We start from the raw sequence: 72,089 nt of genomic DNA on the forward strand, positions 1-72,089 counted from the left end.
ATTATCAGACTTTCAGTCCTAAAAATAGGGCTAGTTATCTGAATCACTTTTCTCACTAAAAACTACCTTACATTCTAGAACAGATACCAAATGAATGGCTTTTAAATAGTGACGGGAAAAAAGTGATATCTGTATTTTTAAAAATCAAAATTATTAAAGTAAAAAGTATATAGAACTAAAGTTCAATGCAGAGACAGACCATACTGAGTTTTTAAGAATCTGAAACTAAACCTCACCAAACAGAAGAATTAATTCTATGAAAGACTGGTGAAAGTCTAATCTGAGCAGGTTGGTTTGCCAGGTTTTAATCGAATAAATCAACTCCTTGAGTAAGTTCACTACTGTTCTTAAGGCCGTATTTTACCGTCTTCATGATTAACTTTGAGAAGACAAAAGAACATCATTCCGTTAATGTAACATGTAAACTGTAAATCTGAAATAAATTACTGATCAAGGCCACAATTACAGATCTCATTTATCTGCTCCCAAAGTAACTTTAATGTTCTTTATGAGGAACACATTAGGAAGAACCTCTTAGTTATCCTCTAACCTATGCAATTTTAAGCTTTAAATGCTCAGTCACTTTTGGAGACTAAAAGAGCTCTGGCCAAGGAGAAGAGAGAAAAAAGCAAATTCTAAAAATTCTAGCAAAACACAGAACTGCCAAGATTCAGTATAACTCACACGTGTGCAAAATACCACTAACTGTAAGACTATTCATCACAGCATTGTTTGTATAGCGAATTCTGGAGACAATCTCAAAGTCAGCAATAAGCAATCAGTTAAATTAAGGTCTAACCACATGATTCCACAAAGAACCCCTTTAAAAAATGAGTCACCTCAAAGATACATGTGTTGGGGGGGATTAAGGTATTTGCATCAGGAGGAGGGGTATAGGCCTAATATATACACACTAAATCTTTCTGGTCTTTCTGGAAGAATGCACAATAAAAATAATGGTTGTCTGGGCAGGCAACTGGAATGCTGAAGGACAGATCAGAGAGTCTTTAATTTTCTCTATGTACCTGTTAGAACCTTTCAAATGTGGGCCTCCATGTATTTCCTATTAGACAAAATAAAAATTTATTTATTTTTTAATGAATTAGAGATTAACTTTTAGCTCAGACATTGGTTTAGACAGAATCTACTAAGCAATAACAATGCCAAATTATGATATAGAATAGCTCTCCTAAAACTTTCTTCCAGAGATTGAAGTACATTCATTCATTTAATATTTCAGTGTCTACCATGTCCTCTAGGTATTACAGCAATGCCCAAGTCATCTAAGAATCCCTGCCTTCATGGAGCTTTAGTAGGAGCAGAGATAAACAGTAAACAGTATAACTTCAAATAGTGTAAGTGCTATACAGAGAGGAGACAATATGGCAATAAAGAGGAACTATTTCTTTTTGGGAATAAAGAGGAAAACTATGTTTTGGGATAATTAAGGTAGACCTCTCTGAGGATGACATAAGAGCCAAGAACTAAACGATATGCCAAAACAAGCAATGTAGTAAACACAAGAAAAGCCCTGTGACTGGAACAAACTTAGCCTGTTATTGTTCAGAGTAGAGCAAAGCAACACTGTGGTTGCAGTAGAGTGACCCAAGAACAGACATGCAGGCGATGACCTCAGAGGTAGGCAGATGCAAGGAAGGCCTTGTGACTACAGGGGGAAAAGTCAAGATTTTATTCTAAGTGTGATGGAGAACCTTTGTAGAGTTCTGAGAAGGGGATGACATGATCTGCATTTTCAAACAGTAACACTAGCTGCTGCTTAGGAGACTAATACAGTAGACTAGGCAACAAATGATGGAATTGAACAGTGGTTTCGGAGAGATGGGTAAATGTAGCTGATTAAGGATATATTTTGAAAGCTGGCACCCTAGGGAATTTGCTAGTGGATGGTTTATGGGAATCTGAGTGGGGCAGTAAATGAGTGAATAGTAATTCAAAAAAAACATCTTATATTTGCATAGTTATTTACAGTCATCAAAGTATATTTACATACACTGTCATTTCATAACAACAAGAGGCAGGGGAAGGTCACGCTGGGTCAAGATCTGAGTTCTGTCCCTTGCCAGTTTTAAGATTCTAGGAAAGTCATTTGAATGGGTTTCTAGACTATAAAAGGTAGTCTACTTCACAAGATCAAGATATACAAGTATTAAATGATGTAAGACTTTTGTAAATGTAGGAGCACCTGGCTGGCTCAGTCGGTGAAGTATGCGACTCTTGATAATGGGATTGTGGATTCGAGCCCCACGGTGGGTGGAGAGATTACTTAAAAATAAAATCTCAAAAGAAAAAAAGAAAAAAAGAGAATTTTGCAAATGTAAGTAACGACCACATGGAGGTAAACAGCATCCTATTAATAGCTGTCCAATGAAAGACGGTGTGTTCCTAGAATTCAGGACTGTACAGCTACCTATCCTGCACCACCACCACCACATTCCACACGGAATCTCGTATTGAGGATGACAAAAAAGAGGCAAACTTTAAAAAAAAATTCTGCTTAAAAAACAAACATTTTCGGTGCCTGGGTTGCTCAGTCCGTTGAGCATCCAACTCTTGGTTTCAGCTCAGGTCATAATCTTACGGGTGTTGGGATCAAGCCCAGCCTGGGACTCCGTGCTCGGTGGCCAAGACTGCTTGAGTGTCCCTCCCTCTGCCCCTCCCCCCACTCAACCAGCACACATTCTCTCAAATAAATAAATCTTAAAAAAATTTTTCCCTGATTATGGGAAAATATACATAATACATGAATAGCACTAGAAAACACATTATAGTCTTGTAATCTTTCTTATAATTGGAGAAAACAGTTCTTTTAAGCTAAGCTATAAAAGACATTAAAGTAAAACCGCCTAACTTTTCCAAGATGAAACCCAAATGAAGTCACCTTTTATTAAAGAGGTGCTATCAACAAGATACCGTAAAATTAAGACCATATTTATGAATTATCACTGTCTTGGTTAAAATAGTAAAATTAAAATACCTAGTGTAAACTAAATTGTGTGCCAAAAAAATTGGATTATGAGGACTTCAATTCACTGCCATAAATCATTTCTGTAACTTTATTAAACAAGGTTTCACAAAATTTATTTTTCCATCCACGGCTTTCGTATTACTGCAGAATATGTCCAGAATCAAGCAAAACTGGAAAAAATGTTAAATCTTTCGTTCACTATGTATTTTGGAGAATTACTAAGAATATTAATTTGTATTATATAGTCCATAAATAACCTCAATACAGGAAACAAAAATTTGAAGATATCTGGTACAGTTAGATTCCCCCTTCTCTCATTTTCAACTGGGGCTTCAATAAACATGATTGGGGTCATGTGAGGAAAACCATATTGTAAGGACCATTCAACGCATACAGCAATTTAACTGCCTTGGACAAAGTCTGAGACAAATCCATAATACAACAAATTTTGCACTATGAAAGTTCACATTAGACTGCAGCGCACAATGACAATGTATGCTACTTCTCTAATCTCTTAAGAATTTCTACCTTATAAAAAGTCTTATTTCTTCAAATCAAGCAACTCTAGGTCAGAGACATCCCCCCATCTCAGATATATTTAAGAGCAGTTGCACGAAACACTGCACAATACACCACCCATTAAAAGATCTTGGACTTAGTATGCATCTCCCCCCCAAACTTTAGAACAAGCTAGATTAAATACCCGTTCACCAGGTTGTATCAGAGAAATGATGCTGCAATTTAGTCACTTTAACTCGCATATTAAGCAACACAGAGATTCAACTAAAATTTTCCTTAAAAATGACAAGAAATTTCAAGGTTTTGTTTTTATGTACTTCAAGAAATACCGCACATCTGAGGACCTGATATTATGTAAAGAATACAAAACCAATATGTCCATTTTTCAGAGTTCCATATGTATTTGTCAAGGTATAGTATTTATAATGAGCCGAGGAACAGTTTAAACATAAAGTGCTTAAAATCGAGAGGCAAAGGATTTCACCAAGTCCCCCATACCTGTTCTGCCCCTCCCCCCAATGATGTGTTAAACTATTTCCTTTGAGCAGAAACCGCTCTCAAAGAGTTTGCCAAACAGTAAAATCACTTCACAGAGATAACGAGCGGAAACGTATTTAAAAGAGAGGATATCACGAAACCAAGGGCAGCGGGGCGCGGAGTCCCGCGTCCCCAGACCCCGGCAGCCTGCGGCGAACATGTGCCTACGGCGGCAGGACGCACGGCCCTCCCGGAGCCGCCTCCCGGGGCACAGGGCCCCGCCCGGCCTCACTCTCCTGGTTCATTCATTCTGAACTCGGGGCTTCCGCACACCCGCGCTCCCGCCCGGCCAGGGAAAAGGCTCTAGGGCCGAGGGGCTGTGTCGGGCCACAACTCCCGCCCGGAGTTCGGGCCCCGCTGCGATTCGCGCGCGCCCGCGGCCTCCTCCCGGGTGGTCTGAGAAGCCGCGGAGGCCCGCGCCTGCCCGCGCCCAAGACAAGAACCCCGCAACCTCGCAGCCCCACCCTACGCCAGTGTGCAAGCCAGGCCTTCCCCGCCCGCGGGGCGGATACCGGGAAGCCCCCGGTCCCCGCCGCCCGGCTGCCCTACCGCGGCCGGAAGTCTCTCTAGAGCCCCCTCCCCAGCTCCTGACTTCCCTCGCCGCCACGGCCAGACCCTCTCCGCGCTGGCCTCGGGCCTCCCAGCGCGGGCCACGGGCCCGAGGAAGCGAGAAGCCGCGCCGCCCGGCCCGCCGCGCGGCCAAGAGCAGAACGCAGAGCCGGGGGTTGGCCTGGGCGGTTACCTTGATAATCCTGCGGGGCAGCCCGGCCATCTTGTCAGATCCCGAGTTCGGCCTCTGGTCTCGACTCTGGCTCCGCTCGCCTCACGCACGAGTGGAAGTCCAGGGCTCCACTTCCGGGGGACGTTGCCGCGCCCGCCGCCGCCGCCGCCGCCGCCGCCGCCGAGGCCCCTCGGGAAATGTAGTCCCAGCTCGTGCGCGGGCGGGCTTCCCTAGGACCTGGCCCCCTCCCCCGCGTTCCCCGCCCCAGCCCCGGCCTGGGGGTGGCGGAAGTGACGAGCCCCGCCGGGGCAGGGACTTGGGGGAGGAGGCGCGAGGCAGCGCGGAGCTCCGGCGCTCATGGCCGAGCGCGCCGCGCGGCGGTGGGATTACGCGGCCGGCGCCCCGCAGGCCTCTTACCGCGGCCACGCCTGGGGCGGTGGGCGACGTAACAGAGGCCCAGACGCAGGCTCAGCCCATTCATTCATCCGTTCGTTTGTTCGTTCATTCAACGTTTCTGCGCTGCGCGCTGCCGCAGCGGCGAGCAGCTCTGGTTAAATTGAGCCCCAGGCTCCTTCCTCAAAGGGAGGTGGAAGACCGAAACTCAGAAGCCATACTCCTAAATGCGGTTCTCGGAAGTTATCCAGGGAAACCCTAGTCATAGAGTTTTGATATTTAAATTTTGATTTTTAAATTTCACGTAAATCGGGCCCCTTAAGGCCAGGGAAGCCTGAAAGAAAGGGTCTGGAAAGAGTTGGGGGGTAGGGAATTGGCTTCTGAACGCAGAGTTGTTACCTGGAGGAATGACCGAGGACAGGATTAGAGAGCCCAGAGTAATCCCGGAGAGAGGGATTACCCATGGAGCGCAGGGCCCTAAAGGAAGATTAGAGTGGCGGTGCCTGAAAATGGGATTGTTGGAGAAGCATTTTGTGACATTTGATGACTGCTTGCTTGCTCTGGGATAGGCTTTTCGCAGGTATTATTTTACTTCACTGCAATCTTAAGAAGGTGTCTCTACAAATGACGCTCAGAAATGTCAACTAACTTTTTCCAAGATTATGCAGGAGAAAATGGAGCAGTTTTGACCCCATCAGGTCTCCCAAAACATGGACCCCTTAACTGCTTAACCAGTGTTTCCTAGTACAGCACAGATAGTAGATATGCCAGGTGCTGCGCCAGGATGTGCCAGGTGCTGTGTTGGGGGGTGAGAATACAAAGACAACACTGACTGCCTTCCAGTCCAATGGAGAAGAGAGACAAGTAATTAATTACAACCCAGTGTGTTAAGGGTTATAGTAGAGGTTCCTCCAAGGTGCTATTTGAGCCCAGAGGGCCATTGATTGATAAATCAGAGAAGGCTTTCCCGAAGGACAAGAGTTGCCCTCAAGGATGAGTAAAAGTCTAACTGACCTACTAGGGAAGAGCACGTCAGGCATAGGGAATAGACTGTAAAATGGCATTAGACTACAAGGGAAAAAAATATTTATGTATATGTATACACACACACACACATTGCATTAAAGAAATGGAGACTATGAATGCAAGAAACCTAGTAAAAAATAATAAGAGAATATTAGGTGCTGGGCACAATGCTAAATGATTACATGGATCATCTCATCTAACTATAAAGCTCATGAGGTAGGTTCTCTTATTACCAATGTTTTTAAGAAAACAAGCCTCAGAAGTAATCATGAGAACCTCACATAACCAGAAGTCTGAAATAAGTGGTTCTGTGATTAGAAGAATCGGGGAAAATAAATGACATTGGACAAGGATACTTTCAGGATATTTTAGAGAGAGCTCAGGAGAATTCACCCTGATAGGAAGAAAGGCAGATTGAATATTAGGTTGGAAGTGTGCTGTTCCACTTACCTATTGTTGCCTAACAGACCAGCTCATACTTACTGTTTAAAGCGACAACAATCATTTACTTAGCTCTTTAATCTACAATTTGGGCAGGGCTTGGCAGGGAAGGCACATCTCTTCTCCATGCTGTGCTGTGTCAGCCTGGGCAGCCTGACTGGGCCCAGATCCACCTCCAAGATGGCTCACATAGCTGGCAAGTTGGTGCTGGCTATTAGTTTCTCTCCTAGTGGGCCTCTCCCTGGGGCAGCTTTGGCTTTCTCACTACCTGGTGGCTGGGTTCCAAGAGTGAGTATTCTAGCCAGCAAAAATAGAAGCTGAATCGTCTTTTTTGACCTAACCCTGGAAGTCACATAACATCACTCCCACTATAATCTATTGGTTGACTAATCACAAAAACCCACCCAATTTCAAAGGTATGGGGCATGGACTTTACTTCTTGAAAGGGGAGTGGAGAGATTCTAGAAACTAGCATAGTATGTGTGTTGGAAGATATGGTTGTGGCCAACTTTGGAAAATATAAACTGTCACAGCTATGACATTTGTCACTGTGCTTACAGCCAACTGGCTTACTGTTAGCTGCCTGTGACTCTAAGTGCTGGTTAAAATAAGCATGCCTGGCTAGAGCCCTTCCCTCAGAGATGCTAATTCTCTAAGTCAGTGCCGAGGCCTGGGAATCAGCATTTAAATATCATGAGTAATTTTGATGGATCCTAAAATTTGAAAATAAAGATTTTGAATAAACAAAATATATAAACAAAAATTGTTGCCACGTGCCTTCTATTGGCTATTCTCTATTCGCGTAGATAATAAGTATCATGCAAATTAAGAGTGAGGGCACTGGAGGGGCGCCTGGGTGGCACAGCGGTTAAGCGTCTGCCTTCGGCTCAGGGCGTGATCCCAGCGTTATGGGATCGAGCCCCACGTCAGGCTCCTCTGCTGTGAGCCTGCTTCTTCCTCTCCCACTCCCCCTGCTTGTGTTCCCTCTCTCGCTGGCTGTCTCTCTCACTGTCGAATAAATAAACAAAATCTTTAAAAAAAAAAAAAAAGAGTGAGGGCACTGGAGCCCTGGTCTAGGTTCGAGAACTTATATTTGCTATCCTTCGTTTTTTTCGCCTATGAAATGTGCATACTTCATGTGATTGTTGTGAAGTTTAAATGAACACTACATAGCACTTAGCAAGGACTACTATTTTCACAATCTTGATAGAACCAGGTATAGTTTTCCTTAGGAGACCAGATTTTTAAAACATGAAAGTATAACTTTGGCAGAGACTATTTGATGGCACGAAACACTCCTAAGAGTATTATCAATAAAATCTATTTTTGCACGTCTCTTCTAGTTGTTTTTCCCATTCTTTTCCCGCTTGAGAACAACTCACACTATACTCATCTGGGAAATAAAATCTGAACTTCTGATTCATATAAGTCCTGTAGAACAGGATATCATCTTAGAAGAACAGATTGCCACAGGATCAAGATAAGGTCTATTCTCAAGTTAGAAACCTAGTTAAGAACCCTTACTCTAAAATGTGGTTGAAACAAGGATATCCACCAAACTAATTGAATCGATTCCTTCAGGGAGGGGTGTTGGGTATTGGAGAACAGAGATAAAAGAAAGTCATTTCACTTACACTCTTGTACCTTTTAGATTTTGGACTATGTGAATGTGTTACTTATTTGAAACATTAAATAATCCGATTCACTAATTTCAACAGTCTTAAGAGATATTCAAAGTTCTTTCAATGCTGATCAAGGATGATGCTATACACTCAAAACTCAGTAAAAAGATGCTGGTCCATGATATTGAATAAATTATAGTGACCAGATAGCTCCACTAAGTTGAGTAGTACTAGGCAGAATTCTTAGCTAATTAATCTCTGGCTTTTTGTCAAGCCTTACAGCTGTGTTTTGTTCTTGTTATTGTTGTTTTGTTTTGTTTTCCCAGTCTCTGCTCCTTCCAGGACTCAAACTGCAAGTCCCTTTCCATTATGATAAAGGGAGGGAATAAGCAAGAATGCTGTACTGGAGGAATTAGAGGCATTCTATTCCACGAAAATCTCTTACTCCCAGAACACTATTTTATTGGATCCTGTTCCTTTCCTACCCCCAACCCCAAATAGTCCAGGTTTGCTACTTTGGTCTTATAAGAGTAGATACATAAGTACTATTTACCCTGCAGATAATCTCTTGGGACATTTATACCTGAGCTCCACAGCATTATGGATCTCCTCCATTTTGGTCACCAGTGTACCCCTGAGGCCTAGCTCAGGGCCTTCTACATGATTGTTCTCAAAAAATATTTGTCAAGAGAAAGAACCAATAACTGCAAGGGGAAAATAAACACCTCTTTGAAAATAGGTCACATAGATTCATGATCAATAAGTGAATGCTTACAGAAAGCACGGGATGTTTATGTTCATCCCTCAACTTTTCAAATTCCTAAAGGGCAACAGTTTTATTCAGAAACTGCCTTGTGCTTTACAAAGACAAAGTAGAGTAGATGAGTTTGGAAAATGGTAGATCAGTCACCTCTAATAGAGGCCCTGTTTCAATTCAGGAGGGGTAGTCATCAGGCAGAAGTATTTGTTTGCAGTACCCTTATTGTTTCTTGCAGCATAAGGAAACCGTTTCGTGGGCAATCAAGACAGGAGTATCTGTGAGAAGAGAGTTCATGAACACTGACTCAGGGAGGAAGTGGGTGGGGGAGGAAGAAAAGGCTGCACACTGGTTTAAAAGAAGAAAGAAAAAAAAATGCCTGCTGCCTCATATTCAAGATGTCAATGTAAGTAGCTGAGCACTTACATCGTGTTAACCAACGCAATGCCAGCCTAAGAAAGAGCTGAGCAGGACCAGCCCGGGTCAGAAGAACACCATCTCAAGGTGGAAGGCATCAGTAAAGATGAGACCTAGGAGAATCAGAGTAATAAGGTTTGCCTTTGTTTAATGCCTTATGCTTTACAAAGCGTTTTTTAATGTCCTCTCACCCATAGGGGGCCCTTTAAATGCATGCACCGCTGGAGGCATTCTGTAGAGTCCATCGTTGACTCCGCCACGTCTCTATAAAAGTAGATGGAGGGGGTATGCCTTTCTCTGGGCCATTTCCCAACAGCAACAGGATTCCAGGGGATGGTGACTCAAGACATTTGGCCAGAAGCCCGGTTGGAACAGGAACTCTGAAAGCAAAATTCTTTTCCTTGCAAATGTGTGCCACCCTTCCAGGTTCCCAAAGGACTATTTGTGCGCCATGACCTTGGGCTTCAGTTGCTGCGTAACGGGGCCTGTGATTGCATACTCAGCCTACCAGTTAAACTGTTCCTGAATTTCCCCACCTGGTATGCCTTCACCTTTCTTCTTCTCCAGCCAGCATCTGTCCCTCTGTCTTACTGGCTTCTCATATGCTTCTCAGTTGTGTTGCTTGCTGTCTGCAGAAACTGCCCACCTGGTCCCAGCATGATTAGATATGTTTTGAACACTGTTTTGCTTTTGATAACAATGACTTGGGATCCAATAAACTCTGGAGCAGAGGTTTCCAAACTTTGGAGTGTTAAACACCTTGGAGGCTGGTTAAATATACAGGTGCAGGGGCCCCACCCAAGGTCATCTGAGTGCAAGTCACAGGCCCTATGCATCTGTGCTTTTAACACACTCCCCAGGCACTACCGAAGGGCCCAAAGCTTGGGGGTCACTGTCCCATATTACCTGATCTGCTCAAGAAAACAAAACTGTTGCAACAGCAGCCTTGACTTATACTCTTCTTGTTCCTGTTTTGCTAGATCCTTTTTGACCCTAAGCCCATATCTTTCCTCCTGCTTGTTCTAATTTTCTTGGTCCAGGTATTAGATATTTCAGATTGTTTGGGTTTAAGTTGGCCCAAGCGTTCAGTATTCCAGATTGTTGGGTTTTGAGGAGGCCCAGAAATAAAACCCACTTTCCCCTCCTGAAACTACAACCGAATTGAAAGAGATGGAGTTCAGAATTGCTTTCATTACTAATTTTTCATTACTAATAAAACTGGAGAACACAGCTCTAAGTCTGCAGTAATTTGGGTTGACTCACATTCTCCCAACCTGCTCCCCAGTCACAGGCACAGCTGCCCAGTCACTTAGCACAGCCAGACAAGTGTGGGCCCGGCAACCCCGGCCAGAGCAGAGCTGGGAATGCTGGAGAGCAGAAGACAGGCCACTGAAGAAGAAAGAGAAGGAGGAAGAGGAAGTGGAGGAGGAGGAAAAGGAGGAGGAGAAGAAAGAGGAGAAAAGACATAAAGAAAGAAGAAAGGGAGAAAGAGAAAGGAAAAGAAAGGGAAAAGGGAGGGAGGGAAAGAAAAGAGAGAAGGAGACAAGGCTGAGCAGACCCAACTCATTATTTTAAATTCACCAATCAGGGAACTTATTCCTCTTAGTTTCAATTTACAAAACCTCTTGACATCTTCTTAACCTACTGCTTACTTTCCGTCTCTAGTCCCCAGAGGCAACCTCAGCTTCACAGTCCAGACTTCATCGAAGCTTTGACTATCCCGTGATCCATCATACCTACACTCTAACACCCTAATTTTCACATCTGGGTGCCTTTTTACTCATGGTTCCCCACCCCATCTGCCCACTGGTCTCACCCTCCTCTCCAAAACATCTTGCACAGTATGTTCTAACAAATCCTCCCTGTGATTATCTGTTTACAAATCTCCCTCCCCACGCAATGCACCCTTGTAAGGCAGTGAGCACCATGTTCTTTCTGTGTGTGCAGCAGTGACCTAATGCCCGACACATATATTTCTCCTTCCTGCCTTTCTGCCTTCCTTCATTCTCTGTCTATTATGTACTAGGCCCCCCCTAGCAACCGGTATGTTTTTTTTTAATTTAAATTCAATTAGCCAACGTACACTACATCATTAATTTTTGATATAATGTTCAATGATTCTTTAGTTGCATATAATACCCAGTGCTCATCACATCACGTGTCCTCCTTAATGCCAACCAGTATTTAAAAATGAACCGGGTAGGGGCGCCTGGGTTGCTCAGTCGTTGAGCGTCCGCCTTCAGCTCAGGGCGTGATCCCGGAGTTCTGGGACCGAGCCCCACATCAGGCTCTTCCGCTGGGAGTCTGCTTCTTCCTCTCCCACTCCCCCTGCTTGTGTTCCCTCTCTCGCTGTCTGTCTCTCTGTCAAATGAATAAATAAAATCTTTTAAAAAAATGAAAAAAAATGAACCAGGTAGGATCTCTAATCTTGAACTTACTTTCTAATATGGAAAACAAATATTAACACAAATTAATATATTTTATGTGATAAGTTCTGTAATTAAGATACTGAAGATACAGTGAAGAGTATACATAAGATACAGGGAAGGCTTCGTTCACTAAATTATTTAATAAACGTTTAGTGAGTTCCTATTAAGTACCAGGCACAATACTAGTTTCTACAGGTAAATGATGCACCAGATCAGACACGGAATTGCCCTCATGGAGAATGGATACAAACATATATGAATGAAATTAATACAAGATAAGTGTGAAATGTTTTTTAATCAGAGTTCCTGGTTGCAGGCAAAGAAACTGACTCAGACTAACAGAAAAGAAACTCATTGGGAGAATGTTGGGTGGTTCATGTGATCACAGGGAAAGCTTCAGACCAGGCTTAGAAACACGAAGGGTGCTGGCATTTTGGAACTGGGCAAAGAAGGGAGCCAGAGGACTCACCTGGCCAGTTTTCTGTTGTACACTTCTCCCCTGTCCTCCTTCAGCTATGGTGTTCCTGAGTCCAGAGCCCCTTGGATTCTGATTGCCATTTCTGACTAGGGTGGGGTGACGGGCATGGGAGTCTGGAGTCTAAATTTTCAACCATTCCATCAGTTTTCAGTTCCCTCCTTACTCCCTCTTCCTAAATTCTTGGTGCCACCAATTATTTGAACCTTGGTACAACCTGCAGTCTTAACATTGCTAACTCAGGTGCCATTCCTGCATTGGCTGGCTTCCATCCCTATTCTCGTTAGTCTTTGGGGATGATTTTTGAGAAAGAGGGCAAAAACATCTTCATGATGAAATGAGTATTTTTGTGTCTTTGAGGCAACTTTCCTACAAAAAGAGATTACTCGCAGATTAGTTTTTAATATTCAATTTATTGAAGTAACAATAAAGTCTAGTTTTTCTTTAAGCCTCAAGTTCAACTACAAATCTTATTATTCTATTGTAAGACTAGCAAAAAAGTTTTTAAAAATTAGGGGGCGCCTGGGTGGCTCAGTTGTTAAGCGTCTGCCTTCGGCTCAGGGCGTGATCCCAGCGTTCTGGGATCGAGCCCCACATCAGGCTCCTTGGCTGGGAGCCTGCTTCTTCCTCTCCCACTCCCCCTGCTTGTGTTCCCTCTCTCGCTGGCTGTCTCTATCTCTGTCAAATAAATAAATAAAATCTTTAAAAAAAAAAATTAGGATCACAGAGGTTCCTGGGTGACTCATTCAGTTAAGCATCTGACTCTTGATCTCAGCTCGGGTCTTGATCTCAGGGTTATGAATTCAAGCTCCATGTTGGGCTCCATGCTGAGTTTGGAGCCTATTAAAAAAAAAAATTTAGGATAACAAAGCTCATCTGACAGGCCACAAACGAAATCTGATAGTACAAATTATCTTATATCTCCTAAATTCTTCAACATAAACATGGCATACATGTTTGTAAATGTGTTGTATTTTCAAATCTAACTGTAAACTAGGACAAATAGGTGGGTTTGATTCATTCTGTCATTTCTACACTTAATTCTAAATCTTTGAGGAACTAAAGTCACATCCAGGGGAACAATTAAGGAACCCCCAAGTAATCTGAGATTACCGACACAAGCAATTTGGGGGTGCCTTCTAGATTGGCTGTGAGGGTGAAGTCTGGAAGAACAGACTTCCCCGATCATCTTCTGAATGACCTGGAAGGAGAAACAGAACCCTCTTTTATGGCTGTGGTACCAATAGGAATTCCAAGACCACGCCCACCAAATGAGGTCGTCTCACTGCCCCTGTCACTTGAATTCAGGTTACACATTTACTTAATTCTTAGTGTGATTGGAGCCCCTAATCTCTTACCTAGGTTGTTGTGCTATTTGATTTACCAACATATTCAATAAAGCTACTTATTGCTTGAAACTATTCAGAATTCTTTTCACATTCTATCAATATAGGAGAGTCACATTGCTTATATTTTAGTGATATCCAATTGTACTCTGCACCAGTCTCTGGCTTTCCACTTACAACACAGAGGCATGCTAATAACACTTTCTGATATGGTGCCAGTTATCTCTCCTTTGCTCCTCCCCAGATGCACTCTTACTTAGTCCATCCTGCTCTCTGCCCAGGAAGTTGATCTGAATGTACTACCTTGTGTGGAGGGGGTTCCTTACCCTCTGGCTTGGGGAAGGATGGGGAGTTCAGAGTAATTATTAACCTGGGTTAGTCCTGGCAAGGTCGCTTTAGGCTAGCTCTGCCCTTCTACAAAAGGTTACTGCTTCTCTCAAGGTAGCCAACTATAGGATTCTCTCCTTCTGGGGTCCAGTAACTGCTCCCCCTCTTTGTCCCTTCTGGTCTGGAAGAAACAGCCAGTGCTACCAAGCCTGGGTTATACTACTGCTACTTGTTGTAATTCCACTCCTGCTTCTGTAAAGAATCCCTCTGTAAATAAACTCTTCTGGAATTATACCAGTTTGAGTTTGTCATCTGTTTTCTGCTGTGACTTTAAGTGATATACCAACTTAGAGCTAGAAATTATTGTTGTCCATTTTAGACTAACTATATTTTTCAGTTTTAAGCCCATTCCTTGGACTATTTCTGACAGTCAAAAGGGAAGGATTGTATTTTAATGCCTAAGAAATAAATAATCTCCTTGGGCAAGATATTCATAAAAATTTATTATACAAATATTTACTAAGCACCTACAAGGTATAATTATTGCTAACATTGATTGAGTGCTTATTACATTTGTTAAGTATTTTACTTACCTTCTTCTATTTAATCCACTCAACAATTCTATAAAGTAGGGAAGATCATTCTTGTAACCCTTTTATAAAAAATAAACTAAGACTCAAAAATATTAAGAAAATAAATTTTCCCAAATAACAGAGTTAAGAAATAAGGGAATCAAGATTCAAATTTAGGCAGAGAGGGGCACCTGGGTGGCTCAGTCGGTTAAGTGTCTGCCTTCAGCTCAGATCATGATCCTAGGGTCTTGGTATCAAGTCCTGCAGTGGCTCCTTGCTCAGCGGGAAGCTTGCTTCTCCCTCTGCCTGACACTCCTGCTTGCGCTCTCTCGCTCTCCCTCTCTGACAGATAAATAAATAAAATCTAAAAAAAACCCCAAAAAACTGACACTATTTAGGCCTTCACTGGAAAGATGTTCATGATACATTGTTAAGTTATTTATATATTATGCATGTACATATAGTTTTAAAAAAGAAAATCTATATGTGCAAGTATATGTGAATTTATTTGTATGTGTAAATTTATAGGAATAAAAGAAAACCTAAATAGGTGTTTGCATGAGAGAGAGGGAGATTGAAAGAGAATCAGGCCATCTGGTTAGTTAGTATCTCAGCTCTACCATTTACTGGCATAGGATTTTAAAACAATACACATAATGAGTCCAATAAATGTCAGCTATTATAGTATGGACGTAAGAAGAGATGAAAAGTGACAGATTATACACCGAAGTGTTAGCAGTCATTATTTGCTGGGTTTTGTTTTTTTTAAATCTGTATTAGTATTTTTTTTAAATATACGTTTTCTATTTGGAAATGAGCGTTGCACAGGTTAAGCTCAGGGTTACTGTAATCAGTAGTTCCCAGGCTCAAGTCGCAGTTCTACCATTTGTAACTTGCATGACTTTGAACAAGTTATTTCACTTCTCTGTGCTTCTGGAATTTCATTTGCATAACAATAATCACAATAATTATACCCACCTCCTAGGATTCTCAGAAGGAATAGGAAAAAAACCCTGTAAAGTGTTTGAAGAATAATGTCTGACACATAGTAAGTACTCAAAACTGTAGCCAATTTTATGTAATAAAAAAATTAATAGAAGTTTTTAGAAAGATTATCCCAAATGGTTTGGCAGTTAGATTGCTCTGGAGTCTTTGATCTCTCATTTACATAAAAAGTGACTTTATTCTGTGAAGTTAGGGAAGAAAAAAGGCAATCCCCTTTTCAGCTGAAGCCAACTCCAAAGTCTTACAATTTTGTCCATTTCATCATTTTACTAGCATGAATTTAAGTGCTTTTCTGTAAGCCAATGTAAGTTATTGCTCGTGTTCCCAGTTTGTATTTTGGGGAATTATAGTTTTAAATTGTGAGCATCGAACTGCTTCACAACATGCCTCTCTTAGCTACTCTCACACCACGGTCTCTCTGTTTTCATACTGCCTCTCTCCTTGTCACCTTTGAGAGGTCCTTGCTGAGTGTCCTCTTCCACATGACCTCTAAATGTTGGAATTCCCTGGGCCCACTACCTGGGGCCTTTTTCTTTTTCTTTTTTTCTACACTCTCTCCCTATACGCACTCAACATTCCCCTGGCTTCAAATCTGCATCTAGCCCAAACTTTATTCTTCAGACACATCTGTCTAACCACCTGCCTCATTTTATTTCTGTTACATCTCTATTTGTATCTCCGAGATATCTCAAACTCAACAACACCCAAATGGAATTACTCAATATCACCATCATCAAACCCCTGAACCCGCTCCGCTTTCAGTCTCCCCTATCTCCTGAACCACACCACCTTCAAGCTAGTCATCAAAACACCTCCTGAGGTGTCTTTCCTCTCCCTTAACTCCCACATCCAATCAATCCATCAGCAGGTTCAGTCATCATTTCTACTTCCAACATCTATATGGACACTCTGCCCTTCCCTTCATCTCAGAGGTGCCATCCTCCATCACGTCGCCATTCCTCACAAGTAGAGCCAGAGTAATATTTTAAAAACATAAATCATGGGGCATCTGGGTGGCCCAGTTGATTAAGCATCTGCCTTCGGCTCAGGCCATGATCTCCGGGTCCTAGGATGGAGCACCACATTGGGCTCCCTACTCACTGGGGAGTCTGCTTCTCCCTCTCCTTCTGCCCCTCCCCCTGGCTCATGCTCTTTCTCTCTCTCAAATAAATAAAATCTTTTAAAAAATTAAAAAATAAAAATAAATAAAAACATAAATCATATCATGCCCCTTTTTTGGTGTTAGAATCCTTCTGCAACTCCCTACTGTATTTAGCATAACATCTATGCATATGGTCTTGGTCCTGATTCCATGTGATCACTACCAAGACCTACAAAGCCCAACATGACCTGGCTCTTATTCACCTCATCTTGTGCCACTCTCCTCCACACCATACTCTAGCAGAGGGTAAGAGATTTCTTTTTTTTTTTTTTCAAGATTTTATTTACTTATTTGACAGAGTGAGAGACAGCCAGCGAGAGAGGGAACACAAGCAGGGGGAGTGGGAGAGGAAGAAGCAGGCTCCCAGCAGACGAGCCTGATGCGGGGCTCAATCCCAGAACGCCGGGATCACACCCTGAGCCAAAGGCAGACGCTTAACGACTGAGCCACCCAGGTGCCCCGGGTAAGAGATTTCTATCCCCTTTAGACTTTTAAGTTCTTCCCTTAGCCTAAAGCTGTCTCTACTCTCTTTCCCATGCACATGGTTGGTTTCTTTTCTGGTCTCACCTTTGTCACTTTTTCCTGGCCCCATGAAGTGAGTCTCCCTGTTGGTCAGTGGTCTCCACATAGCTCAGAGCCGTCAAAGTGTGTCCTCTGGAGTCATCGTTGATCCATTCCTCTTCTGCATTGCATTGCGAATTTTTAACAAGTCCAGTTGATTGTTCATTCAAGTCTGTTTCTCCTCTCTTTCTCTTCCTACAAGATAGTTCAGAAAGACGTTACAAAACAGCTTTGAAGGATGGACAAGATTAGAAAGGACAGACATGGGCCCTCAGTGTGGGCTTCTACAGAAGCAAAGATTAGTAGCAGAATAAGCTTGGTATTCTGTAAAAATAAGGAGAGACACCAAAGCAGGCCACATTTATTTTTCTTTACTGTGAACTTATACTATGTTCACTTATTTTCAATATTAACCACTCAGGACTATGGCCTTAAGTTTTTGTTTTCGTTTCCTAAGTAGGGTCTACGCCCAGTGTGGAGCCCAAAACAGGGCTTGAACTCACAACCCTGAGTTCAAGACCTGAGCTAAGATCAAGATTCAGGCACTTAACCAACTGAGGCACCCAGGCACTCATATGGCCCTCGACTTTTGAGGAGTTTATTGTCCCCCTTGAATACATGATAAAAGTTGTGAATTCTTTTCAGAAAAATGTAGATATATACAAAATTTTGCAAATCATTTGCAAAAAGAATTCCCAGGCTAAACTGCTGCTTCAGCAGTCAATCATCTACTGTTTTGGATATCTGCAGTGCTATTGTTTCATTAATTTAACAAATATTGGAGGCCTACAATGGGGCCAAACATAGTCCTAGATGTCAGGTTTATATACAGTATAGAACATGATAGATACTTGTTCCTGCCTTCATGGAGCTTGCATTCCAGCATAAGAGGCAGAGGTTAAACAAGGAAATGAATGATAATAGAATGTTTTGTACTGGTAAATGTCATGAAGAAAAATAAAGGAGAGCAATGGGATAAGGGCAGATGAAGCTCTTTTATTGATATGATCCTCTCCGAGATGATATTTGAGCAAGACCTGTATTAATAAGGCAGTGGTCATGAGAAGAGGTGAGAGAAAAGCATTGTTGACAATGAGAACAGAAAGTGCAAAGGCCCAGGGGTCTTCTCTCCTCACTAAAATATAAGGCGCGGTCCAGGATTCCGTGCATTTTCTTCCTCCCTTGATGAATAGCCAGCGCAATTCTCAGAACACAGTTTTGAGCTTTCGGGCGTAAGGGCTTTCCTACTTCCCTATATCAAACGTCAAATCCACCCCCACCGGCCTTCAGTGCTTCTCTGAAGTTACCTCTTCCCCCAGGAAACGTTAGTTTACCCACCAAGAATCGATCTCGAGCTCCTCTAATTATTTGTATAAAGTTTAAAAAAAAAAAGATAATGCTTGTTATTTTCTAAGGATGTGTGCGTGGTGCAGTGATTTTGGGGGTTTTTTTGAGGGGGAGGAGTCATGCAACTTAACATGGGAGCAAATTCAGTGGATTCCGCCCTCACGAGCCCACCCGGAACTCTTCCCAACGGAGACTACATTTCCCAGCGTGCCCCGTGGGCCAGGGAGGTGCGTGAAACGGTGTCTTCTAGGACCCGTATTGAGGTAAGATGGCGGGCTCGTGGTAAGCGGCTGTCAGGTAACTGCTGCCCTCTCTTCCTCTGGTCAAGGAGTTTCTAGAAGCTAGGCAGGTCCAGAAGCCTTATGGGGAAATGTCGATGTCTCCTACCTGTCGTTTGCGGCTGGGTAAAGCCCCTGGTATCACCATTCTCGATCCGTCCTGCAGAAGGGCTGGCGTATCGCCGTGCCCTTCCTGTGGGGCTTCCCTCGTGCCTAGGCGGATCGCTCGGGGACCCCTCCAGGCCAGGTCTTTTGGTTCTTTCCCTGGGTGCTAGTCCCAATGCTCCTGGTAGCATGTTCCTCAAACCGCGGATCCTTCGAGGCTCTCCGCAGCTTTTGCTTCAGGATTGAATTCTGGGCCAAGGAATTTACTGTCTGAATTTCTCTCCCTGGAGCGAGTAATCTGACTTTCCAGCCGCCCCGATTGAGGGGACTTAATTTCCCCCCAGATATTTTGTTCCTTGATTCGTGGTCGGAAGACATGGGTTTGCGTTTCACCCATGCCACCTGTAAAGCAGCGGTATAGTGGGCAGGTAAATTGTTTGACCTTTCTGAGCCTCAGGTTCTCAATATATAAAATGCCTACTTAATGGACTTGTGAAAGAGCATATAATGTATAGGGAAACGGGGTTATAAACTGTAAAAAGCACACTGTATGAACTCAGGGAAAGCAGTGCAAATGTACTGACAGTGCATTTGAACCGCCCTGCATAATTTAGCAAATAAGACTGTGAGGCCTTTGTCCCGATTCCGTTTTATCACAATTCGGGGGAGGGAGAATAGTCATCGAGGCCAATTAAAAACAAGGACTGTAGTAACGGTTATAAGTCATTTACTGACAAAAGCCATGGAGGTTGTGGTTGTTTTCCCCATTTACCGTGGAAGAAACAAAGGGTCGTTTAGTTAATAGACTTGTCCAAAGTTTCCCAGTTTATAAGTGACTGACTCTAAAGTTCATGGAAGCAAATCATTTAAATTTTGTACTTTAGTTTTTTCATGACTGAAATAAAGATACCTGTCATGATCAGTGAGTAAATGAAATGGTGAAAGCACTTTTCTAAAGTGAAAGCATCTTGGAAAGTTAAAAACCTTGTACATATATAAGAGGGTGAAATTTTACTTGGGACTTTGGAGTATTTATATGTGTTTCTCTAAATCAGTATTTAATAGGTAAAGGATAGGCCTTGTTTAATATTTAATTTAATTAGAAACAATCCTACTTGATGTAATAAGATCTTGTGTATGGCACCTGAGAGGCTGTACACAGACACAGCATTAGAAGAAGGATGCATTGTGTAGCATGTATGAGTGACTGTTTCTATGGGGAATTACCCATTTGCTGAGTGCTCACTAAATGGAAAGAACTACACTAGGTGCTGAGAAGTTTGCATTTAAGAAAAATAATAATGGACCTAGTTCCAGGGCTTAGGTCTTATATTTTGGTGGTGTTCTTTGTCATATATCACATGGAAATGGAAAGTTGTTTAGAAGTTTTTCCTGTGACTGTAGTTCTAGCTAGGGATTCCTCTTGTTCGTGTAGCATCCAGGATATTGTGTCACTTTAATTTTTCATAGGTAGCCCTAATTTTTCTTTATCTTTTTATGCAGGGATGAAAATAGGTATACCTGGAAGAAGATTTTAACATCAGTTTCTCTTCAAATCATCTTCTTTCACACCACCTGATAAGCATCTTGATTCACCATGGCGTTAGCAGCAGTAAAGTGGGCGATATCGAACAGAACTATTTGGAAACATTTATTTCCTATTCAAAGTGAGATTTTTTTTCATGTTTTAAAAGAGGTTTAAAATTTTTCAAATATTGTAGAAATCCATGTTCACTGTAGAAAATTTAAATTATTTGGTTAATAGGCAAACAAAGAAGTGTTTAATTATTGTATATGCCTCTTAATAGTGTTTGCAATATGGAAAAGGGGAGAAAGTCTAAATGGCTATCAAAAGGGGGTGAATAAATTTTGGCACATCTTTATGAATATCAAACAGCTGTTACCAACATGAAAAGATCTCTAAATAGAAGAGGGGGAAAGTATGTCACAGAGCAGTATTTATTGTATGATCCCATTTGTACATTTAAAAGATCTACCATATACATGTGTATGTATACGTATAAATACAGAGTAAAAGATGTGGACCAAAAAGGTTATCTATAGACCACTAGTGGATTTAGCTGAGGGCAAGTGAGGGATTGACAAAGAGGAACTTTCTCTGGTTTGAATCACTTATATTCACTATGTTTTCACATATCACTTTTCAGTAGTTCTTAAAATTAGCAAGTAAAGGGCAAATTTACAATTCCATCTTATAAAAATCATTGCTAATATTTAGGATTTCGGTGTTTTCTGTGTACTTAGCTATTTAAAAAGGTGTATGTTTGTATTTAATATAAAAATATATTTTTATGTATCATAGTGTGTAAAATATTTATAATTTATAGGGGCACTGGCTCAGTTGGCAGAGCATGCAGCTCTCAGTCTCAGGGTCATGAGTTCAAGCCCCATGTTGGGCATGGCTCCTAGTTTTAAAAAAAAAGAAACTTATAATTTATATAATATATAATTTGTACCTTTCTTTTGTAAGAAATGTGCATGGTCTAATATTTTCTTCAAATCCTATTGATACATGTTTGATAGTCAAAATATTGACTCATATAAATAAATAGACTATTAAAATCTTATTTCCCAACCAGTCTTGCTTTCCCTCTCCCTTTCCTCTGAACTCTCTTCTTCCATTTCTAAAGCAGATACGTTTAGAGTGTAATAATTGGTTTGCTTTTTCTTCTTTAGCTATGCTAGCCAACTTTTTTACACATCTCTGGCTGACCTTATTCTCTTCCTTCATGTTTCCTATTTATTGCCATTAATCAAGTACATGAAGGAGAAGATTGTTCAGAGACTTTATATATAAACTAAAATCAGGATCCCTGGGTGGCTCAGTTCATCAAGTGCCCAACTTTTTTTTTTTTTTTTAAGATTTTGTTTATTTGAAAATGAGAGACAGAGCATGGGTGGTGAGGGAGGGGCAGAGGGAGAGGGAGAAGCAGACTCCCCACTGAGTAGGGATCCCAATGGGGGGCTCGATGTGGGGCTCAATGCAGGTCTAATCCCAGGACCCTGGGATCATGACCTGAGCTGAAGGCAGACACTTAACCGACTGAGCCACCCAGGTGCCCTGCGTCCAACTCTTGATTTCAGCTCCGGTCATAATGTCAGGGTTGTGAGAGCAAGCCCCACATTGGGCTCTGTGCTGAGTATAGAGCCTACCTAAGATTCTCTCTCTCCCTCCCCTCTCCCTTCTCGCTTGCTCTCTCTCTCCCTCCCTTTAAAAAAAAAATCAATTAAAACAAAACAAAACAATTCTTGATTACTTAGGAGCATTTTTGTTGTTGAGAATTGGCAGAGAGACTTCTGCTGCTTGTCCTCCTCTTTGCCCTGACTAGAACCCAGCTTCAAGGCTAGTGGTAAATCAGACCTAATCCATTTTTTCCCAGTCCATTTCCTGAAACAGCAATTTAGCCCTCACTGAGGTTAATCTGAAAACCGGTTAATCTGCCCCTGGATAAGTGAAAATTATCTATGTATACTTACTAGATTATAAATTTGTAGTGTCTAATTTATTTTGGTTTCCTTAGTACCTCTCATACATGGTAGGTGATAAATAAATGTTTGTGAACCGATTTGACAACTAGAGTTGTCAAAATATCTAGTTAACTAAGAATTAATTTAGGTTATCCCAGAAAATATTCCGTTATTACTCAGTCATCCTAATATTCAGTGACTGCCTAACTTCTTGCATCCTGAAGCCCCTTATTCTCCACAAGTCCTGTCATTACTATTATTGAAGGTAAAGTATTATTACTGTTACTGATATCTTATATGAAAAGGAAGAACATTAAGATTAGAGGCAAAGCAAAACCATGGTTAAGGGAGAAAGTCCAGTGAGCAGAAATAAAAAGGCCTCCCATATGCCAAAAGGAACATTTAAAACCTTCCAAAAACTACAGTCAACAATGGGAATGTAGAATATTTTATCAGTTTTTAAGCATACTAAGTCATTTGATCTTTACAACTTTGAATTTTACAACTTTGAATAATTCTACATGGTAGGTTTTTATGAAGATGAGAACTTGAGTTCTCTAACCCCTCAGAAACTTACCCAAGGTCGTATATCTGATAGATGGGAGCTGTGATTGAGACTTGGGTCTTCCCATCTTATTTAGTCTAATACACTTTTTGCTGTATCTTCTTTCCTGTAGTAACTTAAAATATTGAGCATTTGAAGGCTAAGTGGGACTGTCAGTTTTTATAGATCTTATCAGAATGCAGTTAAACATATGTATATGTAACAAGAATAGCCTGTAAGTTATGGAGAGCTGACTCATTGAAATTCTTTTTGGTAAATTGAGTTGATTGATGTTAACTTTGGCATTATTTATTTTTTTTTAAAGGTTTACTTATTAGAGCAAGAGAGCATGCACTCGTGTGTGGGATGGGGGGCGGTGCAGAGGGAGAGGGAGAGAGAGAATCCCAAGCAGACTCCCCACTGAGCACAGAGCCTGATGCGGGGCTTAATCTCAGAACCCCAAGATTATGACCTGAGCCAAGAGCAAGAGTCGGACGCTTAACCGTCTGAGTCACCCAGGAGTCCCAATTCTAATTATGTATTTAAAACCTGTGATATTTACCATTTTTAGAGTTTTTCTCTTGATAAAATGTCAGATGACTATGTATTAATTGTGTAGAAGTTATCATTTTAGAGGCAGTTCAGCAGTTACTTCTCTGTTAGTAGCCACTGTAGGGGACAGAGACACGATCAAGGTGTGGTTTCTGGCCTTAAGGAACTTACTTACACTTGAAGGTGAAACAGACATCTATGGAAATAAGAAATACCTGAATATGGCGTAGAATGTCATATATGTCATGAGGGTACAAACAAATGTCTGTGTAAGTACGGGGTAGAAATTTAAGTTTCTTGTTGAACTGAAATACTGATGTCTTGAGTTTTCCCTCCTGCCTGTTTTAAGAACACTTAGTTCTGTCTGTCCTGCCTCTGCCACCCAGCCCTGTTTCTTTCAATGAATGTGCATATCACCTAGTTGGTTTATATTCAGAGACTACAAACTTCTTTTAGTATTAATTTGTACATAATTAAGATTCCCAACATTGTAAAGAAAGTAAGTGTAAACGATGTTTACGTCATTCTCTGACTTGTCATGCTAAATGCTCCTCTATACTAGCACAGATAATCAAAAATCAAATCTTTTGAGAGTTGAGGTTAAATTTCTAATTCTTTGTATTTTATTATCTTACATAAATAGAATTTTGGGATTGACATTTTGCTGAGCAATCTTTTATGATAAAAGTGAGTTTTGTTAAGGCACTTTTTATGCTTTGGAGTAAGAATTTATGTTTAGACCTGTATATGCAGTCCTTGGGGAAAGGAGGAGTATACAAAGATGTGAAAATATATCTTATTTACACATCTTTGATATGTGTAAATAACTGATGCAGAAAAAACAAAAAGACCACAAAGAAGGTATAGCAATGTCATGTGAAGCATAGGTTTTGGGACATGTACAGTAGACCTCTCCTTTCTCTGTGATGGGAATTGTGGGGCAGGGAGGGGAAAAAGGGTTTCATGGAAGAGTAGCATTTGGCTTTGAAGGATGAATGGTATTTGAACAAAATGGGGATTGCATTCCATACTAAGGAGTAAGAGGCTCAGTTGAGAGAAGTTGATCCTTGGCGTTAGCCGGCATATACAGTAGTTCTCCCTTATCCACAGAGGATACATTCCAAGACGCCCAGGGAGCCTGACACTGTGGATAGTACTGAACCCTATATATACTATGTTTTTTCCTATATATACATACCTGCGATAAACTTAAATTTACCAATTAGGCACAGTAGAGATTAACAACCATAATTAATAACAAAATAGGACAATTCTAATAATGTACTGCAATAAAAATTTTGTGAATGTGGTCTTTCTCAAAATACCTTGTTGTCCGGTATTCACCCTTCTTGTGATAAGGTGAGATAAATGTCTATGTGATGAAATGAAGCAAGGTGAATGACATAGGAGTGTGATGTAGCATGAGGCTACTACCAACCTGACACTGTGTCAGGACGAGGATCATCTGCTTCGGGACCGTGATTGACCTTGGGTACCTGAAACTGCAGAAGGCAAAAACATGGATCAGGGAGGACTACTGTATTCAGAATCATTTTTTAACTATACTGAGCTACATTTACATTTTTTTCTTTGTATTTAAAGGAACACTGTTTCTCTGAACATAGGAGAAACTAAAAAAAGTAATTATGGCTCTTGAATTTGCAGGTATTCTAAAAACGGAAAATATGCTTTGAAATATGAGCGTTTTGATTAAGAAAAGTTAAATTTGAACAGTTTCTTTGTATTTCATCACTTAACACACTCCCTTTGTGAACTGTGCACTTGGTCTCATAATAGTTTTTATTTATTTATTTATTTATTTATTTTACAAGTTTTTAAAATACCTAAATACTTCCTGTATTCCTCTGAGCCTTAGCACTTGTAACTCCCTACAAGGAACATGGTACTCACCCCTACCAACTCCTGCTTATCCCTCCATCTTTCAGAGCACCTGAGACATCATCTTCACTGGAAAGGCGTTCTTAAACCTGCACAGTCCTATTTTGTAACCTGTTCGTGTGCCCTCTCCCAATTCCTACCCATTCTAACAGGGCTTGTCATTTATATTGGAATTGCTTGTTTACTTGTCTCTCACCAGACTTGTACCCTTTGTGAGAGCAGGGACTAGATCTTGTTGAATCCCTGGTCTCTGGTACAGCCCTGTTTCATAGTAAACACTGTAAATATTGGTTGAATGAGTGAAACTAGCTTTATGTTTATGTGAGAACATATGCTCAAATTAACTAAATCCATTTTACTGCTTGGGGTTTTTGCAGACGGAGCTTTCTATTGTGTTTGTCATAAATCTACATATTCTTCTCTACCAGATGACTATAATTGGTATGTATTTAAATTCAATTGAAAAAATAACAGTCTGTTAGTTGTATCTGAAATGATTGAATTTTATTTCTCGTTTTGTTTTCTGCTTTTATGATTCTTTAATTTTGTATTTAAAAATTATTTCAGTGGCCTTATTTACACAGTATCTGGGCTCATAAATGTTTTAAATAAAAATTATTATCATTGTGTTTCAGTGAATCCTTAATTTGTTGTAAGACAGACATGAAATGCCATCTTTTATCCGAAAGCATTCTTTAGCTTTTTGGAAAAGTCAATTAGTTTTCATAGTTTTTTCTCTTGGGGTTCGTACTATTAGCTTAAGCAGTTATTTATCTTATCTTTTGTTTGACGTTGAATAACCCTAAATTACAAGTAATTTAATTCAGTCACAATTTATTTGGTACTTACTCAATTCTAGTCACTATGCTAAGAACTAGGAATAGCATATGAATAAAATGTTGTCGTTCTTCTCTGTAGTAGAGTGTGGTGTACAGAAACTGAACATATTTTCTTAAGCTGTTTTTTTATTGCAAATTTTAGTGAAAATATGTTTTGTTTCTTCTTGACACTAGTTTTAATTTGAGTTTTAAGTGTATATTTATTAAGTACTAAGATAGTGATGAAATTAGACTAGGTAATAGGTAACTTTTTGAACCTGAAAAGATTGAGTCTTATAATATTTTGTATTATGTAAAACTCCATTCTTCATCAAAAATCACTTGATAGATTAAATGTTCATTATAGTTGTGTTATGCTATTTGCTCTTAAAATCGTGGTGAAACAACCTAATACCTTATCCTGTGTTAGCTAAAATACACTGTAGTGTTTAATTGCTAATCTAGTTCAAATCTGGTTAGTATTGAAACCCTAGAGACTTAAATTTATAGACATCTAGAGAACACGTAAGGTTAATGAAAGCTGAAAGTTGTGCTCCTTAGAATATATGGATTTAAGTATAATAGTAGTTGCTAGGATCTTTGAAAAATAGTTTTGGTCATTTGGTACTTGAATGAGATCCAGCCGGAGTATTCCTGGAAAAAATAGAGGAGTATTGCCCAAAATGTGGTTTTCTGAGGGATATTAATGGAGGGAAGGGATAGTATTCAGTAATTACCAAATTTATTTGACTGCAGAACTCTTTTTATGGGAGGCTTCTTAAGCTGTACTGTTCCACCAAAGGCACTTGGAGAAAGCGCTTGATCTAGAAAAAGGGCTCAGCTGCAGTCTTTTTTATGATTGGAAATTCAGGTGATCCTTTGCCTGGAAGATTATGTACTTTGCTGATCTTTAATTTTAATAATTCAACAAAGCAATCTACTTCTTACAGTTGTATGAAGGTAGTTTTTTTTTTTTAAGATTTTATTTATTAGAGTATGATCAGAGCGGGGGCACAGGGAAGGGGGGAGGCAGACTCCCAGCTGAGGCAGGGAGCCCAATGCGGGGCTCAATCCCAGGACCCTGAGATCATGACCTGAGCTGAAGGTAGCCGCTTAACCAACTTAGGCCACCTAGGCTCCCTGAGGATAGTTTTTAGAAAAGGAAGAAAAGTTCTAATAATAATAATGAGTAAACATGAAGATCCCTTTCAAATATTTGGATAGTTTAAAAACAAATACGTAAAATAGTGGGTTATGCATTAACGGTTTGTTGTGGTGGTTAAGCTGACATATTTTGTGGGATGATCTGAGTTGTCCCCTATGATATGAGTACCAGGTCTGCCAGTCCAGTGCCATAACATCTATTCTTCAGGGATTTATGATTAATTAATTTTATCTCTGAGAAAATCATTCTGCCTTGAATACAGTATAACTCTGTTTCTAAAACATTCTTTTTTAGCAAAGTAGAGCTTGCTTTGACATCTGATGGCAGGACGATAGTATGCTACCACCCTTCTGTGGACATTCCATATGAACATACAAAAGTATGTATGAGAAAATCTCTCGTTAATTTATAATTTGCTGTTAGAAATATTCACATTTCCTTCCAGTATCCAAAGAGAATGGAATTGTTTGATTTCCTTTGGTTTAGATCTTTTTTTTTTTTTTAAAGATTTTATTTATTTATTCGACAGAGATAGAGACAGCCAGCGAGAGAGGGAACACAAGCAGGGGGAGTGGGAGAGGAAGAAGCAGGCTCATAGCGGAGGAGCCTGATGTGGGACTCAATCCCAGAATGCCGGGATCAAGCCCTGAGCTGAAGGCAGACGCTTGACCGCTGTGCCACCCAGGCGCCCCATAGATCTTTTTTTGTTTTGTTTTTATTTTACTATTTCAATTTTTCCTATTTCTTTTTCATCTTTCTTTAAAGACTTTTTTGAGTACACAGAATAAACCATTTAAACACAATTATGACATCAGTTTTCTGGTCTAAAATCTGGTAGATGATTTTTGATTAGTACAGATTTACAAAACGCATTGTCCCACACTACCTTATATTGAAATCTAATTAATCATGAAAAACTTGTATTTTGGTATGCTGTTTTATACCTTTTATATTATATTGGTTCTGATAATCCTTTTAGTGTTTGGTGAATTTCTTTTTTTTTTTTTTCCCCAGTTTTTTCTAATGGGCCAACCGGAGCATATATTTTAAGGACTAGTTGGATTTTTTCCATATTCCTTCAAAAGTCAAGCACTAGATAGAGGAAGTTTTGTTTTTGTTTTCAGTACAATTTATTTTAGCTTAACCCAAGTCTTTTTCTTATTTTATATTTGAAATGCTTCCTTCCATGTCTTTAAGCCTTAGTTTACTATATTTGGTAATGTTTGATTTGCTCTTTAAGGAGAAAATAATTAGATAATTCAAATCATCACATGATGCATCTAGTGGTACCTATTTTTAAAAATCATCGTTAGGGCCAGAGTAGTGGTTGATTTGACAAAATAGCTTAATTTTATTTTGCTAGTTTTTATTCCCTTTTTAACCTCGCCATTTTGTCTGCCTGCTTTGTATTCTAGCCACATATCATAGGCAATAATCCGGTACCTCTTTAATTTCATTTCTTGGGGCAGTGTGTAGAAAATAGGCATAAATCACTGACTTTTGGCTTGTAAACGCTCCAGCTTATGCTATATTGTGCCCCCCTCCATTGTTATTTTGCATTATATTTCTGGTTACATGCTTTATTTCTATTTTAGTGGTTATACCAAGGCCACAATCGCAAAGTCATTTCTCAGCATTCAGACTTTCATCCGCGTATGGCTTTTTACATCCCTGAATCTGACACTTTTCCTATCCTTCCTGACTCTCAAAACTTTCTACTGTACTTTTAGAACTCATTATCATCATTAAAATCTCTCATGATGTTAACATCCAGAATTTTTCCTTCACCTCTGGCTCTAACAGAAACCTGGTTGGACCTTGGAGCCATTACTTCCCCAGCAGGTTTTTAAGTAGTTGATGTTTTCTTTCCTGTTCCATTTTACTGCTAGACCTAGAGGGGAAGTAGGGGTCTCTGTAGCTCATTTTTGTCATATTCAGACCATTTTTCCTCCTTCCTAACAATTTTCTAGCTTTGTGGTTTGTATCATTAAACTATACCATCTGCTGTCTTTTTTTTTATTGCTGTTATCTACCATCCTTCAGTTCACTTCTCCTCCCCCCATTCCTCCACTCTTTTGTAGTTTGTAGGTGTACCATCACACCCTCTGTTACTGTTTCTGTCCTAATTCTTTGTTATTTCAGTGTATGGAGATGATTTAATGCCCTGGCCTCTCACTTCATCTTTTTCCCTACCTCAGCCCCCATTCCCACTGCTATACTCTAGAGATGTTCTAATCACAAATAACCTGCTTCTCCTTCCTGCCAGTCTAGATTTCAAGAATTCCACTAGCTTCCTACCAATTCCCCCAGTCTCCCAGCTTCAAGAATTCTTCTTCTCCTCATTGAGACCTACATTCATTGATCAAAGCACTTTTTCATAGCCGTCATGCATCTCACACATTCTTACTTCTCTGCATAGATTCCATGGTCCATCATTATAATCACTCTCTTGCATACATGTCCAACTCTCTGATTCCTTTTTTTCTGTTGCACTCTCATTGTAGCTGTTGTCTTCTTTCCCACATCATCAGTGTTCCTTCCCCGCCGCCTCTCTCCCTCTCTCTCTCTCTCTCTCTCTTTCTCTCTCGTCTAGATCACTCCTATCACTTTACATGTAATCTCTCCACTGCTAGCCACACTGGCCTCCCTGCTGTTCTTCAGGTACATTAGGCAGGCTCCTACCTCTGGGCCTTTTGTAGTTCCTTCTTCCTCTGCCTGGAATGCTTTCCCCCTAGAAACCTCATAGTTTATCCCCTTTCCATATTTCTTAGCTAGTGAATGACTCCTGCATTTAATGTAGTACCCTTACCGCTGGACTCCTTCCTATTGTCTTTTCTCAATAGCTTGTGTCATTTCTGGTACAAAAGATATTTTCTTGTATTTCTGTCTCCCACCACTAAAATGTAAGCTCCATGAGGACCGAGCTCTGCCTGTTTTGTTCTCTGCTATATCCTTAGCATCTGTAAGAACACCTGTGCTTGATAAGTGTACACTAAATATTTGTTAGTTAAATGAATAAATATTTTCCTCTCTCTTCATCCTTATGGGTTTTCTGTTTTAGGGCAAAGAGACATTCCCATGGGGAAGCATGGAATTTTTTTGTTTCTCAAGTAATAAATTGTAGATTGGGCTGCACAGTGAGAAACATTCTTGAAAACACGTTACTGTTAGAATTTAGAATACAGTATATTCTTTTTGAATCTATATTTACAAATCTCATGCAGATAGTACATGGTAAATACCCTCCAACATGACTTGAATTTTAGTTTTGATTTTTTTCTTTCCTCAGGGAAGTGGGGGTGCTGCAACTCCAGTGTGCCCTTTGATTCTCTAGGCCCTGAAAAGCATACTACATACAAAGATCCTGGTCATATGTAGAAATACCTACTGACATTAGCAGCCTCACCAAATCCCAAAAATGAGCTTCATCTGAATACTCTGCCTCAGGAGAAACATGACAATAAAGTAATCAAAAATGTTCCAGTTGCACAGGATCAATGACTAGTTTTGGCAAGCGCTAAATTTCTGTCATAAATGGTGATTAGTGCTAGATGCTATACACATATGAAGGGACTTAATTTCTATCTGAGGTCTTCTATAATTTAAAAGGAAGATTAAAAAGTCAACTAAGTCTTAAAAGGAGATTAAAATATATGCACTGGTTGGTATTAAGAATTCACTTTATGTGCAAAAACATTAATATTGTTTTATCCAAACAGTAGATCTTTATAAAAAAGTGAGAAATCTAATTTTAAAAATTGTTGTAATCCAAATAATTCAAATATTAAAAGAAGTGACAACACATGCTTTTTTATATCAATTATATGAGATCTGCTGAAATGAATAAATGCAGATTTCTAAATTTGAATAGGGTACCTAAATCACATTTGTATCCAGGAATATGTTTGAAAGTTTATGATGCAATTTTTTTTTTAATTTTATTATTTTATTATGTTAGTCACCATACAGTACATCCCCGGATTCCGATGCAAAGTTCGATGCTTCATTAGTTGCGTCTAACACCCAGTGCACCATGCAATACGTGCCCTCCTTACTACCCATCACCAGTCTATCCCATTCCCACCCCCTCCCCTCTGAAGTCTTCAGTTTGTTTCTCATAGTCCATAGTCTCTCATGTTTCATTCCCCCTTCTGATTACCCCCCTTTTCTTTATCCCTTTCTTCCCCTACCGATCATCCTAGTTCTTATGTTCCATAGATGAGAGAAATCATATGATAATTGTCTTTCTCTGCTTGACTTATTTCACTTAGCATTATCTCCTCCAGTGCCGTCCATGTTGCAGCAAATGTTGAGAATTCGTTCTTTCTGATAGCTGAGTAATATTCCATTGTATATATGGACCACAGCTTCTTAATCCAGTCATCTGTTGAAGGGCATCTCGGCTCCTTCCATGATTTGGCTATTGTGGACAATGCAGCTATGAACATTGGGGTGCATATGGCCCTTCTCTTTACTACGTCTGTATCTTTGGGGTAAACACCCAGTAGTGCAATGGCTGGGTCATAGGGTAGTTCAATTTTTAACTTTTTAAGGGACCTTCCACACTGTTTTCCAGAGTGGCTGTACCAACTTGCATTCCCACCAACAATGTAGGAGTGGCTGATTTAGTGGAAAATTTTGAAAATTCTTAAGAGAAACAAAATGCAGGATGACAGTTCTGAATATTTTTTAAAGTTGACAGTTTTATTTTAGTTTTTCCTTTTTACTGAAATAGTCACATATTCTTTCTTTGAAGTTTGATCAAGGAGATCAAATGCTACCTAAAAATCAATTCTGAATCAGCCAGAGGCTCTTGGTATAGACTTTGAAGAATCCATTAATTCCAGTGTCTTTTATCTATGTGCCTGGAAAAGAAGTGTTTTTAATTATACAAAGCAGAGAGAATTTGTGATATGTTAGAATTGAACCTGCTTGGGAATAGGAAGACAGACAATGGAACATTCATGAACACCTGAAATCAACTTAACTTTTGATAATACTAAAAACATTTGATCTTTAGCAACATGTATAGTGACCTAAAAGAAAACTATTATAGGCTCTAATCTATTTTTTTTTATTTTTTTAATTTATTTTTTATTATTATTATTTTTAAAGATTTTATTTATTTATTTGACAAAGATAGAGACAGCCAGCGAGAGAGGGAACACAAGCAGGGGGAGTGGGAGAGGAAGAAGCAGGCTTCTAGCGGAGGAGCCTGATGTGGGGCTTGATCCCAGAACGCCGGGATCACGCCCTGAGCCGAAGGCAGACGCGTAACCGCTGTGCCACCCAGGTGCCCCATATAGGCTCTAATCTTGTGTTTGCTAGACCTCTGAGGGTCTCATAGTAACTTGCAAAGACACTTACTAATATTTCACTTTACATACAAGTAATGATCTTTTAAAATTACTTTAAATGTCTAAGGAGAACTTTTTCTTTAAAATAAAATTATATCACTTCTCTTCTGTTTGAGGCCTTAAAGAAATTTTAGTAGCTACCTACCATTATTGAACTCTTACGAGTACAAGGGACAGCTAAGCATATCATATATTATTATTTCTCACCAAGCGCTTTTGGATAGGTATTATTCTCTGACTTTACAGAAAGGGGAATTAAGAGCTTAAATAACTTGTCCAAGATCACAGAACTATTAAGTGGTAGAATTAGAGACCAAAGCTCAAGTTCTTAACCTCTTTATTATACTACCTCCTCATTCCCTCCCACACTAAGTAAATGGTTCTTTATTTCTACTTACCTCAGATAGTTACCCATAAGTCTAACTTTGAAGGCCTTTCATAATCTGGTTTCTCAAGATCCATTTTTATTTTTATTTTTTTAAAGATTTTATTTATTCGAGAGAAAGAGCGTGCGCATGAGCAGGGGGAAGAGGCAGAGGGAGAGAGAGAAGCAGACTCTGCTGAGGAGGGGCCTGATGCTGGGCTTGATCCCAGGACCCTGGGATCATGACCTGAGCCAAAGGCAGACGCTTAATTGACTGAGCCACCCTGGTGCCCTCAAGATCCATTTTTAAGTTTATCTATTTATTTTGTGTTCTTTCCTACTTTCCTTTATTCGTAATATTTGTTATCCCTTGTAGAATGCATTCTGCACTCTGTAACAAGGCTCTGACTTGGCTCCTATTCTACTTCTCCCTAGTATCTTTTTGTTACTTTGCATTTCTGTAGTACTGAGTTAATTGTACCACCTTCATGCGCTTAGATAATGCTTTTTAAGGGAGTCTTATTTTTTCATGTACATATGCCTAATAAATATAAGTATATGCTATAATATTTTATACAGTGGGGGAATGTATTCCCCACTGTAGTTGTCATTAATAGTGTATGAATGTAAAGACATTTATGTTTGAATTGTTTTCTGGTTATAAATTCAGATTTTCATTGTATTGTTGTATTGTAATACATATATATGGTATTTATAAAGCAAGACAATGTTAACCACCTTGTGTTACATACGTTATCATTTAATATTTAAAATATACATGACTTGACTTTCCAAAACAGTGATTTTTAAAGGCTTTAATGAAGTAGTGTTACTGATGGGAATATCACTCAAATGTGTTGGGGAGGAAATGAGATTTTTAGTAGTTGATATCTTTAGGTGAAAAAAGTACTCAAGTTACCATAAAGTATCATTTGATGACTTTCAGTCACCTAAAATGAAAACATTGAAATTTTTTTGTTTCCTTTGGATATAAGAAATACCATTTTCATAGTATCTCACTTAAATGATAAGCAAGGTTAGAGACTAAACTTTTTTTTTCTAAGATTTTGTTTATTTATTCATGAGATACATGAGAGAAAGAGAGAGAGAGGCAGAGGCAGGGGGAGAAGCAGACTCAGTGCTAGGCAGGGAGCCCAATGAAGGACTCAATCCCAGGACCCTGGGATCATGATGTAAGCCGAAGGCAAACGCTTAGCTGACTGAGCCACCCAGGCACCCGAGACTGTAAACTTTTAAGTTAAAAAATAATAGGCACAATTTATAGTTTTGGGAAATAAAAATTAAAGTAATAAGTACTTTATTTTTAGGGGCACAATAACATTAAATAAGAACTTTATTATTGGAAAAGAAACCCAAAACTTGATATGAGAGGAAAAATACTTCTGATTCTTTTTTTTCCTCTCTTTTTTTTTTTTTTTTAGAGGGGGAGGTGAGAGAGGTTGGGGGGGCAGAGGAAGAGGGAGAGAGAATCTTTTTAATTTATTTTTATTTAAATTCAATTAACATATAATGTATTATTGGTTTCAGAGGTAGAGGTCAGTGATTATCAGTCTTATATAATATCCAGAGCTCATTACATCACGTGCCCTCCTTAGTGTCCATCACCCACTTATCCCATCCCCTAACCCCTCTCCCTTCCAGCAACCCTTAGTTTGTTTCCTGTGATTAAGAGTCTCATATGGTTTGTCTCCCTCTCTAGTTTCATCTTGTTTTATTTTTTCCTCTCTTCTCCTATGATCCTGTTTTGTTTCTTAAATTCCACGTATCAATGAGATCATATGATAATTGTCTTTCTCTGATTGACTTATTTTGCTTAGCATTAGATGCTCTAGTTCCATCCACATCATTGCAAATGGGAAGATTTCTGATGGCTGAGTAATTTTCCATTGTGTATATATATATATATATATATATATACCAGATCTTCCTTATCCATTCATCTTTTGATGGACATCTGGGCTCTTTCCATGGTTTGGCTATTGTGGACATTGCTGCTATAAACATTGGGGTGTAGGCGCCCTTTTGGATCACTACATTTGTATCTTTGGGGTAAATACCCAGTAGTGCAATTGCTGGGTTGTAGGGTAGCTCTATTTTCAACTTTTTGAGGAACCTCCATACTGTTCTCCAGAGTGGCTGCACCACTTGGATTCCCACCAACAGTGTAAGAGGGTAGGGAGAGAGAATCTTAAGCAGGCTCCACACCCAGTGCAGAGCCCATGCGAGGCTCAATCTCACAACCCTGAGATCATGATCTGAGCCAAGATCAAGAGTTGGATGCTTAACCAACTGAGCCACCCAGGCGCCCCTATTTCTGATTCTTTAATGAATAATGCAACTAAGTAAAATTCTGTTCTGAAAACTAACTCACCTACCTTGAGGTACTATAATGAATTCCAGAGTGTAGTAATTGTTGTACTGTAAACTCAATCAAATGCTGGCTAACATTCCTACATTTTGATGCTGTTGATTACTGGTTATTTTGTAGCCTATCCCTCGGCCAGATCCTGTGCACAATAATGAAGAAACACATGACCAAGTACTGAAAACCAGATTAGAAGAAAAAAATGAGCACTTTGAGCAAGGACCCGTGATAGAACAACTTAGCAAAATGTTCTTCACTACTAAGCACCGTTGGTATCCTCGTGGACAGTAAGTTCTTTTAACTCCCACTTAACAACTAAAAGAACATGTAACTTTTCTCGTGTTAACAAACTTCTGAGGTTCTAGTCTGCATGGGGAAATTAACACCCACCTACTAAATTATATTTTTAGATGTACATATAGTGTAGCTAAAATGAAATAGTACTTCTTTTTTCTTTTATTTTTAGTGGGGGAATTTAACCAAAACTTTCAGTGAATTTTGCAAAAATTCTTGAAAATTTTTCTATTCTGTGATGTAGTCATTTACTGTTTTTATTCATCCTCCTGCCAAATAATTGATCTTGTTCTTAGCCCACCTGTCTATTTATTTAACAGATCTCGAGTTATTGTTTAGAAAATGGGGTACAGGGGTGCCTGGGTGGCACAGCAGCTAAGCGTCTGCCTTCAGCTCAGGGTGTGATCCCAGCGTTATGGGATTGAGCCCCACATCAGGCTCCTTCGCTATGAGCCTGCTTCTTCCTCTCCCACTCCCCCTGCTTGTGTTCCTTCTCTTGCTGGCTGTCTCTATCTCTGTCAAATAAATAAATAAAACCTTTAAAAAAAAAAAAAGAAAAAAGATCTCAATGAAAGGGCCAGAAATGGAAATAGAAAGGGAGAAAATAAAAGAAAGGACTGTGATAAAAGGAGGAAATAAAAGGAGGAAGGAGGGAAAAAAAAGAATTTTAATTAACAGCAGTAGGTCACTGACTAGGTGTGGGAAGAGACAGGTGACCTCTCAAGTTTCTGACAGAGGTGTTTGGGTGGATGGTGGTGCCATTGATTCACTTTGGGAAACAGGTTTGACAGGAAGATGAACCCATTGTTGGTCACGTTGAGTCTGAAGGGTCAGTGGATCCATCTGGTGGGGAGCAATTCTGAAAGCAACTGGATGTATGGCTCTGGAGCTTGGTTTACTTACTTAGTTTCTCTTCAGATGGTACTTCCTCCCTTATCCTTAGGTAAAATAGAGATTCCTTAGGGCTCTAGTCTCATACTCCGTGTCTTGCTGAAATTCATTCTAAGAGCTTTAATTACTTTCATTATATAGATGACATGCAATTGCTCCATTATACATTTTTTTATTTCTTTGGTCTTATTCCCAGTATCGTTGTCCTTAGAAATTTCAAAATAGGTATATGTCCAGAGTTTTAGTAAATTCATTATAACAAAAACAGAGCTCTTCTTTTTCTGTCTTAAAAAAGCTCCTCCTTTAGTAATCAATCTTTCTATTTAAAAAAAGTGTTATTTCTGTATCAATTTCTCAGGAAAAAAATCTGCAATTTTTTGGCTACCATAGTGTCATTCAATTCCTGCTTCTGTTTTATATCCTTTTCTTTGATTTTTTCTTTCTTATTTAGTACTCACTTTGTTTATACATGCTCTATGGGTTTTTCCCAGTCTTTGTAATTATAATTTAGGGTATGTGGAAATAAATTAGCAGATCATTTCTTAGTCCCATATCTGTGTCATTACTGTATTCTGAGATTTCTTTCCATGATTCATGTTATCACTCGTGTTTATATTTTATTTGTCTCATTATCCAGATATTTAAGTTTAAGCCCTATCTCAAAATTTTTCTATGATGACTTTCAGTACTTGTTTTCTTCCTGCGTGTTCCATATTGCTGCAATATTCTGCCGTCTTTTGTGTATGACCAAATCACTGTAGTTATAAAAATCCTGTAAAGGGGACTCGAAAGGAACAAAATTGAAGGCAAGAAGACCATTAGGGAGTCTTAAAATCACGTGTGTTATCCTCAGACATTTATGTCTAGTATGCCACCTATGTTTAATCTTATTTACTTATTTAATCTTATTACTGCTTATTAGCTTTTGACTGCTAATTAATTTAATCTCCTGGTATGTCTTGTCCCATTAGGATTACTAGGCACTTGCAATTTTAAGCAGACTTTAATTAGATGCAGTTGATTATCCCAGTATCTCTCCTAATAAAGAGTTTAGCAGAAAAACTCCAGATACTAGCTTATGTATATAAAGAAAGTTTTTACCAATAGGCATTGTCCTTGTGATGCATCATCTTTCAGAATTTTAAATAAGCTAAGGTGTGATCACTAATCATTCAACAAGTATTTGTTTGCTATCCAAATATTTATTTTGGATTAATGTAAGCCATTTTCAAGTGTTGATTTCTAGATGTCATTGAGCTCTTCTTAAGCATCAGGCAGTGTATAGAAGGATGTTTTATTAAATATTTCACAATTTTTAAGTTATGGCAATCAAAAGACTGAGAACCATTATGAATTTAATAATTGTGGGTATATAATATCTTTTTAAATAAGTTTTTATTACCAGACACAAAGTGCTCGTTTAAAGTATTTTTAAACAATGCAGTAAAGTATAAAATAGAAATTTTCTTTATACTTACTCATTCCTTATGCCCCATACATAAACACTGTTAAACTCTTCCTATATGAATAGACCTCTCTCATATTATATTCAGTCTTGTGCTTTTTAAACTCCAGTAAAGCAAAACTCTTTTCTGAGTGTACAGCTGTGTTTTAAAGGGTCCTGGGCTTACTCAAATCATCTTCCCTCTCTAGTTACTAACTCCATTTAATCTTGTTATTTATTAAAGAAAATAGAAATAATAGTGCCTAATTTGCCTGATGGTTTTAAAAAAGTAAGTAATTCCAGTGTTATATTAGTTTCAGGGGTACAATATAGTGATTCAACAATTCTATATATTACTCAGTGCTCATCATGATACGTGTACTTGTAATCCCCTTTACCTATTTCATCTGTCCTCCCACCTACTTTCCCTCTGGTAACCCTCAATTTCTTCTCTATAGTTAAGTGTCTGTTTTTTGGTTTGTCTCTTTTTATCTTCGTTCATTTGTTTTGTTTCTTAAATTCCACATGTGAGTGAAATCATCCTGTATTTGTCATTCTCTGACTGATTATTTCACTTAGCCATGTATATCCTCTAGATCCATCCATGTTGTTGCAAATGGCAGCACTTCATTCTTTTTTTATAGTTGAGTAATATTCCATTGAAAAAATATATATATATATGTGCCACATCTCTTTATTCATCTATAGATGGATACTTGGGTTGCTTCCATGTCTTGTCTATTGTAAATAATGTTGCAATAAACATAGGGGTGTGCATATCTTTTCAAATTAGTGTTTTCATATTCATTGGGTAAATACTGCATGGTGGTTTCGAGATAAAATATAATCATGTAAGTTAAGCACCTAGCATATAGCATATGCTCAGTGATAATATGGTAATGATAATTATTAATAGTGTCTCCTACTCATAGTTTTCTTCTTACTCTTTTTGAAGCATCTTTTCTTAGATTGTTTTGAGGTATAATTTACATACAGAAAAATTCACCAGTTTTAAGTATACACTGTGATGAGTTTTGACAAATGTGTATACAATTGTATGATTACTACCACAGTCAGAATAAAGACTGTTTCATCACTTTAAAAAGTTCTCTCCTTTGCCGTGAGCTTCTTCCCTTTAACCCCCACCCTTGGCAGTCACTGATCTCCTTCCTGTCACCTTTTAGAATTTCATGAATTTCTAGAATTTCATGTTTTTCCCTTTCTAGAATTCCATGTAAATGGAATTACACAGTCTGAAGCCTTTTGTGTCTGCCTAATTTAACCTAGTATAATGCTTTTGAGATTCATCTTTGTTGTTATGTTAACCAGTAGTTTATCCCTTTTTATTTCTGAGTAATATTCTCTTGTATGGATAGACCACAATTTGTTTATCTAATCAACAGTTGAGGGACATTTTGGATTCTTCACAGTTTGGGGCTGTTATGACTAAAGCTGCATAAATATTCAAGTACAAGTCATTATTGACATATTTCCATTTCTCTTGGGTAAATACCTAGGGGTGGGATTAGTTGGTCATATGATAATGACATGTTTAAATTCATAAGAAACTGTCAAAGTGGCTGAACCATTTTTCATTCCCATCAGCAGTGTGTGACAGTTCCAGTTGCTCCATATCCTTCCCAACACTTGCTATTATCATTCTTTTTTAACTTTTCGGTCATTCTGTTGAGTGAGTAGTAGTATTTCATTGTGGTTTAAACTTACGGTTCCCTAAATTCAAATCACCTTGAGATACCACCTTACACCAGTTAGAATGGCAAAAATTGACAAGGCAGGAAACAACAAATGTTGGAGAGGATGGAGAAAGCGGATCCCTCTTACACTGTTGGTGGGAATGCAAGTTGGTACAGCCACTGTGGAAAACAGTGTGGAGGTCCCTCAAAAAGTTAAAAATAGAGCTACCCTATGATCCATCAATTGCACTACTGGGTATTTACCCCAAAAATACAGATGTAGTGAAGAGAAGGGCCATATGCACCCCAATGTTCATAGCAGCGTTGTCCATAATAGCTAAATTGTGGAAGGAGCCGAGATGCCCTTCAACAGATGACTGGATTAAGAAGTTGTGGTCCAGGGGCGCCTGGGTGGCACAGCGGTTAAGCGTCTGCCTTCGGCTCAGGGCGTGATCCCGGTGTTGTGGGATCGGGCCCCACATCAGGCTCCTCTGCTATGAGCCTTGCTTCTTCCTCTCCCACTCCCCCTGCTTGAGTTCCCTCTCTCACTGGCTGTCTCTATCTCTGTCAAATAAATAAATAAAATCTTTTAAAAAAAAAAAAGAAGAAGAAGTTGTGGTCCATACATACAATGGAATATTACTGAGCCATCAGAAAGAACGATTACACAACATTTGCAGCAACATGGACGGGACTGGAGGAGATTATGCTAAGTAAAATAAGTCAAGCAGAGAAAGACAATTATCATATGATTTCACTCATTTATGGAACATAAGAAATAGGAAGATCGGTAGGAGAAGGAAGGGAAGATTGAAGGGGGGGAAACAGAAGAGGGAATGAACCATGAGAGACTGTGGACTCTGGGAAACATACTGAGGGCTTCAGAGGGGAGGATGATGGGGGGTTGGGATAGGCCGGTGATGGGTATTAAGAAGGGCACATATTGCATGGTGCACTGGATGTTATATGCAAATAATGAATCATGGAATACTGCATCAAAAACTGGGGATGTACTGTATGGTGACTAATATAACAAAATAAAAATTATTTAAAAAAAAGTCATTTCCTTCTAAAAAAATTTATGTTTCCTTAATTGCTAATGATTTTGAGCATCTTTTCATGTGCTTATTGGCCTTTGTATGTTTGGGAGGTTTTTTTCGTTTGGGGTTTTTTTGGTGAAATATCTGTAAAAAGCTTTTGACTATTTTTAAAAACCCAATTAGTTGTCTTATTATGGTGTAAAACTTGTGGATCAAAGTCCTTTGTGAGATATACGTCTTGTAAATATTTTCTCTCTGTGGCTTGCTTTTTCATTTAATAGTGTCATTTGAAGATCAAAAATTTTTATAATTTTCACAAAGTCCAATTTACAAATTTTTCCTTTTAGTTCAGGTTTTTTACATTCTACTTTAAAATCTTTGCCTAATCCAAGGTCACTAAGACTTTCTTCTGTGTTCTCTTCTAGAAGTTTTATAATTTAAGCTCTAACATTTAGGTTTCCGATCCATTTACAGTTAATTTTTATATATGGTGTGAGATGTAAGTTGAGGTTCATTTTTTGGGCATATATATATATATCCAGTTGTTCCAACACTATTAGTTGAATATATTATCTTTTACCACTTAATTGCCCTACCAACTTCGTTGAAACTCAGTTGACCACATATGTGGGTTCTGGACTCTATATTGTTCCATTGTCTATCTTTGCCATACCATTCTGTTTTGGCTAAATAACTTTAAGTTTTGAAATTAGGTAAAGTCCTTTAATTTTGTTCTTATTTTCAAAGTTGTCTCAGCAATCTTAGGTCTTTTGCATTTCCTATAAATTTAAGTATCAGCTTATCAGTTTCTACAAAAAGCCTGCTGGGATTTGAAGGAGATTGCCATTCAGTCTTTAGATCAGGTTCAGAATTGCTGTCTTAATGGTATGGAATCTTTCTGATCATTAAAATGGTATATTTCTTAGTTTATTTAAGTCTTCAAAAAATTTTCACTTAACAGTGTTTTATATAATTTGCAGTGTATGAATATGGTACATTTTTTGTTAAATTTATTTCAAATATTTCATAATTTTTATGCTATTATAAATAATAGTATTGGGTTTTTAATTTCAGTTTCCAAAGATTTGTTGTTTGTAATACAGTTTTATTTGTTGTAGAAATATGATTGATTTTTGTTTATTGACGTTGTCTCCTGTGATCTTGAGAGTAGTTCTAGTAGCTTTTTAGATATATTCCTTAGGATTTTCTATGTAGATGATCATGGTATCATTGAATAAAGGCAATTTTACTTCTCCTTTTACAATCTGTATGCTTTTTATTTCTTTTTCTTGCCTTACTGCACAGCTGAGAGTCTTAAGTACAGTGTTGCATAGAAGTATTGAGAATGGACATCATTGCTTTTTTTCCAGTTTTAGTGAGGGAAAGCATTGAGTCTTTAAACATTAATTGTGGTGTTTCAATATGGGTCTTTTTATAGATGCCCTTTATCAGGTTGAGAAAATCCCTTCTATTCCTACAGTGGAGAGGTTTTTTTTTTATCATGAATGGATGTTGAATTTTGTTAGATGCTTTTTTCTGTATTTATTAAAATGATCATAATGTTTTTCTTTTTTAGTCATGTGATGAATTATATTGAATGACTTCAAATGTACCAGCCTTTCGTTCCTGACTAAACTTCATTTGGTCATGATATATATGTGTGTGTATATGTATATATACATAATGTAGTTCGGATTCTGTTTGCTAAAATTTTGTTGTAGAATTTTTACATCTTTGTTTATTAGGATATTAGTCTATAGATTTATAACATCGTTGTCTGGTTTTGGTTTCAGAGTAATGCTTGCAACATAGAGTAGGTTTGGTACTATTTCCTCCTCTTCAGTTTTTGGGAAGAGTATGTGTAGAATGGGTATTGTTTCTTAATGTTGGAATTTACCAGTGAAGCCATTTGGGTCTGGAATTTTCTTTGTGGAAAGATTTTCAACTGCAAATTCAACTTCTGTACACAATAGATAGGACTATCCAGTTTATCTCTTCTTGAGGGAGCTTTGGTAGTTTGTATCAAATTCCTTCAGGATTTGCCCATTTTACCTAGATTGAATTTATTTGTACATAGTTTATAATATTCCCTTATTATCCTTTTAGTATTTTCATTATCTGTAGAGATGTAATTTCTCTCATTACTGGTATTGTTAATTTGTTGATATTTTTTGAGAGCCAGCTCTTGGTTTAATTGATTCTTTTGTCTTTCTGTTCCCTGCCTCCCTCCCTCCCTCCTTTCCTTTCTTTCTTACTTACTTGCTTGCTTTTTTTTCTTTTTTTTTTTTTAAGTAGGCTCTACACTGGGGCTTGAAATCACTACCCTGAAATGAAGACCTGAGCTGAGATCAAGAGTTGGAGGCATAACTAACTGAGCCACCCAGGAGCCCCAGTTTTCTGTTTTTGCTCCTTGTTATTTCCTTCCTTCTGTTTACTCTGGGTTTAATTTGTTCCTTTTCTAGTTTCTTAAGGCTTAGTGTTTAGAAACCTGTCTTCTTTTTTAATTTAAGTTTTTAATGCTGTAAATTTCCCATTAAGCACTGCTTTAGCGCATCTCACAAATTTTGATGTGTTTTCACTTTCATTCAGTTTAAGATGTTTTCTGATTTCTCTTTTGATTTCTTCTTTGACCCATGAATTATTTATCAGTGAGTTAAATTCTAAATATTTTGAAAATTTTTGGATACCTTTCTGTTACTGATTTCTAGTTTAATTCTGTTGTGATCACAAAGCATACTTTGTATGATTTCAGTCTTTAAATTGATTAAGATTTGTTTTATGGCCAGATTATGGTCTCTCTTGGTGAATGTTTCACATACATTTGAAAAGTAGGTGTATATTCTGCCATTATCGCTGGTAGTGTTCTAAAAATATCAGTTAGGTCTGCTTGGCTGGTAGTATTGTTCAAGTTTTTCTATACCCTCATGAATTTTCTGTTTATCTAATTGATTATTACTAGAGGAACATTGAATTCTACATCTGTACTATGGATTTTTCTATTTCTCTTCCTAATTTTATCTGTGTTCATATATTTGGAAGTTCTATTATCAGTTGTATATATGTTTATTATTATATTTTCTTGATGAATTGACACCTTTATCTTTATGAAGTCTTCTTTTTATTGATGCTAATATTTATTATATGAAATATATTTTATCTGTATTAATACAGCCTGTCCAGCCTTCTTTTGACTAGTGTTTACATGATCTATCTGTTTCTGTTCTTTTAATCTGTCTGTGTCTTTATGTTTCAAGTGGGTTTCTTAGAAGTAGTATATAATTGGATTTTTGCTTTTTCGTCCAGTTTGACTTTTCATTTCAGTATCAAGCTATCTTAAATGCTGTTTCCTTTGATTTTCAGTACTTTCATTTTTCTAACATTTGCTCTTAGCTCACTTTCCTCATGAAATTTAATTTGAATATAGTCATTTTGAATAGCTGTTACCCCTGTTAGCCCAACTATCTATAACTATAGGTGGTTTAGCTATCTGTTAATGTTGTGTTTATATTTGTGGGTAATTTTTTGTTTACATCTCCTGCTCTAGGTTTTTCTCTCTTCATCAGGAATGCATCTTTTGTACTTTTCCACATGATCTCTAATACAGTATTCTTTTTTTTTTTTAAAGATTTTATTTATTTATTTGACAGAGAGAGAGACAGCCAGCGAGAGAGGGAACACAAGCAGGGGGAGTGGGAGAGGAAGAAGCAGGCTTCCAGTTGAGGAGCCTGATGTGGGGCTCCATCCCAGAACGCGGGGATCACGCCCTGAGCCAAAGGCAGACGTTTAACGACTGCGCCACCCAGGCGCCCCTCTAATACAGTATTCTTAATACAGTGTGTGGGTGCTCAGTTGCTATCTGATGAAATACTATCTTACCTAATTATCTTCACAGCTTCTTGAGGGTGTTGTTTTTCTTTGAAATAGTACTTCATTTATGGTAGTTTTGGGGATGATCCACTGGTAAATTTCTCAGTGATTCTTAGAAGTTTTATTTCCAGAGTTTAGCTGTCAAATTCTGTGGGTTTATTCAATTTCCATTTTATTTAGGAGAGTCTCAGAGTAAATGTTCCTTATTATCAAATTCTTAATCAAGGTCAGCAAAGTGAGTTTTATGATCCCAAGGTGTTGCCTAACTTCATTCAGTCCTGAGCCTACATGCATTTAATTATTGACCTCACCCAGAGTGGGTGGGCTGGAAGTGTAGGTAGTATGACTGTACAAAACTGATTCTGTGAAATAGCCCAGTGGCCAATAAACATTGGTGATTAGATTATCTCTGGTCTGGAAGGCTGAAGTTAATATTGTTACTACTTAATTTGTGAATTGCCTTTTGCCTTTTCCTGATCCTGGTGATCATATTTACTTTGGGATGGCAATTCAAAGAGTCTTAGATTTGGACTTTATGCTGAGAGTGGGTGCTAGCGCTGTTTTGAATTTTTAGTGTGGGAGGTGGGTGATGAGAAAACTCAGGACATTGGGTTTGGGTTTAAATGGAACTTTTAGTTCCTTACCCTCTGCCTTTGCCCGAATGACTATTTGTACATTGATTTGTGCAAAGGTTGATTTCAAACGATAGCATATGTAACCATGCGGCTCCTACTACTTCCTATTAGATGATATTGTGGGTATGAAAACAAATTCATCTAGCCTAGCCATTAGATTATATTTACCTGAAGTCATGGAACTTTAAACGTATTCTTTGAAAGGTGCCCCTTATGCAAATCCTTTTTTTTTTTTTTTTTGGTATCCCCAACAGCAATTTGTGTTAGATAGCCCCTTTGTAAATAATTGCTGAGGACATGATTCTGAGTTGTTTTGCCCTCCCCAGCAGCCCCTGAGGTATCTCCTATTGGCCTTTAGGGTTGCCAGTACTCAGGAAGCAAGTATGTCAATGCCCTTAGTTGCTAGCATTTGTGTACAAGCTGTTTTTCCTTTCTTCAGTCTTCCTCAGTTGGCATGAAAAAAAATCAAAAGTGATGGTGCATTCTTTCCATTATAATTCTTTCCAGAGCACATCATTTTAGCAATATTAAAGTCCCTAATGGTTGTGTGTGGGTTTTCTGTTATTTTTCTCATTAATTCAATCTTAATAACTTCATTGAAACCGTTTTTATGTATCTGAAGTTCATATACTATCTTGGTTTGTCCTACTGATTCCTTTTCATCTTTTTTAATCTATAAATTTGGGAGTGCTCAAGTCTTTGGTTCTCTGCTCTTTCCTGTCCCATTTTCTTTCTTTCTTTTTTTTTTTAAATATTTATTTATTTATTTATTTGACAGAGATAGAGACAGCCAGCGAGAGAGGGAACACAAGCAGGGGGAGTGGGAGAGGAAGAAGCAGGCTCACAGCAGAGGAGCCCGATGTGGGGCTCGATCCCACAACACCGGGACCACGCCCTGAGCTGAAGGCAGACGTTCAACCGCTATGCCACCCAGGCGCCCCTCCTGTCCCATTTTCTAACACAGTGATCTCAACCAGTCTTATGGCTTTAAATACCTTCTGCATGCTAATGGCTCCCAATTCTATCTCTGGTCAAGACCTGTCCCCTGACCTCCAGAACTGTATATCCATCCACCTGCCTACTTGACATGTCTAATAGGCATCCCAAACTTAATATTGTCTCTAATTGAGCTTCTGATGGTGTCCTACAAACCAGCTTCTCCTGCCCCCTTCCCTTAGTTGATGCTAGTTCCATTCTTCTGGTGGTTTGGGCCAGAAACCTTGGTGTCATTCTTGACTCTTTGTCTCACACCCAACATCTGGTCTGGCAGCAAATCCTATCCTCTGTCTCCCAAAATGTATCCACATTTGACCATTTATCACCATTCCTTTTGCCACTATCCTGGTGCATGCCACTGTCTTGCCTGGTTTACTGAAGTCATTTCCTAACTGGTCTCCCTCCTTCTGCTTTACTTCTCTATAGTCTGTTCTTAGCATATTGGCAGAGTAACCTTGTTAAAACTTCCCTTAGTTCTTAAAATTTTTCTATTGAAAACCTTCCAGTAGTTCCCTATTTGTTCCCATCTGTTACTATAAGAACCTGTGTGATCTGATCCTCCATTACCTCTCCATTCTCATTTCCTATTGTTCTCTTCCTTGTTTACTCTGTTACAGCCACACGGCCTCTTGGCCGTTCCTTGAACATGCTTTTCCTTCAAAGGCCTTATACTTGCTGTTCATGCTACATAGAATTCTTTTCCTGCTAGTATCATCAAACCTAGCTTTCTCACTTCCTTTGGGTTTTTGCTCCCTGAAACCTTCCCTGACCGTAAGTTTCATGAGGGCAGAGATTTTTTTTTCTCAGTATGAGATATTTTATTTGAGAAGAAATTATTTTTTTTAATGATTTTTTATTATGTTAGTCACCATACAGTACATCCCCGGATTCCGATGTAAAGTTCGATGCTTCATTAGTTGCGTATAACACCCAGTGCACCGTGCAATACGTGCCCATGAGGGCAGAGATTTTGTCTTGTTTTGTGTACTACAGAATTCTTAGCACCTAGAAGTAGTCGCTGGCATGTAGTGGATTCTCACACATCTAAAAATTAATAAGTGAATGGGTGAGTGATCCTGATTCTCGTAATACCTCTTAAAAAAGAAGATGTAAGCTAACATAGCTCTACTAGGTATAAAGTTATGTTGAAGGAAGAAGGATGGAAGGGTTGAAGGAAGGCTGGATGGAAAATAAGAAGGATTTGGAAAATAATTTTAAATATCTTGAAATATAGATCAATCCTATAAATGTATGAATAGCAGTATTCTTTTATTTAAATAACTATTTTATTATTTTTCCACGGAGGCCACAAAAATTAGTTACCCCATCAATAGGAAACAGATTTGAACATCAGGCTGCAGTGTGAACCGGGAGATAAAGTTCTGTTCTGGATTAAGAACTGTAGACAGATAAATCAGATATCCCTGAGTCATTGTGTAATTTAAGAAGGGTAACAGTGTGTCTTGGTTTTCCATGAATAGTCTTGGTTTAACTCTCTCGTTAATTATTAATAGGGTGGGTTTTTAATTCTCTCAAGGGTCTGAGTCTGATGATAAGTTATAAGGGCACCCTATAATTAAAGTGCTTGCTCCTGGCTAATGATCGTAAGAGATATTGAAGTTCATCATAAGAAAGTGTGATTTCCTCGGGCACCTGGGTGGCTCAGTCGACTGGTTAAGCGTCTGCCTTCAGCTTGGGTCATGATCTCAGGGTCCTGGGATTGAGCCCCATGTCTGGCTCCCTTCTCTGTGGGGAGTCTGCTTCTCCCTCTGTCTCTGCCCCTCCCCTCCTCTCATGTGTACGTGCTGTCTCTCTCTCCCCATAAATAAATAAAATCTTTAAAAAAAAAAAAAAAAAGGAAGTGTGACTTCCCAAACCCCTGTTCTGGTCACTAGCTGCTTTGAGAGAACACCTTTCAGGGTTGCACTAGTCAAACCTTGATTATCTGGCTCATAACTGGAACCCTTAAGAAAATGATTATTTTCTATAATTTTTCTATGCCAGTATAAGTACATGTAGAAAAGTTTATGTAAATTATATTATGCTGTATGTGTTATTCTACAACTTAATGTTCTGTGTTATTGTATATAGATGTACTTCATTTTTTCTACTAAATTTCTGGTTTGCAGTTTTCAAAAAATCAGTATCAAAAACAATGTATAGGAGAGCTGCCTGTATGAAACCATAAGTTAAGCAAAAAAGAATGCTTTCAATATCTTAATCATAAGTAAAGAGCATAAGATACATGTCTTACCATTTATGGTACAGAAATCCTTACACTGGATTTCCACATTCACAAAAAAGTAAATAAAACTTAGACCAACTTGCCAAAATCTGGTCTTAAGGGAATTTTTGAAGAGAACTCATCACCATAAACACATGTACTCTATGTAGAAATTCTCTTAAATCAATAAAGAAAATAAGGAAATGCAAAGAAGCAAAAAGAAAAATTCTCTCTGGTGAAATCACTCAAAGTCAGTCACTGCTAACAATGCATTTCATTTTTCTTTTTATATCTGTTGCAAGTGTTGTTTGTGTATTTTTACATGGCTTTAATCATACTGTGTATATAAATGTGCGTCCTGCATCTCTACCTCCCTGATTAATATTTAATATTTTACTATTAAGATAGTTAATATTTTAACTATTTTTCTATATGCTTTAGACTAGATTTCCAGAAGAGGAATTACTGGATCAAAAGCTATGACTATTTAAAAATATTTTTTGATACATATTGCCACACTGCTTTTCATAAGTATTGTACCAGTTAATACTTTAACCAGTCGTGTCTGATGTTGCTTTATTTCATCACACCTGTGCTTGGGTTGGACATTATGATTTTTAAAATATTGTGATTGCAAAAACAAAAGTTCCTCACTGTTTGCACTCCGTCCAGTTTTTGTGATGTACATTTTCTATAAACATATTATTATTTGAATTCTATTGTGTATTAAAACATGATTTTGTAGCTTAAGAGACCTCCATTTAGGGGGAATGTCCCCATAATAAAACTTTAATAGAGCATGTTCAAAAGGCAATTATTAATTTGTTTTTTTGTGGGTTTTTTTTTTAAGATTTTATTTTTTATGTATTTGAGAGAAGAGCGAGCAAGCATGAGCTGGGAGGAGGGGCAGATGGAGAGGGAGAAGCAGGCTCCCCACTGAGCAGGGAGCCTGATGTGGGGCTCCATCCCAGAACCCTGGGATCGTGACCTGAGCTGAAGACAGCCGCTTAACTGACTGAGCCACCCAGGCACCCCAAGACAATTATTAATTTTTAATTAAGGATCAATTATCCAGGTTACCTTATTGAAATCAACCTCAAGAGCAGCAAGAAAACCTTTCTAAAATGCTTATTTAGTGGAAAACAGTTTTCACAGTGGGGAAATGTGGCTTCTTATTAAGAAAAATTTAAATATTTATCTTGGATTTATCTAACATTATATGTATATATATACCTTATATATATAATAGTGTATAATATATATAATAATATATATATAATATATGTAAGGTTTCATTGATTTCATTGAGTACTAATGAACAACAAACTAATCATAGAAATTTGATATTTATTTCAAGAACAGTTAACATTTACTAAAATAATATCTTAAATATTTTCTTCTTTTCAAGGTATCATAGACGTCGTAGGAAACTGGATCCTCCAAAAGACAGATGATACTGAGGTTTTCAGGAATCAAAATATGTTATCTTGTGTCTCATTTGCTATTTGAAAATGCAATGGAGTATATTCACTAATACGTTATATAGCAAAATAATAAAGTGTCTTCATATATTAGAATGTGTATTTCTTTATATATATTAGGGTAATCGTGGATTTGACATTCTTACTTACAGAAACCTACTTCATCTTACTTTGCTTTTGAGATATTAAGGTCTGCCATTTATTTTTATGTGTCTAGTGTGATTAACTATTTTTACATTATCAGCCAAATATTATTAGTAGTATAAATGTGATTAATAGAAATGTGCATAGTACTCCTGATTCTCAAGGAAATTTTTAAATTGCCTTTGAAAAGAAACTCATGAGGCCCACTCAGAAAATTAATGTCACAATTCTTTTGACTTCTAGGAAATAATTAAGTTACAGTTGACCCTTGAACAACACGAGTTTGAACTGTGCGGGTCCATTTATACACAGATTTTTTTTTGATGAATATAGTCCAGTACTGTAAATGTATTTTCTCTTTCTGATGATTTTCTTAGTAACATTTTCTTTTCCCCAGCCTTACTGTAAGAATACAATATAAAGTACATATAACATTTAAAATATATGTTAATTGAACATTAATGTTATCGGTAAGGACACCAGTCAACAGCAAGCCGTTAGCGATTAAGTTTTTGGGAAGTCAAAGTTATAGATGGATTTTTGAGTGCATGGCGATTGGTATCTCTAACCCCCTTGTTGTTCAAGGGTCAACTGTGGTTACATTTTAATTAGTTCTACTGTCTGCCGGGTCCTTTATATACATCATTATTAAATTCTCGCAATAATTCTTTAAAGAAAGAACATCATCCCCATTTTACGGGGAAGGCCAATTGACTTGAACCCTACCTACTTAGCAAGTGGGAGAGCCAAAATCCAAACGGTCAGGCCCCAAAGCTTTTTTACAGTGTATTACAGTGACAAAAGGGTATTTTCTTTCACCCAAGAGTGTACTTTCCTAGAAAGAAAGCACATTTTGCTTACAGTTTATATAATTTTTTTTGAGATTTTTTTTTTCCTGGCTCTTTTAGAAATTATGCTAGCTTCAGAACACATGCAGCTCTGGTTAAAATGTTGATATCACTTGGGGCGCCTGGGTAGCGCTGTCGTTAAGCAGCTGCCTTCGGCTAAGGGCGTGATCCCGGCATTCCAGGTCGAGTCCTACATCGGGCTCCTCCGCTGGAAGCCTGCTTCTTCCTTTCCCACTCCCCTGCTGTGTTCCCTCTCTCGCTGGCTGTCTCTCTGTCACATAAATAAATAAAATCTTTAAAAAAAAAATTGTTGATATCACTAAACTACTTTATGAGAATGTTAGTAGATTATTCTGCTGTTGATTGTCACTACCACCTTATATGTGATCCTTGATTGCATTACTGTTCCTGTGAGTTCTATTTAGGAGGTGAGGAATCTCTTAAGAAGGTGGAAAAGTGTTTTATTCAGACTTGTAAAATATTTGTGGTATTTTAAAATTTGGTGTGAAAAATGATTTCAGTGAAGTGAAATTGAAATGAAATTCATTGAAATGAAAACTTATTTCATTTTAAGTCTGTTGTTTAATCTAGTTCTTTTAATAAAGGAACTCTTGCTGAAGGTTTAAGTATTTTGTAGAATCTACAGAAAAATAAATAGGGAAGAGTAAAGGAACTAATTAATAATGGCCACCCTCTGTTACCAAAAGGAAATGTTTTTTAGTGGCTTACTTTTTTCATTAATACATTAATCTGGGGGGAAAGATCAAAGAAAAACAAGTTGGTAGAACTTAATAATCAGAAATATTTACCAGACAAGTTTAATGACGTTGAAAAGTGGTTAAATTTTTTCAGGTTGATTTATATCCAAATTTTTATTAAGATTGAGATATGCCACATTTTAAAAGTAGGAAGAATAAGGAATTTAATTAAATAAAAAAATTTTTTCTAAGTTCGAAGATGTACTAAACAGAGATTGTTCAACTGTAAGATACCTAAACATCACACCCACATTTCAAAGCTTTGGAGAATTAACTTCAATCTTATTATGCTGGAAATACAGATTAAAACTGTAGTTGCTGGAATTTTGGTTTTCATGGATTGCTGTTATTTAGTTTTGCTAAATAAGTGCATATTCCATCACCATCATCACCTCCTTTCTGCTTCTTCCATTCCCCACTACCCCAGGAGTAGTAACTTACCTGTCATCACTAACATTTTATTAAATGTCCACTTATTTGTCTCCTTTTTCCCTGAAACTTAAAAACTTCATAAGGTGGGACGGTCCTTTAAAGGGAATTAATTGAGCTTCATGAAAAATTTACTACCGAGTTCTTTTTTTTTTTTTTTTTTTGACGACCCTGTTCTGTGTCCATTGGTAAGGTGGAGCAACACACCTCAAGCTGATAAAAAGCACTGTCGGTGAAACCACCAGAGGGCACTCTCACATTGTGTTGTATTCAAACGTTGCTCACCCAAAGGTAGTAGTTTAAAGTGCTTCTACCAGAGAATATTTGGATGTTCTTTAGGTAAGAATGAGTGCTAGAATAAATGGCAGTAGTGAACTTATGTGTTGAAATATTCTGAGTCCATTATTCATTCTGTTGATCTAGTTGTTAAGCATTTACCCAACCCCTAATACATGTGAAGAGGCATTATACTTTTTGCTAGGCCAATAGCAAAAAATGGTCCTTTCTAAGGATGATTTATCTACTTCACTAGTATCTACTGAGCTACTTAATTTTTATAATGATGTTTTTAAACCGTGAACATAGTACATTATTTTTTTAAGTTAGAAAAGTAGATAAATAGAAACTAAAAATTACCCATAATTATCCCTTATAAAGATAACACTAAAATTTTTGCTCTCCTTCTTCCATTTTATTTCACTGCGTAAATATATGTCAGAAAATAAAAGTAGTATTAATTATGCGTGCTATTTTATAACTTCCTTTTTTCATTTAATATAACTGATTTTTTTTGCCATATCATTACTCTCATGTAACAAATGCATATTACTGTATAATCTGATTATCATAATTAACTCCCTACTTTTAGACATAATCATTGTTTCTCTTTGTTCCCTATTATAAATAATACTGTCATTAACATCCTAGTGGATACTTTTACTTTTTTCTAAAAGACTTTATTTTTAGGGGCACCTGAGTGGCAGTTGGTTAAGTGTCTGACTTTTGGTTTCAGCTCAGGTCATGATCTGAGGATCTGTGCTCAGTGCAGAGTGTGCTTAAGACACTCTCCCTCTCCCTGTACCCCTCCCCCACTCAAATAAATCTTCAAAAAAAAAAAAAAGTGAAAGACTTTAGTTTTTAGAACAGTTTAGGTTCACAGCAAAATTAAAGGGAAGGTACAGATATTTCCCATATCCCAACATATACCTTCCCCCTATTTCAAGCCTATCTTTGCTTCATTGTATTGCATTTACTTCTTTGTCAAAAATCAGTTGACTATATTTATGTGACTCTATTTTTAGGCTCTCCTGTTCTGTTCTGTTGAAATATTTTGTCTATTAGTTCACTAGCACCACACTCTCTTGATAACTGTAGCTTTATAGTAAGTCTTGAAATAAGATAGTGTCAGTCCTCTAACTTTGTTCTTCTTCAATACTGGAGGATTACATTAATTGATCTTTGAAAGTTGAACCAGCCTTATATACCTGGCATAAATCCCATTTGATCATGGTGCATAATTCTCTTTTATACGTTTTTTCAATTTGATTTACTAATACTTTGTTGAGGATTTTTGCATCTATATTCATTTTAGATATTGGCTTGTAGTTTTCTCTTCTGGCAATGTCTTTGTCTGGTTTTGGTGTTAGGGTAATGGCCTCATGGAATGAGTTAGGAAGTATTCCCTCTGTTCTATCTTTTGAAAGAGATTTTAGAGAATTGTTACTATTTCTTTGTTAAACGTTTGGTAGAATTCACATCTGGGCTTGGTGCTTTATGTTCTGGAAGGTTATTGATGCAATTTCCATATTTTTATTTATTTATTTTAAGATATTTATTTGTCAGAGAGAGCACGTGAGCGCAAGCAGGGGGAGCGGCAGGCAGAGGGAGAAGCAGACTCCCTGCCGAGCAAAAGCCTGATGTAGGCGAGCATAAAGAGCCTGATGCGGGGCTCGATCCCAGGACCCCGGGATCATGACCTGAGCTGAAGGCAGACACTTAACTGACTGAGCCACCGAGACGTCCCAGTGCAATTTGTTTAATAGATACAGGCTTATTCAAGTAGTCTATATCTTGTGTGAATTTTGCCAGATTCAAAGAATTGGTCTACTTCATCTAAGTTATCTGTGGATGTAGAGTTGTCCATGGGAATTGTAGTAATGGCCCCTCTTCCATTTCTAGTATCAGCAATTGGTGTCTTGTCTTTTTTTCTTAGTTATCCTGGCTAGTGACTTAACTGTTTTTTATTGATCTTTACGAAGAACAGCTTTTGGTTTTATCAATTTTTTCTATTCATTTCCTGTTTCCAATTTTATTGATTTCTACTCTCATTCTCATTATTCGTATTTTTCTACTTACTTTGGATTTAATTTGCTCTTCTTTTTCTAGTTCCCTAAGGTGGAAACTTAGATGGTTGGTTAATTTTAAATCTTTCTCTTTATCTAACACATAAATTCAATGCTAAAATTTCCCTTCAAGCATGGCTTAAACACTGCGTCTCACAAATTTTGATAGGTTTGTTTCATTTTCATTTAGTGCAAAATACTGTTTAATTTCTCTTGATATTTCTTCTTTGACTCGTGTTATTTAGCAGTGTGTTATTTAATCTTCAAGTACTTGGGGATTTTCCAGCTGTCTTTCTGTAAATGATTTCTAGTTTAATCCCACTGTGGTCTGAGAGCAGACATTGTATAATTTCTATTTTAAGTTTGGTAAGTTGTGTTACATGGCCAAGAATGTGGTCTATATTAGTGAATGTTCCATGTGAACTTGAGAAGAATATGTATTCTACTGTTGTTGGTTGAAGTAATCTATAGATGTCCGTTATATCTAGTTGATTGATGGTGTTGTTGAGTTCAGCTACGTCCTTAGTTATTTCCTGCCTGCTGGATCTGTCCATTTCTGATAGAGGGGATTAAAGTTTGCAATTATAATACTGCATTCATCTATTTCTCCTTGCAGTTTTATCAGCTTTTGCCTCACATATTTTGGCATTCCGTTGTTAGGTGCATACACATTAACGGTTGTCATGTCTTTAGAAAAATTACCCTTTTATCATTAGGTAATGCCCTTCTTTTCCCTGATAGGGTTCCTTGCTCTGAAGTTTGCTCTGTCTGAAATTAATATAGCTTCTCCTGCTTTCTCTTGAATAGTATTATTATAGTGTATCTTTCTCTCTTTCTGTTTATTCTTAATCTATGTGTGTTTTTCCATTTTAAGTGGGTTTCTTACAGACAACATAGAATTAAGTCTTGTTTTTTATCCACTCTGACAATCTCTGTCTTTTAATTGATGCTTTGGACCATTGACATTCAAAGTGATTATTGATATAGTTGGGGTATTATCCACTATATTTGCTACTGTTTTCTGTTTGTTGCCCTTGTTTCTGTCTTTTGTGTTTTACTCTTTTTCTGCCTTTTTTGGTTTTGATTAATTTATGTGATTTTGTTTTCTCTCCTTAGCACATCTGTTATTCTTTTTTTTTTTTTTCATCCTTAAGGCCTTCGTACATGCCAGGCCCTGTTGTAATATACTTCTTTCTTTAAAATCTTTTTTAGTGGTTGCCCTAGAGTGATTGCGTATATATATTTGCAACTAAGCCAAGTCCACTTTAAGTAACACTATATTGCTTCATGGCAGTGCAAGTACCTTATAGTAACAAAATAATCCTAATTCCTCCCTTCTGTCTCTTGTATCATTGTTGTGATTCATTTCCCATATAAGCATATATACATATCATCAGATACACTGTTGCTATTTTTTAAAGATTTTTTTTTTAAAGTAATCTCTACACCCAACATGGGGCTCAAACTCACAACGCCAAGGTCAAGAATTGCATGCTCCACCGACTGAGCCAGCCAGGTGCCCCTGTTGCTATTTTTTAAAGATTTTATTTATTTATTTGACAGAGATAGAGACAGCCAGCGAGAGAGGGAACACAAGCAGGGGGAGTGGGAGAGGAAGAAGCAGGCTCATGGCAGAGGAGCCTGATGTGGGGCCCGATCCCATAACGCCGGAATCACGCCCTGAGCCGAAGGCAGACGTGTAACCGCTGTGCCACCCAGGCGCCCCAGCTGTTTTTTAAACAAAGTTACGTTAGATCAGTGAAGGATAAGAAGAGTTAAAGTTTATATTTTACCTTCACTTATTCCTTCTTCGTTGCTCTTTCTCTGTGTAGATCTGAGTTTCTGACGTGTATCATTTTCCTTTTCTTTAAAGAACTTTTAATATTTTTTTTTGCGAGACAGGTCTATTGGCAACAAATTCTTTAAATTTTTGTTTGAGAAAGTTTTTATTTCCCTTCACTTTTGAAGGATAATATTGCAGGGTATAGATTTCTAGGTTGGTGGGATTTCTTTGTTCTCAATGCTTTAAATATTTCCTTCCATTCTCTTCTTGCCCCCATGGTATCTGAACTAAGTTAGATATAATTCTTACTCTGGAGCACAAGTTAGATATAATTCTTACTCTGGAGCACTTGATCAAAGTTTTTAATTAAACATTTGTATGTGTGTGATTATTTTGATAAATATCTATCTTATCTACAGAACTGTAAACTCTATAACTTGCAAGGTCCCTGACTGGCTCTGTATACCACTGTGTCCCTAGTGCTTAATATGGCCTGGTACATTCATTGTACCACAAACATATGATTTTATAAAAGAATTGCTGTAGTGTAGAGGGTAGTAACTCTCCCATTTAATGAATGGGATTTGGGGTTGGGGGATATCTATGAAACTTCTGAAATTGTGTAGAATTTGGAAAATATGTATCTTGTGTCTTTTCCTGGGAATAGAATCTATAGTTTTTCAGTTCATTAAAGGTTATATCACATCATGTCTTAGTTCTTACTTGCGTGCAACTAAGTACATAACAACATTAGTACTGGAATGTTATCGATATGCAACATGGAAAGTGTGGTTTCCACATATTCTAAGAAAGCAACCTTAGTTAGATCCCAAGCATTTTTTTAAGAACAAAAGACCTCATATGCCTTCATTTTGAAAGGCTCTAGCAATGCGAACAAACCCTGACTTGAATATTTTTCTAATTTCAGATGTGTATTTTTCAATTTCCAGAAATGAGTCAACTTGAATATCAGCACATAAACACAAGAGGTTAGCAAATTTTTTTATTTGCTGAAGGCATAAATAAATGTCTCCATGGCTTACAGTCAAAGGGAATGATTTCTTAGATCTTTTTTTCTCAGAAGTTCAAAATGACTTGCTAATATTCTTAGCAAAATAATTTGTAAATATTGTCCCAATTATAGTTCGGCCATTAGCCCCCTACTATTTTCTAATGTGCTGTTTAACCTTCTGAACGAAAAATATTTTAACACAATAGGAAGAAATGCTCAGGAAGAATATGTAATGAGCTTTCTAGTTTTGCACAAAGGTATCTGCTTTGATTTAGTAACATCACCTCATATTTATATAGCATCTTCCTGTAGGAACCTAAAATGCTTCACAGTTGTGATTGTGTAAATTCTTACAGTGTTGCTTGTAAATTACATTTTTAGATGGAAAAACTGAGGCAGAGTTCCACAATTACATCTGGAAATTGCAGGTAGAACCCTGAGTCAGTCTTTAATTCAGCAAGATTATATTTTCTAATGTTCTCTCCAGGCATCTAATTATTTCAGCAAATTTTATTAAGCACCTATAGAGTTCAAGCCACAATGTATTCAAAGATGAGACCTCATTCCTGATTGACAAAATATCTTGCCCAGACCTTCCCTCCTTTTGCTTCTAGTCAGAATTCACTTCTTCCTTCTCCATAATCCAAAGCACATTGAATTACTAATGTATCACTTTTTAAAATTTGTCTTGAATTAGAGCAAAGTTTGTGGTTAGTAACGTGGTCAGTGTGACAATTTTAATTAATCACTTTGGCCTTTTCCATCATTGCCATCAACTATAACTACCATAAGTGGGATCATAGAAGATAGAATAGTAGACCCGAAAGACACCTTCAAGATGATTTTTGGGTACATACTTTGATGATAGGGGAACTGAGATTCAGTAGGACTAATTGATTTGCTGAAGATCACATCGTGGCAGAATCAACCAATGTCTTTAAACATTAAGGATATTTTTATACGTATATTTATGCGTACACAGACTGATGAAATTAGCCTGCAACTACAGATGTGCTTATTGGTATACTAGAGGTTCAACAACTGGCTCTGCCTGGTAATGTTTGCCAATTTCCATGGTGTAAATAATGCCATCATGGCTGATTTGATCTATCAACAGTTTAACAACTGGCTCACAAAATTTATGAAAATTTAATAATTGGATCTCAGATTGTAGTGAACCAGCTCTAGCATGCCACTGGATGTGCCCCTGATTAAAACATTAGATCATTTTCTTACTCATCCTAATTATCCATTCAGAGACACTCTACCTTATTTTCTGATTAGTACTTCCAGGGGTAAGTAAATTATTCTTTACATGTTAGCTTTAACCTTCACCTTCAGGGTTTTTTGGATTTTTATGTGTGTTTTTAAAAAGGATTTAATGACTTCTTAATAAGTGTTTAAAACTACTTGCAGGGTCTGTCTCTTAAGAGAACTTTGGATGAACCTTTGAATATCAGTTACCTATTTGCTAAGTTATAAGTCACCCCAAATACTTACTAGCCGAAAACAAAAACCCTATATTTAGTTTACAGCTCTGGGTAAATCTTCTTGTCTAGGTTGGGTTCACCTGATCCTGACTGGGTTTGCCAGTGCATCTGAGGTCTTAATTGGGTTGATGAGCCTGGCTGGTCTTAGCTGGTGTCACCCATATGTCCAGTGATTGAGTGACCATCAGCTGGAGCCATAAGGAGAACTTTGTGTTTCTCGTTACCCAGCAAGTCAGGCCTGGCTTGTTCACATGGCTTCAGAGTTTCAAAGGTACGAGACTGGAAACTGCAAGGTCTCTTAAGACCTAGTTTTCAAACTGGCACAACATTACTTCCACAAATCCATCCCAGGTTCAGGGAATAGGGAAATAAATTCTACTTTTTGAAGGGAAAAACGGCAAATACTGTGACCATTCCATTCCATTACTGATTTGGGGTTTAGATTGTCATATCTGTGGGATGGAGCTGAATGCACGTGATATGGTCGGCCCTCAGTCAAAAGTTGGTTAGACTGTTCTTTTCCAGTGTTTAAAAGAAATTTATAACCTTTACTTATAAACCATCTCTACTTGAATGATCACTCATTGATATACTCAGTAACTGATAATTTCCTTATCAGTTTAATTCCTATATTTTAACGGTGTCTCTCCTGCACACAGTAGTTAGTAAGGGTTGAGGTGAGGGGAGAGCTAAACAATAAGGCAGTATTGGAGACCAAGATAAGACATTAAGTAGTCAATTGATAAAATTTTTTTTAAAGATTTTATTTATTTGACAGAGATAGAGACAGCCAGCGAGAGAGGGAACACAAGCAGGGGGAGTGGGAGAGGAAGAAGCAGGCTCATAGCAGAGGAGCCTGATGTGGGGCTCGATCCCATAACGCCGGGATCACGCCCTGAGCCGAAGGCAGGCGCTTAACTGCTGTGCCACCCAGGCGCCCGCAATTGATAAATTTTATACCATCACTCAAGTTCAGGAAAAGCAGTCACTGGAGATTATATTATTTGGGGAAGATTGCTTCAAAGAGAACAATTTTTTAAATTTATTGAGGTATAATTTATATACATTAAATGAATACATTTTAAATATGTGGTTTGATGACCTTTAACAAATGTATACATTCATGTGACCATCATCACAACCAAGATAGAAGACATTTTTATCTCCCCCCAAAATTATCTCACGACTCTTTTGCTGTAAATTTTCCCCAATACCTGGGCCTAGACATAGTGGTAAGTCCAAAGCCAAAAGACCACTTTCAAAGAAAGATAAGTGAATTTAAAAAGCTGGAAAAAGCAGACATTCAATTTTATAAATAAACAGTAAGCTTTATAGGCTCTTTATAAAGTAAGCAATTTTAGCTTGTTAAAACTAATATAGATGCAGGTAATTGTCAAGGCATTAGTGAAAAACTGCATCAAAAATTCTGGAAAACGGAAGAATCTACGGCAAAGAAGGTAGTTTAATTGTCACTTACCAACAACATAACAACTTGAAATATTTGGGTAGATTAACTCATAGAATGAATAAAGCTAATTTTTTTTCTCTGCAACCTTATTGATGGGTATGAATGTATAGATAATGCTAATATGGCAATTCCTTTAGTTTATGTGCTATTAGAATATGATAGTAATAGGAAGGAGGAATTCTTTTTTTCAGCTTCATTGCTGAAAAACATAACTAACATAACATAATGATTGTGGTTTGAACTTCTGTGTAGGAATACAATTGGATATGTAGTGGCAGTGACAAGAAAACATTTTGGAGTAGTTACTGAAATTAAGGACCGTGACCCAGAATGTAAGTCAACATACCACTTCTTTCTTTGAGAAAGTCTTGGTCAACTGAACTAAACAGTGTGCTTAGTGACTTGTTGAAGATTATAAACCATGTAAAGGCTAATGCAGTAAATTCAAGATTATTCTTTTTTTATATGATAATATGGAAGACAATCATAAACAACTGTGATTGCGTGCTGAGACACGATGGTTATCCAGAGGGTGAGTTCTTTTGAGCATATTTGAACATTTAGCGCAACTGCAAGAGACCAGTTTGGTCTCAAAATATAAATTGGCCAACTAGAGTTATTAATTTTTTTGATATCTTCAGAATTCTTCCATGCAAGGCAGGAATGCAACATGTTTTTCAATGGCAGATCAAATTGAAGGGCACAACAAAAGGTAGAAGCTTGAAAGAATAGGGTTTCTATAGACTGTTATTACATGTTCCATAATTTAACAATTCCCAGTGAAGGTGATTATCTTGATGTTGCACGTCTGCAAAAAGTTATCAAACTGTTAAGAATTTGATAGGATGCTTTGAATTTTATCTTCCACTAAAAGAATGTCCAGATACAGCCAATTCATGGATCTGGAATCCGTTTATTTCATCAAAAAATGATTTGAATTATAAACTGGTAACTAGTGAAGAATTGAAAATGAATTTTGAAAATACAGCATCACTCACCTCTTTTTGGACAAAGTTAAAAATGAATAGTCCGAGCATGTGGAAGTTATTTTAAAACCCCTTTTTTCCATTTTCACCATCATCCCTTTGCAAATACCTTTTTTTTCTCATGAATGGTATGAAAGCAACACATAGAAGCAGTTTTGATATACATCATTACCTGAAAGTAGTATTATCAGTCCCGGATTAGATATTTTAATAAATTAGCTAATCTGTCACATTAAAAATTTAAAAATATTAATATGCATAGTATTTATTCAAAGTATTACATAATGGTCTAATCTAGAGAATGAATAATTCACTCATAATTTTCTTCAGTTACAATTGAACAAAATGTTAAGAGTTCTAGAAGTTCTCTAATCTTAAATGTGCATTTTCAGTGAGCAAGTTTTTTTTAATCACTTTTTCCCTTTTATGTTTGTTCTAATTCTAGTTGCTGAAATTTAATGTTCATTGAATCAGATAGTAAGAAATTTAAGCCTGTACTTTTAATTTTTTTCTTTTCATGTCTACTAATTTAGGGTTGTTTTTTTTTTTTTTTGGTAATTTATGAAAGTATCAGACCACAACAGATTGAAGAACTGTCCCGTTTAACGAAAGATTTGACAACTCCTGTTTTACAGTATACTTTTCAGACCACTATTCAGCTTTGGCTTGAACTCTTCTAGTAACTAGGAGTTCATTACCTTTCCAGGAAGCCAACTCATTATTAGACTGTTCTGATTATTAGAAAATGTTTTCTTCAATTGAATAGAAATCAATCTTCCTGTGATTTGTAGTCTTCAGACTTGATCCTACTCCTGGAACTGTACAAAATAAATTTACTCCCTTCTGTGTATAACAGCTGTTTGGATATTTGCAAACGCTTGTCCTATCCCTCCTTATTTTTCTGTAAGCCTCACTTGTTCTGATTATCCATATGACATGGTTTCCAGAACCTTCTTGTCCTGGTTGCCCTCTTCTGGACATACTCTTCTAATAATGTCTTTCTTAAAATGGATTACCCAGAAATGAACTGCACATAAATTTCTTGTTCTGGACAATAAATACACTTCAGCTAATGGTGCCAATAATGCAGTAAGTTTTTTAGCAGTCCTGTCACTCTGTTGATTCACACTGAGTCATAATTTCTTAAGAGGGAATCAGAATATCAAAACAGTCTCCATATTCAGTTGATTCCTTATGTAAATACACTCATCCGCCTTTTTTGATTCCTTTTAGGGAGAAAAGAAAAAAGTCAATTTTCTTTGCTAAACTTACTGATTTTTAATTTTACCATTTAAATATTAGCAACTTGGTAATGTAACCAAAGGAGATTTTAAGCAGAGGTGCTCTATTTACCCACATCATTGTGGGTAAAGAGTGGAGGGGAGCTGATGGACTGGAACAGGAGGGAGATGAAATGTTGAGTGAACTGTTCAGCAACTGATGTAGTCATTCAGATGACAAAGGACAACAGCCTGGGTTACAGAGGAAGCAAAGAAGATGGAGAGAACAGAACAGAGCCCAGAGATACGTGAGAAAATTAATAGGACTTGGTAACTAATTTATATGGGAATGAAACTAATAAATGTAATGAATGAGGAAGGGGGTAATAGCAACTCCTGACATTCAGAAGCTGGCCTAGCATTTACAGGTAGGCCATGTTATTTCCTGTTGGGCATAAGAACCTCGCAGAATACCATCAGGCGAGATTATTCTGAGGCCATAATGACACGAGACAAAACAGGTTCATTCCATAATTTTGTCTAAGCACAGACAAAAGTGGTCACCGTGCCATCCACAAAATTCCAAACACCCCCTTCTTTTGGCTGAAAGGAGTGACAGCTACTTCTTACCAATTATAGCATTATCCTTGCTCTGGGTGGTCCATCCTGTACGTAAGATGTGTTAAGATCTCAATCATAAAATTCCCCCTCTTTCTGACCGCATCCAACCTAGAATAGGCCTCTGCTTCCTTAGACCCTCTCTCAAATCACTTACGCAATTAGCAAATCCTATAATGGGTTCTTTATAATGCTCTCGTACTGAGTTCCATGGTTCCCTATGCTGTGCATTCTTCCTGAAGTGAGTCATAAACTCACCTCCTTCAACTAGAGACGTGGTCCTAGTTGTCTGTGGCTGGAAGACATTAAGAATAATCCCAGAGTTTCTTGCTTGGACAATTAGGTGTTGGTAGTACTAGATACTAGATGAGAGGAAGGTAATGTCTTCAATTTTTAACAGGTTATCTTTTTTTTTTTTAACAGGTTATCTTTGAGATACTAGTAGTTTAAATTTCATGGAGATATCCAGGAGGCCTTTTGGTTGGCTATATCGCTCTGGGGCTTAAGAGAGATGTCTGTGCTGAATGTATCTGTCTCTCATCTCTACCTATACATAAGTATACTCAGAAATGTATATATTTGAGAGCCATTATTTATATAGTAATTGAAGCTGTGAGGTTAGCTAAGATCACCAGGGAGGGAATAGAATGAGAAGAGAGAATGCTGAGGACAAGACCCCAAGGAACACCTATATTTATGAGGCGAGTGGAAAGTGAGATATCCAGAAAAGACTCTTCGTAGAAGCTGCCATTGAGAAAAGAAGAAAGAGAATCAGAAGTAGAAAGAGGCCAGAAGTTAGAGAAGGAAAAAGTTTCAAGAAGGAGAACGAGATTAGTAGTTTTACATGCCCCTAAGAAGTCAAGTGACATAAGGAGCCCTTTAAGCCATTTGACATGTCCCACCGTTTTTTGAGTACCTCTTTACTTTCTCACACAATAAGAGGTTTTAGGCTCCTCTTATCTTCCCTGCCCTAGCCCTAGCATCAGCCATTTGTCTAAGGACTCCTGTTTCCTTTGAATGGAAAATGGTATTTGGAAACCATGATCTGGGGTACTATTCCTTTTAAGAAGCTTGTCTCTGAAGGTCTATAGCTATATGGTGATCACATGAGGGAATGGAAGGTCAGAGAGGAGGGGAAGCTTGGCTTAAGTAAAAGATAAGCAAAGCAGAGGTCTGATTATCAGACCTGAAGCTTAAGGTCAGAAGCAAGATAAGGATGATTTGACCTTGAGTCCCAGAGTGGCACATAGAACTCCCAAAGGTTAGGATTCATTTTAGGAATCTGGGTGAAGCTCTGCCTTTCAATATGCATTAAGTGAGGCCATCTGCAAAGGCTGGACACCAAAGCAAAGACTGAAGCCACTGGTGAAGTATTTGGTTTATCTCCTGTGTCAAGCATTTTATCCAGGCATGTGAGCTTCGTGTTGCAGTTGTTAAGTCCCTTCTTATTAAAGTGATAATTATGTTTATTGACTTTAATATTCTTTAGCATTAAGAAAAGAATTGAGTGTCTGCTGTAAGCATTTCTGATTTTGTTGACCAAGTATTCCAACCCTCTTTCTTCTAGAAAATGTCCATTTTCCTCCCACAAACATCTGTAGGGAGTCCCAACTCCTGGCTAAAGTTTATTCGACTAAAGATGAGTGACCACATCGAGTAGGGCTGATCAAAATACTGTGTTTTGGTCTTCAGTGAGCAGATGACCTACACCAGGGTAATCAGAGTCCTTCCTTGGGATTTGAAAAACTGGTGCTGGGGAAGAGGCTTAGTCCCTCTCTAAGACAGAGAGGTGGAGCATCGCTATGTTTGTGGCATAATTCCCACGAAGAAGCCAGTACAAGAGAAACAGAGATGAGAGATGAAAGAAGACTCCAGGCGGCATTTGAATCTCTGATCCCTTGTCTGTGAGGCCCAGGTATGCTCTTGCCATCTCAGAACTGATGAGCCTTCCAGCAGATTCCTTTTTGCCCAAGCTAGTTTTGACTTGGGTTTCAGTCACTTTTTACTAAAGGAGAGAGACCTCATTCACAATGACTTCAAATAAGTCTTGTTTGAATTTATATTGTCAAAGCTTATTACTTCATTTATATTGTCAAAGGTCAACTCCATTTCCCCCTTTTTAAAATTGAGGTATGTTAACATACAGTGTTGTATTGGGTTCACGCGTTCAATATAGGAATTCAACAGTTCTATGCATTTCTTGGTGCTCATCAAGGTAAGTGTACTTTTGATCTCCTTTATCTATTTCACTCCTCCCCCCACTCACCTTCCCTCTGGCATCCACCAGTTCGTGCTTTAATTTAAGAGTCTGTTCTTTGATTTATCTTTCTTAATTTGTTTTGTTCCTTAAATTCCACATATGAGTGAAATTGTATTTGGTATTTGTCTTTCTCTGTCTGATTAATTTCACTTAGTATTATACCCTCTACGTCTATCCATGTTGTTATGAATGGTAAGGGCTCATTCTTTTTTATGGCTTTTTTATTTTTTATGGGTGATATACATAGATATAGATATAGACATAGACATAGATATAGATATATATCTTACAGCTTTATCCTTTCATCTGTCAATGGATACTTGGGCTGTTTCCATATCTTGGCTATTATAAATAATGCTGCAATAAACATAGGGGTGCATGTATCTTTTCAAATTAGCGTTTTTGTTTTCTTCGAGTGAATACCCAGTAGTAGAATTACTGGATCATAGGGTAGTTCTATTTTTAACTTTTTGAGGAAGCTCCATATTGTTTTCTACAAGGGCTGCTCCAGTTTGCATTCCCATCAAAGTGCATGAGGGTTCCTTTTTCGCCATATCGTTGTCAACATTTTTATTTCTTGTGTTTTTGATTTTAGTCATTCTGACAGGTATGAAGTGATATCTCATTGTGGTTTTGATTTGCATTTCCCTGGTGATGAGTGATGTTAAATATCTTTTCATGCATCTGTTGGCCTCTGTATGTCTTTGGGAAAATGTCTGTTCAGGTCCTCTGCCCATTTTTTAATTGGATCATTTGTTTTTTTGGTGTTGAGTTGTATAAGTTCTTTATATATTCCCAATATTAACCCGTTATTGGATATATCATTTGCAAATATCTTCTCTCATTCAGTAGATTGCCTTTTTGTTTTGTTGATGGTTTCCTTTGCTGTGCAAAAAGCCTTTTATTCTGAGGTATAGTCCCAGTGATTTATTTTTGCCTTTGTTTCCCTTGTCTGAGGAGACAAATCTAGAAAAATGTTTCTATGGCTGATGTCAAAGAAATTATTGCCTATGTTTTCTTCTGGGAGTTTTATGGTTTCAGGTCTCACATTTAGGTCTTTAATCCTTTATCCTTTAAGTCTTTTAAGATGAAGTTAACTTCATTTTGATAAGCATCTCAAACATCGAACCCAAATGGTAGGAAATAAAGTGATCACAAACAGCTATTGTGTTTTTCCTAATAGAAACAGAAGTTGTTCAAAATGATTTTTTTCCTACTTATGCCTAATTTTAGAACAACTATCCCAGGTAGTCTCCCAAGGATCTTTTTCTTATTAGTAACCTTAGTTTAAATTGTATTTCCCTTCCTTACTTTCCCCCATCATATTATTGCACTGAATGTATATTATCTTGTTACTTTATTAAATCGTCCATTTCTAAAGGAACAAGAAATAAATGATTTGTAAGAGAAAGTATGTATACTTTCTTATCTTTCTCCCCTTTAGTTACAAATAACCTACCAAGTGCTTACTCAAGCTTACACTTTCTCTAACAAAGAGTTATTTTGACAGGTTCCACTGTCTACTCTTTCAGCTTTTCTAGTCCTTAAGGCTAAGGAGAACCCTTAATCCTTGTGTTACCCAGACATTTGCTGAGTTCAAGGACAGCTATCCAAGTTGGCTAATGGCTTTGTTCTTTGAAAAGAATCTGATTTTGGTTCTATGCTTATAATCATTAATGTGTTCAATGCAGTGTTAAGTCATTGCATTCCATAATTTTTCTTTGCCTGCCTCAATGGAATTAGCCTCTAGTTTTCTTCTGGGGATTTACCTTTTCTCCACTCTGAGTCTGTGAGGTCTCAATGCATTCCCCATATCAAGAGTGGAGCCATGACCCAGGTCCAAGATAACCTGCACATGTGTTCCTGAGGTAGGTGCATGACCTGAATCAGTGCAGTCTAAGGAACTTTCAAGATTTCTCTGAATGCCACCAGCAGATACGTTTTCCTCTCTCCGGATATGAACTTACGGGTCTATGAGGCTGGCATTTCTGCAGCCATCTCATGAACATGAAGGGATTGTCTGAGAATGGAGTCAGCCTGAAGGACATGGAGCCAAAAGATGGAGAAAAAGAAACCCAGGCCTAATTACTTGAATCAAAAATTAACTTTTGCTCAATCCCATTTGAATGAATCTTTCTGTTACTTATAAACAAAAGAATCTTAACTGATATAATAATGATCATGTAAAATTCACTTGAATAAGAGGAAAAATTAGATAAGTACATATATATCTGAATTTTTTTTAGAGCAATATCCGAGAGACAAATGAAAACTCAGAGTCTATTGGCTATGTCAGCTTGTCCTACAAACTTGCCAAAATTAATCATATAGAAGAGAGTAAGGCATAAGAAACTAGGCTCTGAGTATTCTAAAAAAATCCAATCAATTGCTTGGGATATCCTGAGTCTGAGAGAGATAGCCTAGTCCTATAACAATGCATTATAATGAGAACGGTTCTGAGTAGTGAGCATGAGGTACCAGAAAGCCACAGTTCTCACAAAGAGTCATAGGCTCCGTGGATGGAACTAGAGGGTATTATCCTCAGTGAAATAAGTCAATTAGAGAAAAGACAAACACCATGTGATTTCACTCATAGGTGGAATTTAAGAAACAAAACACTAACATAGGGGAAGGGAAGAAAAAATGAAATAAGATGAAAACAGATAGGGAGGCAAACCATAAGAGACGCTGAATTTTAGGAAACAAACTGAAGGTTACTGGAAGGGAGGTGTGTTGGGGGATGGGATAATTGGGTGATGGACATTAAGGAGGGTACTTGAAGGAATAAGCACTGGGTGTTGTAGCTACTCATGAATAATTAAATGCTACCTCTGAAACTAGTAACACACTGTATGTTAATTAATTGAATTTAAATAAAAAGTTGAAAAAATAGTCATAGGCTCATTGAATTTTAGATCCGGAGGAGTTAAATCACCTACTACTTAGTAATACAGGGGAATGGACTCATGCCATTTTCAACAATGTAAGTTGAAATACATGGTTTAAGTTAATCCTTAAATAACTGAAAATGTAAATATATGAAAATAGTGGTTTTCCAGTTTCTCCTACTGACTAAAGCTCTACGGTACAGGAGAATTTTTTTTTTAAAGATTTTATTTATTTGAGAGAGAGAGCATGAGCAGGGGGGGGACAGACTCCATGCTGAGCACAGATCCCAACCATGATGACGACGATGACAATGGAGATCATCATCGTGGGGCTCCATCCCAGGATGTAGGACACCCAGGACACAGGATGCTGAGATCATGACTGAAGTCAGATGCTTAACTGACTGAACCATCCAGTACAGGGGAATTTTTTCATGGCCGAGCCTCCTCAGGTCCTGAAGGACATAGAAGTTAACAAAGAATCTCTACCTCTTTTTCTCAATCCTATAATTCATATGGTGGGATGAGTCTTCTGTCTTTCAAAGCAATCTTTGAGGAATGTCATACATTTTGATTCATATTATTTGGGAGGAAAGATGTGGTGTAGACAATAGAAGAAATTTAGAGTTAGCAGATTTTTATTGGCATCCTAGCCCTGTCCATAACTGTGTGAGCTGCTAGATTAAGCCCCATGAGGACATGGCCCAGATCTGCCTTAATTCACTGACGTACACCCAGTGCCATGCTGTGCCACAATGTCTGGCGCCTATAATAAGTGCTCAGCAAATTTTTGTTAAATTAATATCTAGATTTTTCACAAGTCCCTTAACCTTTCTATGTTAGTTTAACCAGTACAACAGCCACCCAGATTTCAGTGCCTGGACACAGTAAAGGTTTATTTCTCACTCCTGTTACAGTCTAACTTGGGTCAGTGAATGGGAAAAAACATCTCTGCTCCACAGAGTCATTCAGGGAACTCAGTCTCCTGCCAAGTGGTGGCTTCATCAGCCCCTGGGGCCTTGAATCTTCTACTGGATCCTGTGCATCTAACGGCAGGCAAAAGAAAAGAGTGAATGTGGGCAAGGGAGGACTGTGTGCTAGGTTTTAGTCAGCCCAGAAAGGAGTGGGGAGGCTTTTGCCACATTCCACTGGCCAGAACTCAGTTTTCTGCCAGCCCACCCTACCGAGTGCCAGCGAGCTGAGAACTGTGACTTAGTGGCGTGTCTTGCAAGAGGAGAAACTTGAGCATTGGTGAGAACTAGCTTTCTCTGTACCACACTCTAAGCCCCAACTTTTCTTCTGAAAAGAAAAATTAATAATTGCTATTGGCCAGCACTTTATGAGGATTTAATGAGGTAATAAATATGGAAATGCTTGGTGAACTGCTAATCAAATATTAGTTATGAATATTCCTGGTTAATTGTGTTCCCTTTACCTCTGCATTTCATCTGTGAAATGTGTAGGCTGATAGATTTTCTGAGAATTCTTTCCAGCTCTGAGATGATTAGATTCTTTGGTTCTTTTAAACCTTCATCAAGCAGGTGCCCCTCTGACTTTGTAGTGGTGCCTTAGGATTCCACACATGATTCTACAACCCAGTCCTCCTCCCCAAACCTTCTTCCATTGCTTAATATTTCCTATGTTCTTTTGGAGACATAACCTGATTCTCATCTCATTTTAATTCTATTCATTCTAACTATGGATAAAAGATAATTTTTGCCTTCCTATTGCATCAACCAGTTCCAGACTGCTAGATTTCTTAATCCCAGAAGAAAAATTGTAGATGTGGGGAAGAGAACCTAAGAAGGCATTTGACAGATTTGAAATATTTAAAACAATCATGATTACTTTAATCCTGTCTTAAAAGATCCTATGTAATAGAAATCTGATTCAACCTATTTCCTTTGTCTGTGGTTTCCTTAGTTCTCTTAGCCCAGTTTCCCAGCTTTTTTCTCCAGCTGAATTCCCTTTACAGTCCATTGACAACTGCTTTGCACAATTCCTGGGGGATGTCAGCAAGGGGAGGTCTGAATTCTCCTATTTAAAGGCTGATGAGGGGCTGATATGCATTGATGTTTCAGGAGTATTCTGGCCCCTTCTTATCCTTCTCCAGACCACAGCCAGGGGGCTCTCATCACATGACAAATCTCATGTCATTCCTGTGCTTAAAACACTTTATTGTATGTATTGTGCTTTAAAAAAACACAAAGCCAACTTCAGTATACATTATACAAATAGCACAACGCACAGATGTTCAGTACAGTTTGAGGAGTTTTGGTAACTGAATATGCCTGTGAAGTCACCACCCCAAACAAGATACAAAACATTTCTTTTTCATTTCTTTTTACCTCAGAGAGTTCCCTTGCTCCCTTTTCCTAGTCATTGGCCCCTGCTTGGCCTCCACACCCAGAGGCTACCACTTTCTGATTTTTATCACCATGGATTAGTTTTGCCTGGTTTTGGATTTAATACAAATATAATCACACAGTGTGGACTTTTTTGTGTTTGACTATTTTTACTCAGTGTAAGGTTTTTTTTTTTTTTTTTAAGATTTTATTTATTTAATTGGGGGGGGGGTAGAGAGAGCATGAGCAGGGGAGAGAGGGAGAAGCAGGCTCCCTGAGGGAGCCTGACTCAGGGACTCAGTTCCAGGACCCCAGGATCATGACCTGAGCCGAAGGCAGATGCTTAAGCTAGTGAGCCACCCACGTGCCCCCTTAAAGTAAGTTTTTTCAGAGTGTTCCATGTTGAATTCATTCCTTTACATTAAATATGAATACTGCCATCATTTCTTTATCCATTTTTTTGTTGATGGACACTTGGATTGTTTCCGGTTTTAGACTATTTTAAGGCTGCCATAAATATCCAAGTCTTTTGAGGACATAAGTTTTCATTTCACTTGGGTAAATACTTAAGAGTGAAATTGTCAAGAAATACAGGCTTCAACAATCTAAAGACCCATTTAGGATGACGACCAAACCCCCTGCATGGCCCTGATCACATCTCTGGAGTTTGCACACCCCCCTTCTTCCCACTCTCTGAACTTCAGTCCCTCTGTCCATGCTCTTCCCTCTGCCAGAAACACCTTCCTCCGTATAACTGCCTACCTTCCCCAGTAAGGTCATTCCTTATCATAGGCATTCACAGTCTGTGTTCTTTTTTTTTTTTTTTTTTTTTTTTTTTTTTTTTAAAATTTTTTTTTTTTTTTTTTANTGACAGAGATAGAGACAGTCAGCGAGAGAGGGGACACAAGCAGGGGGAGTGGGAGAGGAAGAAGCAGGCTCCCAGCAGAGGAGCCTGACATGGGGCTCGATCCCGTAACGCCGGGATCACGCCCTGAGCCGAAGGCAGACGCTCAACCGCTGTGCCACCCAGGCGCCCCACAGTCTGTGTTCTTGATGCCCTGGCACTTGCCAAGACTGCAGTTTTATATATATGGCATGATCATTTGTTTAGTGTTGCTTCTCACTCAGGAGCAAGCTCCACGAGGGCAGGTTATCTGCCCATTTTACTTGCACAGTGCTCCCCAGCCTAGTTTCCAAACACTGAGTACCTCGTTGATGGGTGAATGAATGATGATCATTCTTCACCCACCACAGATTCTGTTTTCCACTTTGGTAAAATGCCTCTTGATCAGCCAGAGAGGAAAGTCTGCCCTGGTCAGGGGTTTTTCTACA

At 38.0% G+C, this 72,089-nt stretch overlaps 2 protein-coding genes across 4 annotated transcripts in view; one reads left to right on the plus strand and one right to left on the minus strand.

The window, feature by feature from the left end:
• Positions 1 to 4,989, minus strand: part of UBE2N (ubiquitin conjugating enzyme E2 N) — a 34,401-nt gene extending 29,412 nt beyond the window's left edge. The window contains exon 1 of the mRNA XM_034644424.1: positions 4,785 to 4,989. Within this exon, the coding sequence (XP_034500315.1) occupies positions 4,785 to 4,814 (30 nt within the window). The 5' untranslated portion in view covers positions 4,815 to 4,989. The remainder of the gene's footprint in view (positions 1 to 4,784) is intronic.
• Positions 4,990 to 18,884: 13,895 nt separating this feature from the next.
• Positions 18,885 to 50,259, plus strand: MRPL42 (mitochondrial ribosomal protein L42). Of its 3 annotated transcripts, XM_019802342.2 has the most exons (7): positions 18,921 to 18,940; positions 19,371 to 19,454; positions 20,530 to 20,693; positions 25,888 to 25,951; positions 27,788 to 27,872; positions 35,724 to 35,887; positions 50,094 to 50,259. In XM_019802342.2, exons 3-7 carry the CDS (start codon positions 20,624 to 20,626, stop codon positions 50,137 to 50,139), a joined length of 429 nt encoding a protein of 142 aa, XP_019657901.1. In that variant the 5' UTR covers positions 18,921 to 18,940; positions 19,371 to 19,454; positions 20,530 to 20,623; the 3' UTR covers positions 50,140 to 50,259. The 3 variants fall into 3 exon arrangements, with proteins under 3 accessions (XP_034499897.1, XP_002921826.1, XP_019657901.1); XM_034644006.1 differs by lacking the exons at positions 18,921 to 18,940; positions 19,371 to 19,454 and adding an exon at positions 18,885 to 18,906; XM_002921780.4 differs by lacking the exon at positions 19,371 to 19,454 and having other exon boundaries at positions 18,901 to 18,940.
• The last annotated feature ends 21,830 nt before the right edge of the window (positions 50,260 to 72,089 follow it).

Source organism: Ailuropoda melanoleuca, chromosome 15, assembly GCF_002007445.2.
Source record: "Ailuropoda melanoleuca isolate Jingjing chromosome 15, ASM200744v2, whole genome shotgun sequence".
In the NCBI taxonomy this organism is placed as follows: Eukaryota; Metazoa; Chordata; class Mammalia; order Carnivora; family Ursidae; genus Ailuropoda; species Ailuropoda melanoleuca.

Coding starts and splice junctions, on each gene's coding strand:
- MRPL42 (XM_034644006.1), top strand. CDS start 20,624: ATGGCGTTAGCAGCAGTAAAGTGGGCGATATCGAACAGAACTATTTGG. Junction 25,952..27,787: donor CTACCAGATGACTATAATTG/GTATGTATTTAA, acceptor ATTCTTTTTTAG/CAAAGTAGAGCTTGCTTTGA. Junction 27,873..35,723: donor TTCCATATGAACATACAAAA/GTATGTATGAGA, acceptor GTTATTTTGTAG/CCTATCCCTCGGCCAGATCC.